The following is a 72,089-nucleotide window of genomic DNA, read 5'->3' on the forward strand; positions in this document are numbered from 1 at the left end:
TCACTGAAAGATAACCATGGTGCCCCAAACCTGCTGGGAGAAAATACTGTCAGCCAGTTGTGGAGGCCAGATGTGTGGGTATTAACCACATACACCCAAGTTGTGTATATATTTCCAGTTGTACAAATTTTGCCAGCACTGTCAGGTGTTAATGGAATTGTCTCCCCATGGTGACGCCTTCCAAAGGAGAAACAAGCCACGCTAGAAAAGAAACCTCAGTTGAAATGGAAGAACACCCAAAATATGGCAGATATTCTATCATAGCTTAGAAATTCAGCCACATTAGCGATCAGAAAGTTATTCAGCTAAATTCTAAAGCCCTAAACTTTTTGCAGGTGTCTTATGCTGCATCTTACAACCAGTGCTGTTCGGTGTAAAGTGTGCAGTTTTTGCAGTTTTCATGATGTAACAGACTTGAAGTAAGAACATAGGGGCATATTTACAAGGGCCATATCTCCTCTTTATTGCCCTTTTAAAAGCCAAAAAAGCGGAGATAAAAATATCGCCCTATTTACAAGAGGGTAGTAACATGCATTAGCGCATGTTAGCACCCTTTTTTCCGACGGATCCCTTTGCAAAGTGGGCGTCACTGGGAAGTAAAACCTTGTAAATATCGCTGATGTGCACATTGCGATATTTACAAGGTGGCCCATGCATTTTAGCCTATGTTAGTTTTGGGCGAAAACCACTGTTTTCGCCAAAAACTATCGTCTGCTAAAATCATGACTAACCCAAACCTAACAAGGGGGTGTATTCTTGTGTTGGGACCACATGGTCGTAGCAACAATCATATCGCCGTTTTGCAGGGAACATCGCTGATAAACCAGCGATGTTCCCTGCAAAACGGCGAATACCCCGCTATCGCTGGAATTTATATCGCCATTGCGCTATGCGTTGTAAATACAGCGCAAGCATGGTGATAAATTCCAGCGATAGATGGCGATAAATATAAAAGCGCTAAGCGCGCTTTGCGATATTTATCGCCATCTGTTGTAAATATGCCCCGTAGTTTTCGAAATGCCAAATTGGTTCAAAAGAGTCATTGTACTTTTTTTTAAATCAATTAAAAATCTATAAATGGCTCGAAATTTCAGACAATCATCTGCTCATCGCATTTTTTGCATCTTCTGACATTGCCCCATTAGGTCAGGGCCGGATTTACACACAAGTGAACATATAAGATTTACATCTAGGTTGTGACAGACCTTTTCTTGAGAGTGCTTGCCCCTTCTGCTCTGTGCCTCTTTGTGAGTGCCACCGTGACCTCTGAATCACATCTCTGTGTTGATGACGTGTGCTGCTGTCCATCAGGAACTGAGCTAAGACCTCTCAAGCCCCTTCACGCACTCTACCAGAGGGCAATGCGATGAACATACCCGTCAGTCACCACTGAGCTGGAGCAAAAGCACAATAGAAAGGGGCACTCGAACATTGTGCCAACGCATTTATCCATCGGGCCCTTTACTCTCACGCGCAGCAGTCACGTCAGCTGGGACTTGAATGTGAGCTCTGCAGGATCAATGCTCAGATCTTTAGACCCGACCGTAAGATGTGGAGATCAAAGGCTGCTTTCCAGCAATTTGGGTGTCTTGTGTACCTGCCAGATCTCTCCGCACTACCTGGCTGATGGGCAGTGGATTAAGTTGAGTCACCCTTTTCTTCCTGGGTCAGAATAAAAAGAATTACGGGAAAACAGGCATTGAACCGCAGAAATAATTAAAAAAAAATGCAGTAAATGAAGGGTATTTAAACAAGCATTGTCAAAGCCAATAGGTCTTACAAGAGCTACTGGCTTTTGGAATGTTTTGTAGCAATGTGTTGCTGCAGCACGTCTGTTGTGTAGCATGGCTAAAAATAAAAAAAATATGTTTTATCCTGTTCTTTGATGCGTCATATTACTTGATTTTTTTTTAGCTCCCCATGGCAGCACGGGAGGGCAGGAAAAAAGGCTACGGGTGGGGAGCAATAAAAAAAGCGATATGACCACATCATGCATACATGCCAACATTTCAGAAGAGCAAAGTGGGAGATAAAAAAAAAAAATCGGGAGAATGGGGCCTTGAGTCGGTTTATTGTCATGTATGGGCTTTGGAAGTGTGCTCTTGCAGGATCGGACATTTGAAACGCAAATGCACAATTTTTTCTTACCTTTCAGAAGCATGGAGCATAATGGCAGGCAGAGAGAGGGTGATGCAAGTGTTGTACACTGGCCTGGCACAGGTTGCTGGCAGTGCATGCACCACTCCCCCCCCCCCCCCCTCCCCACCAGTGGCAGCCCGTGCTGAAACAGCTTCCCCTGCACACACAAAGCTGCCCCCCCAGTACTTCACAGGTCTTTAAAAGATCATTCCCTTGTTAATGACGCTTTGTTGTTTTTTCACCCCATCGAGAGCCCCTGCATCGCCACTCTTTGCTGGAAGAATTAGCACTTTAAACAATACCAAGCCCTGTCAGCTGAAACCCCCGAGGAATCGAGTTTTGGCTTGTAGGAATCGGGAGGCGGGAGACTAGCCTACAAATCGGTAGTCTCACGCCTGAATCGGGAGGGTTGGCATGTCTGCATCATGGAGCTTTCTTTTTTTTTTATTTCCAACAACACGGAGTGAGTAAGTTAGTGGGGCAACATAGAGGGAGGAAGGGAGGCAGGCAGAATGGAGGAGAGAGGCAACACGAAGAGTGGGAGGGAGGGCTGCCGGCAACACAGAGGGGGTGGGAGTCAACAATGAGGAAGGGAGCACAAGGGGAATCATAGAGGTAGGGAAAGTGAGAGAGTAGTGGGCAACACAGAGGGAGGAAACACAGGAGGCGGGTGGGAACAGGGAGGGAGGCAGAACGCAAGTGGGGAGCAGATTGTCGTGACCCGACAGTGTGGGCGACTGACAGTAGGGCGTTAGGACCCTGTGGGTCCTCAGGGAGAGTGACCAGGTCACCGGACACCAAGGGGACAGGAAGAGGACGGACAATGACCAGGACAGGGATGAGGACGGACGTACTGATGAGCAGCTGCACGAGATGCCAATAAAGAGAATACCCGATTAACCTGCGTGCTGTGTTTGGTGTACCTCCCGGCAAACAACATGAACACGACACAGATGAACAACAAAGGGTGTGGGGGGTTAGGGGCAAGCAGATTGACAACATAGTGTGGAAGGGAACAGCTGTGGGAAAGCAGGGTGAGAATGAGAGGGAGGCAGGTGAACACCAGAGAGTTGGCGGGCGGGAAAGACTAGAGGAGGAACATGGAGGGGGAGAAGTACACGAGTGAGGCAGCTGAAGAAATGCACATTCTTTTAACGTTCTTAAACAAAAATAAAAAAGTAGTACCTGAAAGAAATTTGCTGTGGAAGAACACAAGTAATGGTTTCATGCGACAGGGTAGAGACAAACACACAAATAGGAAGGAAGCCTACAGAAGCTGACCAATAAGAAACAAGAAAATGAGGGTGACAGTGAAGCCAACCAATGGTAAGCAACAGGTGCTTCTAAGCCCCCTGTAAGAAAATAAAAGGTCTTGCAAGAGACACTAAGGTGACACCTAAAAGTTATGTGTCAGTGATCTCCCGGTTTAGAGCTCTTTTTATGGTTGTGCCTTTTTTCGTCAATGAACTTTGGTGTTGTATGGCGAGGCAATGAAACATGCTGTCTCTATGACCATCTGTGCACCAGTCACCGGTGAGATACAGTGGAGCCTCTCTGAAGCCTCAAAGTCAGTTTTTTGTCAGCCATGTAAATAAGGATGAATTTTAGAGTGTGAAAGATTTCTGAGCACACTCTCTGTTCATTTGTTGCCCATAATATGAACATAAATCTTCGATTTATTTTCTCTGCGATGCTTTAGCTGCCCCGCATTCACTCCATTTTCATACGTTTGGCGATATAGTTTGCAAATTTATATATTCAGGCTTTCATACAATGCGAAGTACCAGTGTTTAGTGTATTTGTAAGCACTCAAACGTTTGTAAATAATGGAAAATAGGAATTTGGGGATGAATCAATGCGCACTTTCTGCCTAGGAGCATTGTGATGTGGCTCAGCCGGAAGTACTTTCTGGTCATGATTCTGGTGGCTGTGAATTATGACTGTGCTTTTGATTCTCTGGGGGATGGGAGGGATTTAGGCCTAGCACTGGGAGCGGAACATTCTCTCAGTCCCTCAGTCTCCAAAGAGCTTTGTCTCTTGACCATCACACTCTGCAACTCTTTCAACAGTTTGTTTGATTAGGTGTTATTGTCTCGCCAGTGGCATAAGGCAAGATGATGAGGCCCGCGCGGAATGCGATGAGGGGCCTCTGAGTCTCCCATATCTCGCAGCTATTCATTGACCATGACCTTAATGGGGGCCTTCTGGAGGGATGAGAAGGAGGCTCCCCAGCGTCAAAGGTGCTGCAGGAGCTGGTGTTAGGCCCCTGTCTCTAGCAAAGAATAATGTAGTGAACTGCTATTTGATCATTCCTACTGTGTATCAAATAATGTGATACATTGATTATAGTTTTGTGTTATCTATCAAAGAATAATATGGTATTTAGCATTTTATTTCTTAATGTCTGTGGAAGAGCAGGGCATTGTATTGTTTTATTTCTCCCCTTTTTTCTTGGGCGGATCATTTGATAAGTGTGGTAGTAGAGTTGGAGCTCTTGATCACCCCTTTATGATTTTCAGTGTTGCAGTTTATTGTTCTGGAAGAATAATAACGTATATATGCTTTTCCATTTAGTGCCCCAGAAGGGGCTGGTCTCTTGTTTTTCTTCATTTTTAGCTCGAGCCTGTCCAGCGCATGCGCTACGAGGCATGCTATATTCAAGTATGGACTTGAAGCTCCCCACCACCCCCCCTTTATTTTTCATTGGCTTTTGTCATTGTTGTTTGTAAATGCTGGCTTCTGATTTGTTAATAGACTTTTTAGTCCCTCCTTAGTACCGCCTTGTCTTTATTTGTAACCTCCCATGAGGACTGGCCCTTTTACTTCTGCTATTACATGGTATGTCTTATTTAGTCTGTAAGCACTATTTTCTTTAATGAGTACATCCTACTGCAGGCACGACATACTTTCCATTCAACATTCAGCACACCATGCGCGCTTTCACTTTCCAAGCAGCCTGGGACAATGGCGGACGCTTCTTGGAACTCAAATAGGTCTGGCACTTACAAGAGTTTGAGCTATTGGCATTGTAAATGACAATGCCTTTTATTTAAGTGTTTATTATCAAAACAGATAAATAAAGGGCATTGTCATTTACAATGCCAGTAGCTTAAACTCTCACAAATGCGAGACCTATAGCATTGCAAATGCTTTTTTTTTTAAGGGCGCATGAGCACTCACACTTTTATTGCAGACAGCGACCCTTACGGTTCATGGAACAGATCAGGCCCAATGCACTTGCAATTGAACGGTTTCACAAGACTTCTCCCAAGAGGTAACTGGGGGCCAGGAATGTGCCCAAACACAAAAATGTAATGCAGATGTTCTCCAGTATTACTGGGTTGTTTTGTCTACTTTCTATATACAGTTTAGCATTTAGGAAGTACAAGTCACTATACATCCAGATATGAGATGTCAGAACTTTCTTCATGCAGGAAGTGGTCTGCATTCCTGTCCGGTCCATAATGTACTTTTTACAGGATCAAGCACTGTGCTGAAGTGAAGATTCATGATTAGGACCCATGTCTCATTTTTACAGAGGTAGCACCTTCTCCAGTAATTTTCCCCAGTTCCTTTCTACACATTTACTGGTTACGTCATCTTTCAGCCATTTGGCACGAATTTATTTAATTTTCCCAAAAACATATCTTTCATATTTTTTGTTCATTTCATACAAAGCATTTGGAATCTCAGTGTTTATGTCAGGCAGGGCCATGTACATATTGACAATATTGTATTTGCTGTTCCTCTTTATTGAGATGATCCAGGTGTTCAACACAGGTAAATCAAAGAGAGGCAAACTTTTTGGTGCATTAAGCACTCACAGAACAAACACCAATTTGCTTAATCACCGAAAAACATATGTGCTTCACTAAAAGTCCAGTGCAGTTCCTCAAATGCAATGCTGGTATACTCTCATTCCGAGGGCTCTGCTGGCTTCAGGATCTTGTTTTTGTTAAAAAGAAGATACAGCAATCCGGATACTCTGCCATCTTTGAAGACCATTTTTATGGTCGGACTTGTTGATAGTTATGTTATTCATATCGCTAATTGGGAAGAGGACAAATACCACTTCTATTTCTTGGTTATGTTTGCTATCAGCCTCCCTTAGCTTTACTTGTTCCACACAAACTGAGCTTTAGAAATAAATAGTAGATGGTAGAGAGTTTCTGTGCGGCTGTTTTAGATGCAGAAGCACTTCATGTCCTCTACTCGCAGTTCATGCTAACATCTTAATAAGATCTTGCCCTTCTTCATTTTTTCAAAGTGCAAAATCCACCTGCCGTGGCTGTCGTCTTGATATACATACTTTGATGATTTGTCAGCCAATATTACAGACCCACCATACCAGGATTGGGAAGGAAGACATCAAAAACTGGGTTATTCATTTACAGCCATAAGACTTAATCTGGCCCCTTCTAGAGACTAGTTGCACATGTGGACAGCTCATTCCTGAATGTGTTTCTTGTCACACAGAATTATTGGTCCTCACATAAGGGGTTGGTTCCTGCGACTTTCCGCGTGGCCATAGTGTCTTTTGGTTTGAACATTTGCTTTAGAACCTGTGACGGCTTTCCTCTTGTAAAGTGGGCATATGATCCACAAAGTCTCCTGCCAGGTTCTCTGTATGACCAGCAATCTCAGGGGATTCCTGAAGTCGAGGGCCAACATGGGGCCACCGTGGTCCTTTCTTCATTTGCTGAGCCATCTTATTTGAATTATATGTTATCCATGTGGACTTTTTGTCAATTCTCACAAGAAGGGTAACTTGTTTCTGGAAATCAACATTTTGAGCTCTGAGGGACAATTCATAAACAGTTTTGGGTGAGCTTATAGTCTCTTACAAATGATCCATTAATACAAATTTACTTTAGTGTGCTATCATTCTGAGGTACTATACATTGGGTTGTCCTATATCACTTCTAGCCAATAAGCTTGACATGCTTCCAATTTAAAAAAGAAAAATGTTTCTTATCTCTAACAATCATATCAGGTGTGGGTATATTGTATAGAGTCACATGCTTGAATCATCTCTGTCGTCGAGCTGGGATTCCAAACTCTTGATGGTAGGAATGATTCAAGTGTGTGAATCTATGAAAGATCCAATGCTGAAGAAGAAAAACGTTGTCCGACTGTAAAAATACTCCTTCAGCATTGGCATCTTTCCAGTCTATAATTTGTGAAAAAAATACGTACCATAGCCCTTGTCAGGAGGCCACTGCAGCTTGCACCAACTGTTGCCAATGGCAGTACCAACCCAATTACTAACCATCACACTTGTAGGAGTATTCAAACTATTCCAGGGTCCCACATCTGTATGAATTGCTTGAGTGCTAGGTATTAGAAAATAGTAATATATATTGAATTAATAAAAGCAGGAAGCTGGCTCTCTGTATAGTGTAGTAAACCGAAGTACACTGTGCATAGAGTCCAGTGGATCCCCAATTGGTTTACAGATGCTAAAGTAGATAATACTGATGCTCCCTTTTGTGGTAGTGTTGGCGAGCAGTTAGGATTACCATAGGGTAGTGCTAAACATTTGTTATACTCACAAAGGCAATAAATAAGACAGACACTCAAAGAATAAATCTGAGACCAATTTAGAAAAATAACACTTCTTTTTATATTTGTTTAAAACTCAAGAACTTCGATTCAATGTAAGTACAGTTTTTATATAAATATTCACAGGAGATTAAATGTTTCAAACCTGTGCACTTTTACGCACAATGGATTCCTATGGGAGTAAAAGACAAAGGTGCATAAAAATAGGCACAGTCGGTTTCAGGGTTCACCTTCAGGAATCCAAATAGCGGTGGGACAAAGTTCAAAGCACGACCAGCAGTTCTTCGGGAACTGCCCGAATTCTACTAGAAGCAGGGTGCTGGTGAGGTTGGCAGCTGGTGCTCTAAGGAGAAGTGGGGCCACCTGAAAACAGGCTGCACAGGGGGACTTGCAGGTAAGTCCGAGGTTCCCAAAGGGGGGCTCAGGTTGCAAGGAGTCTTGGAGCATGGGGGCACAGCTGGTTCGTCGATGCCCAGGCCTGAGGGCTCGGAAGCAGGGGGGTTTGATTGGCTGGGCTGGGTGCACCTCACGATCAAGGATAAACAGCTAGAAGGGGAGAAATCAAGGCAGCTGTGTTACTTTCGAAGTGGGTGTCAGTGATGCTGATCTCCATGGACAGCTGCTTGGTCCTGGTGCAGTGAGAGTCTGAACTGGACACTCAAGTTTGGTGTTTGGTGCAGGGTGTCCGTTACCCCAGGGGTTGGTACTGCACAGCTCTGGTTGGGGCTGGTTTCTTCACACTCAGTGGGGAGACAGATGTGACCGTCCATAGCATGATTGCCTTCTACCATGTACATTTGAAATAGTGCTGATATAACCATCAATGTTTATTTAATTTTCAGAATACAGATCGCTGTTTATACATCATAAAAGTCTTGAGTGTCTCCCTTTTTCTCGTGCAACTCTAATCTATATTTATTATGTAAATTTGCCTTTCCTGAGAATTACCTGTTGAAACATTGTTGATTGTGATAATTTATCTACCCAGGTCTCAACTGGGCTTACAGGTCATCTCTTGTGGTCTTTTTTTGTTACTTATACCATAAGCAGTGTTTTGCTGGCATGGCACAAGCTGCGTGTGCCGTGCCAACTCTTAGGTTTTCTCGGCACCAAGACTAAGCAGGCTGCAATGGCAGTTTGTGTGAGCTTGGTGAGGGGTCCTTCAGGATGGCACAATGTATGCTACAGCCCTTAGGGACCCTGTTAAGTTCCCAGACCCTAGGTACCAGGGGTACCACTTACTAGGGACTTACAAGGTGTGCAAAGTGTTGAAAATGTAGAGTTTAGGGAAAGAACACTGGTGCTGGGGACCAGGTCAGGATACCCAGCACACTTTCAGTGAAATGTTGCACCAGATACCAGACAAAAAGTGGGAGAATACTGCAACAAAAACCCAGTTTCCTAGAATAAATAACGATTGTGAGCTCATTTCTGAATTTTACAAACAGCACCACAAAGTGGCAGACTGTCACAAGTGCTGGTGTAGACAATTAAGTGCAAGTGCTTAGCAGCGAAAAACACTGGCTCAAATTAAGCCCTGTATCTTTCATAGTTGTAATCAGATCAATCAGTGAGCTGGAAGTTCCAGCTCGATGATGGTTGTGATGCAAGCGTGTCAATCTATGAAAGATCCAATGCCAGAGAAGCTGAAATCTGTCTGACATTTTCAGATCTTTAAAACTCGCTTCCATTGTCGGTGATAAGGTTGTAGATGCAATAAATGTATTTAAAATTGGAGTGGGTTTTGAAGAGCCCAAATTGACATTAATATGGTAGCATTGAATGCCACCTTTCCTCATAGCTGCAGGCCAGTGATGAAGCTAACAGAGGGGTTGTTAGCTGTGCCCCCCAGTATTTTATCAATTATGGGGTGTTTCTATTCAGGTGATTTGCCATGATGGGGGAGTGTGTTGCGTTCCCATTTCTCTAAGCCTTTCATCTTAGTATTTTCCATACATGTATGTTGCTCCTCAGGGTATAATAAAACACTATTTTTCATTAAAAATCTACTTTTTAGATCAGAGTCCCTCATATAAGCGCTTGTTAAAACCACTGTTTCCTCTACTACCTTACCCAACCACCCAGTCTCCACACAACTATGGAAAAATCGGTGATAAGTTCAGACTCAGAATGTCGATAATGCTCAGCTATAAAACCATGTTATGTGTTTGCTGGAACTGCATGCGCAAGAGAAACAAAGTGCTGGCCCAGTCAAAATAAGGGTACGCAAGAAAATTGTATTACAGTAACTCAGTCTGAAAACACATGACGTGTCAAGAATGGGAAATTGTAAAAATACTTAACCAAAGTCAAGATTCTGGCAGCCTTCCTGTGCTGCTGATGCCATCTGACGTGGCACTTCTTGTTTTGCTAGAAACTCTATCTATCAGAGAATGAGTCAGTCCAGTTTTAGGTTGGAGCAGTAATACCGTACTCTCTGAAATTAGATCAAAACGGAGGCATATTGCTAAATCTGGGACTGTGCAGCAAGCAAGGTTCTAATATCTAGTACCTTGAGCCACAAATCAGATGCCACAGAGAGGTAATACCCCCTCTTCTGCAGCATAGTGGCAGAACAACAAAAGGCGACATACACTTTTGAAGTTTCAGGACCCTACACAGCCTACCCTAAACGAATCCCCTGCATTTCAACTGTTGTTTCTGTTTAAAAAGTAAATAAGGTGCATTTATAAGTATTTATCAAATTCAGTGACCACTCCCCCTCACGACCTCCGGCAACATCAACTAGGACCTTCTAGTTTCACAAGTCTGAGACCTTTCTTCTGGAACAGGTCTCAAGATATGTGCCCAAGAGAGCAGTGAAAGGCGGCATATTTATGTAGCTTTCACGCAACACAGCAAGCCACCATGGCCCCGGACTGACTGTTGCGGGCACCGGGCAATCCCCCAGTGCGCCGCAAGGGTGGGAGCCGGTTTTGGGCCCCTGAGGACTGTTTTTGTTACAGGGCCGTTTATACAGCATAGCTGCAAAATCGGCCCTGCAACAAAATCGGCCGAAAACCGGCCCCGGCAAAGAGCTCAGACCCCCCCCCCCCCCCACCCCCCAACCCCGCCCCCCCCGGGGGCCGGCCGAGCACTTTGCCGGTACCGGTTTTGGTTCCCAGTCCGGCCCTGACTGCGTGAAAGGGAAGGCATGCACCATATTTAACATAATAAATTGCATTCCAGTCCATTCCGTGCGCCCTTTTGGCTGCCTAGCACCAACGCCGGCACCCTTTCACCGTGGTGCAAGAATGCCAGAGTTGCAGACAGGATTGTTTTCCTTCCTGCACAAAACAATCCCCTGAGACTTTTTCCTCTTTGTACATCTGCTGCAGAATGCAGGACACCTAGGAAGAGGAAAAAATTAGGAGAAATAAACATATTTCTCCTAGCTATGCCTCCCTCAGGGAGGCATAGCATTTTGACGCATTCCTAGGTTTACAAGTGTTGGCAAATCTGGGAATGTGCCAAAATCCATGGCTGGATGCATGAGAAAACCCCCGCTCTACCCATGGCACGCGTCCCTGAGGCAGGGTAACGCAACTCAGCGATTTGCACTGCGTTGCGTTGTGTTACCCTAGATTTATCAAGCCATGCAGGGCCACGCAAGGTGCCCTTGCATGGCATGATAAATCCGACTTAGGTTTTGCGTCGCCCTTGCACCCCCTTGCGTGGGCCAAGGGTGATACAAAACCTGTATAAATATGTCTCTTAGTTTTTAAAATAAGCATAGGGTTCCAAAGTGTTTCTAAGGACCCTGCAGTTTGTGCTGCTGAATGCGTCTCTTGTTTTATACCAATGTTGTCTTGTCTGATTGAACATTATGACTCTTCCTTCCACCATCCTTCACTTCCTGTCTCTTTATTTCACTCTTAAAAGTTATTTCTCATACTTGTTTCCTCCCTTTGTCAGTGATTTACTGTTGCTCTCTTCCTTTTTTCTTTGTCTCTTTTCTGCCTTTCTTTTTTCTTGCTCTGGTTCAAAGCCTGATGGAGAAAATATGTCTTCATAAATGGCAGCCAGTGTTCACCACCTGCACAAATTAATTGATGTAGAGGGCTCTTTCTACCAAGATCATTGCTTCATGGGTAGTTGGTTGCGTGTGCATTGCCAAAGGTGAATGGAAATTCGGTCCATGGGATTGTCTGATTTTCTGTGGGGTGTCTGCCTCGTGGAAGCAAAGTAAACTCGGTTGGTGGATCCGGAGAATGAAGGGCAGGGGAGGAGTTTATTTCAGTCCTAAAATAAAAGGGAAGAAGACTGGCGGAGGGCATGTCTTTGTATTATTTAAACCAGTAAGGTATTTTGGTATTAGGGGTTAATGTTTTATGAAATCGAGACACAGCAGCAAATACGGTACAGTTCAAAACGATAAATATTGAAAGTATGGTCACATGCAGGCCAGTTTGAAATCCATGGATCACTGGTCAATTTGTTCATGAGGGTGAGAAAATATGTTTTTCTTTGCTCTGTGGTGTGTTCCAGGGGCGTGGCTGTCAATAGTGCAGCAGGTGCAGTGGCACCGTGGCTCAGGAGTGTTTTATGGGCCTACTTCACCCCAATTAGTGGTTATTTTTTCACTACAAATCCAGGGCATTGGTATCTAAATTCCTTGCTCGCATTAAGGCCCATGACGTCCTGGCTAAGCTGCTGGTATGTCCTCGTATACTGGCAAGAAACTTAACTCTTCCTTTTCTGGCAATATTTCCATGTTCCTGCGTCTGCCCTCCCTCCCCTCAGTACAGTGTAGCGAATGCTAGATTCGAGTTCCTGAGGGTGTGGCTTTCATATGTACCTGTTAATTCTAACCACATTGGTGGGTGACAGCTCTCCCACTTTCGTAGGCTTAGGAAACAGCACAGCATGAGCGGATTTTGCGTATTGGCAATCCGCGTATTTGCGTATTTGCGTATTTGCGTATTTAGAAAATACGCAAAATCCGCGGATCCTAGCGTATTTTTTTTTTTGTGTTCGCACGGGTTTCTGCAAGTTCGCGAGGGTTTTATTGTATAAAACGCTCGCGAACGTGCAGAAACCCGTGCGAACACAATGTGCCTGGGTATTGCGCTCGTGAAAGTCAAGGATGCAAAGTCTATCCAGCATCACAGCTGATTTTCGACGGTAGGTTTGGGAAGAAGGCACATCTGCCCAGCCTTGACAACGCTTACGATTGTTTTTGGGCTGATGAATGAGTCACTGAATTTAAGCTTCAACTAGGGCACATGCTTTCTTGATATCTGTAAGTGCTTCCTGTTGAGGTTTAATTTTTGTGCCAGGACCATCGTGCCAGAATGAACCCTGCCCTTCATATTTATTCAAGAAGACGCCACCGTTTTGTGCCATACCTCTACTCAACTGGAGTACTTTCTACTGGATAATCAGTAAGTGCTACCTCGTTGGGTAAATGTATAGTGCTTTTACTATACTACAGCTTCCTAAAGTGCCAGAGAGTTGTCTACAGCGACCATGTGTGTGTTACTATGCAATCGCCCCGAAGGGCGCAGGGGTCCCTTGGGTGAGCTGCTGCTGTAATTTACAATGGCGCCAGCAAGCTGCCAGCGCCGTTCTAAAATAGTTACAAAGTTAGCTTGCACAGGAAGCACTTAGATAAAATAAAGCAGCACCTGCTTCGTTTTATCTAGTGGTTCCTGTGCAAGCTAACTTTGTAACTATTTTACTACGGCGCTGGCAGCTTGCTGGCGCCATTGTAAATTGTGGGGGTTCAACTTTTGAACCCGTTACGTCCGCGCGGATTATTTTTTCGGATTTTGTGGGAAATCCGTAAAATACGCGGATTGCGGATTTCCCAAAAATCCGAAAAATCCGTGGGCGTAACGGATTTACCGCTCACACTTAGTAATATAAGTGATTCCATGTTAGTCAAGATAAACACAGAACTATGACCAAAATCCTTAGTTTCTCAAATAACTCAGTGGTTTAGGTGCTTCAAGGAGGGACGTATGGCGGGGAGACCCAACAGCCAATTACAACACTCATAAACGTTCCCACATTTCCCTCGAAAAGTCAACCTGAAACCGGCCTGAGCTGGATGTGAGAATACAGTTCTCAGGCTGCATTTCTTTATGAAATAAAGTCAACTGATCATTACATACGACACGTTGTTTAAAAGCACAGCTCAATAAACTAGACATCAAATACATTAACCAACAGAGAGCATGAAATTACAATAATTAAAATAATTTCCTGCATCACGATTGAACACCCAACAGACTTTTCCAACCGCAGCTAATTATATTTGGTGCTCCTTCATCACTTCTAACACACTTAAAAGTGACCACTGGGAATCACTTGGGGTAGAATTCCAAACCATTATTTTTTTTGTCAACTATACCACTTCAGATTAGATCCAGCCATATGCAAATCAGTATTGATCCTCCTGCAAAAGAAACAGTCCAGCCAGGTCTCTTTGAACACAGGCAACCAAAGATCGGTTTTGGCCTAGCTGGGCCTCTTCCAGGCCCGGACTGGCCGTAGCGGGCACCGGGCAATCCCCCGGTGCGCCGCACGGGTGGGGGCCGGTTTTGGGCCCCTGGGGGCCGATTTTGTTACAGGGCCATTTTTGCAGTATAGCTGCAAAATCGGCCCTGCAACAAAATCGGCTGAAACCGGCCCTGGCAAAGAGCTCGGCGGCACCCCCAACCCCCGGAGAGAGGGGCGAGCACTTTGCCAGGGCCGGTTTTAGTTCCCTGGCCTCTTCAGTCATGTGCAACTTGGTTCCAGGGACACAATGAGCACAGGACGCAGCCTTGACTACACCTCATTACAACTATAGGTACTATTTAGTGCACATGATAAATAATGATACCATGTGGGTACGTTACTTAGCGGGTGCGATACATAGCATCTATTACAAGTTATTGGGCAATAACATTCAGATTTTGTTTTTTAACTAACACCAAAATCTGCATGGTACAGTAAATATCATACACATTTCCCCTGTTAAATTTCGAATTGTTTCACCTGCTGAAATTTAACAAACCTTGAGGTATTTAAACATCAGATAATCATCAGATGCATTACATACCTTTTAAATTGTATTTCTGACCCATGCAGAATGTAACAAGCAACTCCCAATCAGGCCCATAGGATGTTACATCAACACGCAAAAACGGATGAGTGGAATGCCTGCATGTAGTCTAAACCCTTCCTCACATCGCGGGGGACACATCGAACTTTATTTATAAGATTAACTCATCTGCTCCCCAATACTAAGAAAGCCTGGGCCAATTGGCAAGCTGAACTCTAAAAAAACAACAATGCTAAAGTCAACCTTCAAGTGCAATCCCCCTGGCACCTTTTGGGTGATGGACGTAGGCAACCATCCACAACTTTATCCATGGGAGAAAGCCCCCTCTCGCCCATCTCCCTAGGGCAGTGCAATGAATTATCAATAAAAAGGGTAAGTACAGATTGGTAGCATCAAACCCCGAACCACAGTACCACTGCCCTTCTTGGGCTAAAATTAACCTGAATTCAGAATTTGCCTGACTTTTGAATACATGATGTCAAGGTATATACCTGCCTTGTGGCCAATCATGAGTCATCCCACTGAAAAAACACATCAGATAGCATCATGATATGACCAGACATTTTGAAAATAGGGCTGAGCAGACATGTAACACAAAATAAACAAACTCCTGGGCAATACAAGTGAGGCTGTTTCGTGGGTACCTGGGGCAAGCTGCAGGACACCAGGGACAGGCAGGAGAAGAGGCCCTGCCATCAATGTTACTAGTTTAAATGTAGGCTATTCTGGAAGCTGTGCACTTTCACCCCTCCCCAGCACCTCACAGACAATCAAAATGAGAGTTGATTTTCATTAGATGTTCTCTGCTCGCCGGCTCCCACCACTATTCAAAATTAAAATTGTGTTAAGACCACCAAATGCCACTGAGCTTCCCTCCCACCAAGCACCACCTTTAGAGATATGTGTGCACCTTAGATGTTGTTGAGGCAGTACCGGTTCAGACTTTTTCCCATTCCATGATCAATAATAACCTTGCAATTGAGTGTGATAATAGCTGATATTAATAAATACATGATCAGAGACATTTTACTTTATGTTATCAGCTACAAGAATAATCAAAGGTTTTTATTACATATGTAAAAGTCTGGGAAAGGGAAAAGTCTAATCTTTATAGTCTCTCTCTCTCATTGTCAGGGAAAGATACAAATAGGAGCAAGGTTGCCTTCCCCTGCCTCCACCCACACTCACACTGTCTATCTCTCACCGAAAAAGGTAGACAGGCAGCCAGACAGAGAGAGAGAGAGAAACCTATGTACACACATGCAGCAAGAGACAGACTCAGCAACGAGAGACAAACTTTCTCTTGCATTCTTTCTTTCTTTCACACACAAACCACACACACACACAACATCCCCCTCCATGAGGAAGAAAGAGAGAAACAGAACCAGAATGAGAAATGGAGAATACATGGAGAGATAAACATGCACACACACTGTATGTAGGAGTGAAGCAGACAGCCACAGAGGAGGAGAGGCAGTCAACAAGTGACAAGCAGAAAGAGAAAGAATGTGAGAGAGATCGCAACCAGAAAGAAAGATTGAGAAAAAAACTCTCTCTCTCTCTCTGTTGCAGGCCGACACACTAATGCTGACAGACACAGAAGATGAGAGTAAAGAAGCTGGGTTCCACGTTCTAGATCTACCCTAGAACCCCAGGCCGATGTCTCTTTTTGTCAGAATGAAAGCGTGGAGGGGAGGAAAATTGTTAGCCAATCAATATTTACAGATCCAATTAACTATGCCTCCAAAGAATCACAGGCTCCCAATTAAGTTTAGTTAGTTTATTCAAAAGCAAAGAACAGTCGGACATACAAACACCTCAAGATGAGGGTGTAGAAATACATTGGGACTAATACAAAGTCGAACCCACGGGTGAAATTAAGGTGGTGCAACATGCAGAGAATAATCAGTTTAAGAATCAGAAGAGCCAGAAGATGATGGCTCCAAAGGTGAGTTTCTCCTTCATTGGAGGTTCGTAGGTGTAAAGCATTAATCTGTCTCTATTCTACCACTAAACTGACATCCCTACTTAGCATTCCCAAGGCAATAACCATGAAGGTGCCAGCCGTGAAGTCTTCCTAAGAAGTCTCTTCACGGGTAGATGGGTCAAGTAGCATAAAGCTACAGAGCTCGTTCTAAGATGCTCTCTCTCTCTCGGCTAAAGCAGAAGTCCTCGGACACTATCCCTTACTTAGGTACTTCACTCTCCGAGAGTAACGCAAGATGTATTGCACATTATACCACCTAGGCAAGCCACCTCCTTGTAGCTAACTTTCGATACAGCAGTGATGTTCCCAGGCCTTGGCGAGATTACCTTGATTCCCAGGCTTACTCTCATTAAATAATACAACAGGTCTTTATTATCAGTATTGCTGTTCAATGATTCCTCTCCTTCCTAAGCCTAACTCCAAAAAAAAGACATTATTCTAGCTAACAAGGATGAATTTCTGCATCTGCAACAGAAACACGGGAAAGAACAAATTCAACATGCACATGAATGTCACTAGTAAATCTAACGAGAGGGCCTGCAGGGGAAAAATACAATTTAGGCCTACAGAAATAGGTCAACATAAGAAATGGCAGATGGCTTCATGAAGGTACACATTTAAAATGAACATTACTACTGAGCATATCTAACATGTTACATAAACACATCAATTATGTGAATACTTGTCAGCAACATTTACGAATTCTGCACTTTAATGTTTTTGTCTAACCACATTTATTTGCAACGTTACATTTTTCACATTTATATTGGAAATATCCCTAACACATCACCCTTCACATTATTATAGTTCCCGCTCTATTGATTTGATTTGCTTTGATTCTAGAATTCATATAGTGCATGATTGCCCGGGAGCGTCTGGGCGCTTTGCGGAGGAGATTGCCGGAGATGGTGCATTCATTTGAAAAAAGCCATGTCTTTAGCAATTTCATAATAGCAATGGCCTAAGTTAATATAATAAAGGATTATATATAGGTTTGAACTACCCATGATTATAATGCACCCCTACAAATGTAAGAGCAAATTTTGCGCTCTAACAAGAGGCAGTCACCCGTTAACACACAGAAAGAGGAAGAACGAGAGACAGATCTTTAGAAACAAACCAATAAGGAGAGGAGGAAAAAGAGACAATGAAAAGAAAAGAGAGAATGTGACACTGTGGAATGAAAAAACATCAGTGATTGAGAGAGGTAGAAAAGTTCTAACAGAGTAAGACAAGACGAGAGAGTGACACACACCCAGTGACTGACATTGATCATGAAAGGAGCGCAAGTGATAGAGAGAGTGATGTCCAGAGTAAGCAGTAGCAGGATTGTGCAGAGTGGAAGAAGTGTGCCAATTCTCTGTCACTTCTGCTTCTTCTGCCAGAACCCCCTGTTACATGTCAACCTCCGAACCACATCACCTACAGTCTAGTCTTGTAACTTTTTGTGGTTCTCTCTTGCAACCCTTATTCTTTTATGTTTTATCCTCGGTCTACTGCTTGCAATTTCTACATCTTTTACCAGTGTCTATTTGTTCCTGAGTATCTTTTTCTTGTGTACCCCTTGCTGTGTCACTTGTAACTGTTGCTATTTTCCTTGTCAGTTTGTGTCCTTCCTTCTTTCAACCTGTCTATAATAATGAAGCACTTAATTGTGCACTTTTGATCCCACACTACACCAATATTTTGTTGCTGCCATGCACCATCTTCTAAGACCCAGACCCCCCCAGTGGGGAGTATGCCTTCACCCCACACAAAAATGAGTCAATGACAAGGCTCTGCACCACAGCATTCATATTGGTCATGTTAATTGGACAACACATCACAAGCACAACATTGTCATTGAAAACAAATATAACACTCACCAAAGAAGCACTAATGTAGGTTTATGGAGCACAACATTCAATAAAAATGTTATGGAAACATTCAGCGAAAATTACATGGGGGGTGATGAATCACTCAAATAAGTAGGAAGAAAGTTAAGTCTCAGTACCAAGGTCTTGGCCCCAATTCTAATTGGACCACACAGGCAACCCCACCAGTGTCCCTGAGGGGCAGTGCCACATGTTGAGGAGCCCTTTAGCACCTGCAATGGTCTCACCTCCCCAACACCAGGCTACCTCAGAGCCCCTTAGAGAGTGAGACCAGGGGCAACAGCCCCACGCCCTACACTAATGAACCATGAGCTGAAGCTCCTGAGCCGGTGTGAATGTCTCTCGCAGGATCTGGGTTCCTGTCCCATCATCTCAGTGCTGACCTAGAAATTATTGGAAGGAGAGTCCCTCTATTGCTCAGAAGATTTATTGTTGCTAACATGACATAAAGGGGAAATTGGTTGGGTAGGTGGGAATTTGCACTCTTTGGCCCTTCTTCTTAATGAAGCAAAAAACACACAATTGATGGACGGAATGCAGAACAAATCAAAACATTCTCCCCCAGTCAAGAGATATGGGTTAAATCCATCATTATTTTGCTCACCATGCCACTCAGTTTAGACCTGGCCATATGGAAATCAGTCTTGACCCTGTGCCTCATGGGAACAGTCCAGTCTGAACTGCCAAGCAAGGTCCTCCCTGGAATGGAAACAAGCATCCTAGGACCGGTTTCTGGGTTTCACATTGCCGCAAGACTGATTTGCATATGGCTGGGTTCAAACTGGAATGGCACGGGGAGCAAAACGATGGGTTTAGGCCCCGATCTCTGGGGTGAATGTATGACATTGTTCTGCATTCTGTCCATCAAGTGTTGTTTTTGATTTGTCACCCCGAGTGGGACGGGTATGACCAGACGTAGGTCCCATGCTTTCCATGCCACTGCAGTCAAGCTATCCTGGCTGATAAGGGGTGAAACCTCGAAACCGGGACTAGGATGCTTGTTTCCAGTCCAGGGAGGACCTGGCCTGGCAGTTAGGGCTGGACTGTTCCCATTGGAACAGGTGCATATGACTGGGTTTAAACTGGAATGGCATGGGGAGCAAAAAATCGATGGCTTTAGGCCCAGATCTCTGAACTGGTGTGAATGTATGACATTGTTCTGCATTCTGTTACATCAAGTGTTGTTTTTGCCTTCTTAATGAGCCAGGTCCTCTGCCGATACCACGGTGATGTAAAGGAAGGAGCCCCGGAGTACTGGCCCTAAAATAGTCCCAGGCGTGATATTGCGGTGACTGGGGCAGAAGTGATGCATCCCCGCAAACTGACTAACTGTTCCTGACCCCAGCCCATGCATTGCGTGACTGGGTGCAGGGACAACCCCTCACGAACAATCTCCAACCTCCACTGCCCTTGGCCAAAGAGTCGCAAGAGCGGGAGGGTAGGCATGCATCCAAGGGGTTCAGGGACCTAATGGAACTCACCGCAAGCGGTGGGATTGTTTATAGGACCCGGAGGCCCCCAATGTAGACCTCGACTTGCCTCACACCACACCAAAACGAGTTAATGACAAGGCTCTACACCAGGGGTCTTCAAACTGGGGGCCAGGGCCCCCCAGGGGGGCCTCAGGTTATCACAGGGGTGTCTCCAGGCTCTGGCGAAAAGAAGCATTATGCTCTGTAATGGGCCATCACTAACATCTTTTTGTCATTTATATCCTAGCTGGGAGTATGTGTGAAAGCGATTCCAAATGTTCTTCAAAACTCCCCGCCACACACTGTGGATACTTTTAATAAATATAATTTAATAGAATAATTGTGAAAATATTTTGAGAGGGGCCGATGATTTTTTTTTCCTACTGGGTGGGGCACAGCATTAAAAAGTGTGAAGACTGCTGCTCTAAACCATAATGTGGATATTGGTCATGTTTATTTGGCAACACATCACAAACACGACATTGTCATTGAAAACAAATATAACACTCTGCAAAGAAGCACTAGTTTATGGCTATAGGACATAAAATTCAATAAAATGTTTACAGGAAAATTAATCATGAAAGTGGATGAATCACTCGAATCAGCAGGAAGAAAGTAAAGGCCCAGCACCAAGGTCTTAGCCCCCAATCCTAATTGGACCACAAAGGTGAAACCACCTGTGTCCCTGATGGGTGGTACCTCATCTCAAGCCCTTGAGCACCTGTCATGGTTCTGCCACCTCCCCCCCCACCGCTAACACCTAGCTACCTCAGGAGCCCCGTAGGGAGTGAGACCAGGGGTGACAGTCCCATGCCCTACACTGATCAAACAATGAGCCGATGCTCCTGAGCCAGTGTGAGCCAGTGTGAATGCCCCTTGGAGGACCTGGGATCCTGTTCCTATCTCGTCACCTTGGTGCTGACCTAGAAAGTATTGGAAGGAGAGTCCCTCTATTGCTGAGAAGAGTTATTGTTGCTGGACGCTAATCAGCAACTGGGCGAAAAGGGCAATAAGGTCCTTTGCCCTCCCGACCAAAAAACAATGACTGTGAAAAAGCACAGATGCAGTCAATAAAGAGAATGATACCTGCATCTGACAAATGGACTCCATCTTTGTGAAACATATGCTGGCCCCTGATTAACTTGTGGAGGAAGCTCCATAATCGCCCTGGTCCTGGGCACAGTTTTGCCATTCCTGAGTTCAGATGTGCACTGACACATTTATGGCCCTGCACGTATCCTGGCTACTCCAAACACGATGTGGCAACATGTGGGACCATGCGATAATGGCCTTAGGAAATTCCTGCCTAATCTGGCATACTCACGCAGGATGGATTCTCTCAAGTCCTTCCAACCCAGCCGAACAAAGTCATTTCCCCCAATATGCATGACGATCAGATCTGGGAACTACAGTCTAGCACAACCTTTCATTTGCTCTACTAAACCACGCAACTGCGATATCTAGAGGCCACCAATACCGCACCATCTGTAGACAGCATTCTGGAGTGATGGAGGCTTGGGCCTATCGAGCTGTCACAGCCGATATGCCACAAGCAAGAATGGCTGAGCACCCATACAACCTTGGTGGGCACACCTACTAAACCAAAAGAGAAAAAAGAGGGGTAAGTAACCAGCAATGATCATACAACACTGGAGAACAAGGTGGGTTTGGGGGGCAGCCGAGCCGCGAGGTCTGCCCCCCGGGCAGATTTGGGAGGGGTAGGGAGGCGAGACTGGGAGCGGCCATTTTGTTGTTTTGGGCTGCCTGGGAATAGCCGAAAGGCAGCCCAATCTTCAATTTCCCAGCCCAAGTATAAAGGGGGGGTGCCCGCGTTTCCCAGCCACCATTTTAGGTATTGAGATCTGGTGGCTAAGAGCGAGCATAGCGAATTTTGTCTGGTGTGGAATTGGCATTTAATTAGCGTCTTTCATTAGCATTTAATTATCGTTTTCATTGGTTATAGTCGAGGTGCCAAGCGTGATGGATGCCCAGGGTGATTTTCGGGTTCTGGAGGCCATCCGCCTGCTGAGCTCGGCGGGGCGGATGGACCTCCCTGTGGGCCCGAAGGAAGAGACGCGCCCGCCGAGGCGCGCCGCGGCTGGAGTGGTGGCGGCGATCCTTGCCTGCTCGCTGCCGCGGAAGTCTGCGAAATTGCAAGTGGGTCCCGGGGGGCCGCGCCGATGCCAGGAGCGCGGCCCACGGGGTGACAGCGGGGCGAGGGAGGCGGAGCAGCCGCCGCGGCTGAGGCGCGCTGTCAAAGGCGCCTCGCCAGGGGGGCGCCGAGTTACGAAAAAGAGAGCCAGGGGCGGAGCGGAGCGCGGGAGCATGCTGCGAGCCGTGCGCGCCCCAGGGAAGGAGCCGAGGCAGCGCGGTGACGCACGGGATCTCCCCAGCACGTCTGCTGATGGCGGGAAGATCCTGCAAAGTGGCAGAGACTCGTCAGGCCTTCGAAAAGCAGGGAAGAAGGCAGCGGGAGGGCAGGGAAAAGGGGGGGAGGCCCAGATAAGCACAGGGGTCGCCCCCCCAGGATCGGGTAGGGGTTCAGGGGGACCCAGAAGATTGGAGGGCCCGCAGAGGGGGGGCAGGTAGAGGGCCTTCAGCAGAGATCTAGAGAGGGGAGTCCCTCCCCGGCCAGGCAGGGGGCTGGTTTGGAGGGGGGGAGGGGTAGAAAGGAGGTCAGAATAGGGGGCAGAAGGGGTGCGCAGGGGGGCGCAGGGCAGGGTGGTCGGGGGGAGGTGGAAGGGGGGCCGGGCCACGTGGATCTCCTGGCGGGTGGTGGGGCAGTGGGGGGGATGGTGGGGTCTGGGGGGCGGGGGGAGGACCTGGGTCGTAAGGGGTGGGTCTCCCCATTATTGATAGAGTCAGTTGGTGGCGACAGGGATGGGGAGGGCCTGGATGTCTTTGATTCTTGAAGGGAGGGGCTGCGAGAGGCTCAGTTTTCATCAGGGGTCAAGCGGGCGGGGGTAGGGGGGAGGGGGCGGGGGTGGGGAATTCCCCAGAGGAACTTGGGCCTGGGATTGGGGAGCTTGTGTGGAGCGAGGATGAGGAGGTGGTGGAGGTGGCAGGGTTGGAGGACAGGTGGGGGAAGGGCGTGGGGCCGCGCAGTGGCAGGGACCCAGCACATCAGCAGTACTGTTTCTATTGCAGGGGGATGCCCAGCGCGGGGCTGCAGACTTGGTCAGGCTGGTGCGGTGGAACGGCACTAAGGTGAAGGGAGGGCCGTGCCTCTGGCGGCAGGCCTGGAGTCAGCGAGGGATCACGGCATGGCTGGCTCACGAAGGCCTCTTGCGGGCTCACCGGCCCATCCCCCCACAGGGCCCCTGCGGCTTGGGGAACAGCGACGGACATGGAGCAACACGGAGGAGGACTGTTTTGTGTTGAGTGGTGGTAGAGAGTGGCAGTGGGCCCCTGGTAGGGTGCAGTCAGCGCCTCCGCTGGCTCGTCAGGTGTACAGGTGGGGCGGAGTGGAGTTGCAGGAAGGTGACGAGGAGAGTTTGGAAGAGGGGGAGTTGAGGGATGGCAAGGGCGGACGGGGGTCTGGTAATGGTGTTAGTTCTTTTCTGCAGGTATCACGGGGCCTGGGTGCCGCGGCGGCCCGGACACAATCTAGGGACAGGTCGGCGTTGGATCAGAGAGGCATGGAGCGGCACGGGGACGCGCTGGTGCCAGGTAAATGCAAAACAGCTGCGCGCATGGTGTCAGTGGGTGTGGGGGAGGGGGATGTGGGGGGGGGGACCGGTTGTGCAAGGGCAAGTATGTGGCGGATAAGGGTGTGGGCTCGGAGGAGGCACTGCGGGTGCTCGAGGGGGAGGGTGTTCCTGGGGGGTCAGCACCGAAGGCCGGAGTGACGCCAGGCGCACAGGGTAGTACGGCAGGCTCAGCGGCGGCAGATGACGGTGCGGGGAAGGTAGAGAGCAAAGAGCTGAAAATAAAACAACTCCCGTACATGGGGGTCACGAAGCTGCTGGGTGCGCATTTAATGGCGTCCACCAAGGAGAAGATATGGAAGGGTGAATATGTGGAGTTGTTGAAATTGTTGCACCGCGAGGTCTGGTCGAAGGAGGGGTCGAAGGAGGAGGAATATGAGTTGCAGAAGCGGCCGAGGGTGCCCTTGACGATTGAGAATTAGACGGCGGTGTTTCTGATATTCGCAAGCGTCTATTGCGAGAAGTTCCCGGAGCGCTCAGTGTCCATGTTTAAATACATGGATGTTATTCGGAAGGCGCAGATCACGGGGGGTGGTTACGCTTGGGCACAGTACGACGAGGAGTTTTAGGGCACGGATGACATGGGATCCGGAGGCCAAGTGGGGGGAGCTGGATTGCGACCTATGGCAGTACACAATGGGTCTGGCGGGGTCAGGCAAGGCTATTTTTACCGCTAGTGGTCTGCCGATCGATTATCAGCCCTTTCAGGGGCGCCCCACCCGCGGGGGGGGGGGTGGAGGCAGGTGCCAAGAGCCAGCCCGGAGCGGCGGGCGCCTGCTGGGACTTCAACAAAGGAGTCTGTGCCAGGGAGCATTGCCGTTTTAAGCATGAGTGCTCGGGTTGCGGTAAGTATGGACACCCCGTGGTCCGTTGTTGGGGCCCCCCGTGACAATACGCACCCCGGAACCGCCCAGCAGTCGGGCAGCGGCCGGGGGGGTAGGGGCTGTGGGGCCCAAGGCTCGTACTCTGGTTAATTTGGAGCGGTTGACGGTGGCCCTGCGTACCTACCTGGACGTGGGGGCCGCCGAGTGCTTGCGGACCGGGTTTCGAGTGGGGTTTCGTTTGGGTTACGCAGGGCCACAGCAGCGGCGTTGGGCGGACAACCTGCGGTCGGCGCGGGATCACCCAGAGGTGGTGCAGAGCAAATTGAACAAGGAGCTCATGGAGGGCCGCATGGCGGGTCCTTTTGCGGATTGGCCTTTGGAGCACTTGATAGTGTCCCCCATTGGGGTCATGCCCAAGAAGGAGGCGGGGCAGTTCCACCTGATACAACATTTGTCGTGGCCGGAAGGAGGGTCGGTGAACGACTTCATTGAAGAAAGCGAAGCCACGGTGTCGTACTCCTCGGTGGGGGCGGCCATGGACTTGGTGGTGGTGGCAGGTCCTGGAACAAAAATGGCCAAGTGCGACATCAAATCGGCTTTCCGGCTGCCGCCGGTTCACCCAGACGACTGGTGCCTACTGGGGATCCAGTTTCGCGGCGGCTGGTATGTGGAAAAGGCGTTGCCGATGGGCTGCTCGATGTCATGCGCACTCTTTGAATGTTTTAGCACATTCCTCCAATGGATTTTTACGGAGCGCACGGGTCACCAGGGAGTTACGCACTACCTGGATGAATTTTTCTTGGTCGGGGCCCCCGACTCCGCGGACTGCCAGGTGGGGCTGGACAGGTTTCAGGAGATCATGGAGGACCTAGGGGTACCTTTAGCACCAGAGAAGACAGTGGGGCCAGGCACGGTGATGTCATTTTTGGGCATTGAGCTGGACTCAGTGCGGATGGAGGCAAGGTTGCCAGCGGATAAAAAGCGGCAGATGTTGGGTCTGCTGGAGGTGATGGTGGCAAAGCACAAAGTGGCAGTGCTGGAAATTCAGGTGCTGCTGGGACACCTAAATTTTGTGTGCAGAGTGGTACGCGTGGGGAGGACGTTCTGTAGACGCTTGAGTAGGGTGCTGGTGGGTAACAGGCCGCCGCACCACCACGTGCGTTTGTCGGCGGGCGTGCGGCTGGATTTGAGGATTGGCGGTTGTTCCTGAACCAGTTCAACGGTGTGCCCTTACAGCGGGACGTGGACAGGGTTTGAGAAGTGCAGATTTTCTCGGATGCAGCGGGTAGCGACGGTTTCGGGTTGTACTCGAACGGGAAATGGTGTGCGGAGAGTAGGCCCCCGGAGTGGCAGGGGGGACCGGAGCATTGCCTTTCTGGAGCTTTTCCCTTTGGTGGTGGCGATCTGGCTGTGGGGAGAGTGCTGACACACCGGAGGGTGACTTTCCATGTGGACAATATGGCTGTGGTCCAGGTGGTCAATCGCTAGTCGGCCAGGGATGAGCAGGTGTTGATGCTGTTACGGGTGTTTGTGCTTGGCTGCTTGCGTCATGACATTGCATTTCGCGCAGTGCACGTCCCGGGAATCGACAATGACATTGCGGATGCCTTGTCTCGTTCGCAGTGGGGGAGATTCCGTGGGTAGTCGAGGATGCAGAGCGGGACCCGACGCCCATGCCGCCGAAGCTGTGGTGCGTAGGCAACACCGGATGTTACAACTGGTTCTAGGATCCTTGGTGGAATCAACCAGGACAACGTATGTGGCTGCATGGGGGGAGTTTGTGGCGTCCGGGGCGCGTTGGAGGCCGCCGGGAATCGACAGATAGGACGATGTTAAGCTCCTTGATAAGCAGGGGTCTGAAGAGGGTGACCATAGCGGGCAAGATGGCAGGGATTGCATTCATGGGAAAGCTGTGTTGGGGGTACGCGCCGTCCGGGGGGGAGCTCGGGTCACGGATGTTGGAGGGATGGGCCCGGGAATGCGGGCGGGTAGGGGCTGTGCGGCGGCCGCTGTGGAGGAGCTTTTGGGCAAAGTGTTGGGGGTTTTGCATTTAGTGTGCATGCAGGGACGGGAGGCTTGCCTGTTTTCGACCTTGATGGTGTGGATGTTTGCGGGGGCCGTTCGGGTGTCTGAGTTGTTGGGTGAGAGAACGGGCCAGGGTGTGGGGTGGTCTGACGTGCGGCTGGGGGGACGGGAGGTGCGCATTTTGCTGCGACAGTCTAAGACAGATCAGCGTTGCGTGGGAGCCTGGGTGACGTTGCGGGCTGGGGGGGGTAGTGGCGTGCCTGGTGCGGTGGGGTTGGGCATGGAGGAGCGAACGGCGGTCGAATGGATTGGTGTTTCAGCATGCAGATGGAAAAGGGGCCACAGGGTCACAACTGCTGGGAGTGCTGCGCAAGGCATTGGACAAGTTTGGGGTGGATGGCAAGCAGTATGGCACGCACTTGTTCCGAATTGGGGCGGCGTCGGAAGCTCACCGTCGGGGTTGCGGGTGAGGGGCCATTATGCGCTTGGGAAGGTGGTCCTCGGCTTGCTACCGGCATCATGTGAATAGCGGAGAGTTGGAGTAAGCGCGCGGAGGATGTTGGGGGGTGCACATTTACTTACATTTGTTTTTCATTTCAGGTTCGGTGGCGGGTCCCACGGCACAGGCCATGTTGATTTGGATTGTGGGCCATTCATTTGTGAAGAGAGCAAAGCTGCAGGCCCAAGATAGTTATTTTGGGGAGAATTTGGGCTTTTTTCAGGTGGTATGGTTGGGGAGGGGGGCATGCGCTGGAAGGAATTAATGTCCAGTTTGAATGGTAAGGTTCAAGGCGGTCGGTGCCCGGATGTGTTGGTTCACCACTTGGGGGAGAACGATATGGTGCGGGAGACTGGCCTTGTTTTGATGAGGGCGATGCGGTGGGATTTGGCGGAATTGCAGAGGGGCTGGGCAGGTTGTTCGGTGGTGTGGACCGAGCTGGTGCCGCGAAGGGTGTGGAGAGGTGCAGTCCGGCCGCAGGCGGTGGACAAGGCGCGTAAGAAGCTAAATGTGGAAATGGTGCATTTCTGTCGGCATTTGGGGTTTGCAAGGATATGGCACAGGGACATTAGCTATGATGCGCCGGAAATGTTCAGGGGGGACGGGGTACACCTCTCGCGGATTGGGATGGACTTGTACCTGTTGGAGCTTCGGGAGGTGTTGGCCCGTTTGCTGGGCGTGCGCCGCGAGAATGTCCATGGCGGATTTTTGTCTTTGTTTGCTAGCTGCGCGGGACGGGGAGGGGGGGCAGGGAAAGTGGGAGGCGGTGTAATTACCTACACTCCACCTTTCCCTGGGTGGCGGAGTTTGTTTTGGATGTTGGCCAAGTTTGGCTGGAGTTCAGTATTTTGTCGTTAAGTTTGGGGACTTGGGGAATGGGAGCGGGGAAAGGGTAACCAGTTTGGGGGTTACATTAGAGGGTAGTTTGGTTACAGTTGCAAAAGGACAGATAGGAATGTAGGTATTGTGAGGTTTTGAATTTAAGAGGTAGGGGAGAAAATTGGATATTCATAGGATAATGCAGTTCTATATTGTTATGTTGCGGGGTGGGGGGATGTTATCATGTGGGATCGTAGGGGTGGGGGGAGAAAAACAAAAGGGGGTCAGGTAACTTGATGTTTAGAGAGCTTTTAGTTTTGTAAGGCGGTTTGCCAGCTCGTAAAATGTGATGTGCACCTGTTTCAATAAAGCGGCCTTTTACACACACAAAATGGTAGTCGGTCGTGCTTGCCTCCCTTTTTCCCTCCCAAGGGGGGTTTGGGGTGCAGCCGAGCCGCGAGGTCTGCCCCCTGGGCAGATTTGGGAGGGGTAGGGAGCCGAGACTGGGAGCGGCCATTTTGTCGTTTTGGGCTGCCTGGGAATAGCCCAAAGGCAGCGCGATCTTCAATTTCCCAGCCCAAGTATAAAGGGGGGGGGGGCCGCGTTTCCCAGCCACCATTTTAGGTATTGAGACCTGGTGGCTGGGAGCGAGCATAGCAAATTTTGTCCCCGCCCACCCTCCCTGGGCTTTATGTTTTGGGGAGGTTTTCCTTTTTGTTAGTAATCTTTTGTTATGGGTGCGTAATGGGGACAGGTGCACAGGGTAGAGATATATGTAACCTGTCGCTTGTAGCATGTGCAGGCGGAGTTTGTTTTGGATGTTGGCCAAGTTTGGCTGGAGTTCGGTATTTTGTCGTTAAGTTTGGGGACTTGGGGAACGGGAGCGGGGAAAGGGTAACCAGTTTGGGAGTTACATTAGAGGGTAGTTTGGTTACAGTTGCAAAAGGACAGATAGGAATGTAGGTATTGTGAGGTTTTGGATTTAAGAGGTAGGGGAGAAAATTGGATATTCATAGGATAATGCAGTTCTATATTGTTATATTGCGGGGTGGGGGGATGTTATCATGTGGGGATCGTAGGGGTGGGGGGGAGAAAAACAAAAGGGGGTCAGGTAACTCGATGTTTAGAGAGGTTTTAGTTTTGTAAGGCGGTTTTCCAGCTCGTAAAAATGTGATGTGCACCTGTTTCAATAAAGCGGCCTTTTACACACACAAAATGGTAGTCGGTCGTGCTTGCCTCCCTTTCTCCCTCCCAATCAGCTTACTCCAGCAGCTGAGGGCAAACATAGTGCTGATTACATGTAAATTACCATCTGTGATTCCTCCTAACTTCCTGCTGTGAAAGCACCGCACCTGCCACAAAGGTTGCTGCTTGTATCCTAAATGAATGCTAGGAAAACCCTGAAGGATCCAAGCCAATGCTTCTCAAGGCTGTGGCCAAGAATGCAGAGAACTGGTAGCATGACAAGCAATCACCATTCTCGTGAATAAACAATGTGGACCACACTCCACTAGAGAGCGACGCAAGCTAAGCCTTATTGTGGAAGACTGGGCACGTAAGAATTTCAGGTGGTGCTACCTGGAGATCAATGAAAGTTCCCCCACCCACTCGATCCGTCTTGGACCTCCTCAGTCTGACAGTTAATCGGTCATCCTGCATATGGACGTCCGAATGCTGTGAGCTCCCTGATTGACCATGTTTGGAGTTGCCAACCAGCTCAACAACTCTAAAGGCACATCAGAAGGCCAAAACAAATGCAGCAGAGAAGACAGCGACCTTGTAAGGTGCCGTGGACACATCATGTACATTATGCAAGGGGAGGTCAGGTTAGGTGCATCCAGCGGCCTATTGCGATCGCCGGAATTGCCCGCTTTCCTGACCCACTCTTCCAAGGCTTTCTTCACCAGGACGGTGTTACCTACATTGCAGGCAACGCTCAACATCGCAAAGAACCCGATGGCAGATACGCATGCCCTAGCATACCACACAAGCCTCCCCCGGTCACGCAAAGGCACCAAGAACAAGCACATCATTCTGCCTTTGCGACTTATTGGCTTTGCCAATGTTTTTGAGCCACACTGTACAGCATCCGACAAAATGACATGATCACTTTTTTCTGGTAACTAAAAAGAAAGGAAAACTTGAAAAAGCGGGGGATGCCGAAGGAATGAGGCAAGATGGGAGGGGGAATGACGAAGCACACAGGGAAGGTTGGAAGTGGTGACACAAAAGCAACATGGGTATTGGGAAAGTAACGGGTGGAGTGGTAAGCAACAATGGAGAGAGAGAGAGAGAAAGAAAGAAGGCACGGGTGGGGGAAGTTATGGGAGAAGCCCACAGGCGAGCACCACAGGAGCCTGGAGTTCACACAAGTGGTAGAGAGCATCATGGAGTGCAGAGAGAGAAGTATACAGGGGAGACAGTTTGACAAAGCATGCACTGTCATGGAGTGCTTAACACAAAGGAAAAATAGGGCTTGAAAAGCAAACAGAATAAGTAGAGGTGCCAATCCCCATTCAAGAGATGTTAATGAGTCTATGATCTCAATTGGGGGGGGGGGCAAAAACAAGATTGACAAGCTGCAGTGACAGGAAAGCCAGACAATTATAAGCAATGAGCGGTCTCTGAGCCCCTCTGTTCTTGGCAAGCCACAAAATATTTTGCAACACACAGCACATTCTCTGTCTCATTGGCTCGACTTAAATATTTTACCCTCAATTTCATGAGGAACATGGGTAATAAGACCTGTACACAGCAATGATTTACCTGCTTATGTTTGCTGTGTGAAAAGTTTTTAATTTATTCAAACAGTGGTGTAGCAAGACCTGTAGCTGTCCGTGGCGGTCCCTGCTTTTGCCACCCCACGGGCCGCAGGTAAGTGTGGGTGGAGGGGTTGAGGGTGCCGGTGATCCCTGCTTTGCCACCCCCGGGCTGCAGGGAAAAGCGCAGGGTACCCCGTGACAGCCGCACGTAAGAGGAGGAGGAGTCACCACCCCCTACACAGGCCCCCTTTGCTACGCCACTACATTCAAACAGGAAATTCTTCAAATATCTTTATCAAAGCAACAGCGATTATTAATGCAAAATTACAGACCATTACATAGGACAAATAATGTAATCCTGTTACACAGAAACGGATGGTACATAAAAGATTTACTTACATTGGTGTAAATGTCAATGGTATAAAATAAGAATCTAAAGAGAATATTGTGGCGCAAGTGGTAGAATATGAGAGGGCAATCCAAACAAGGCCCTTAGTTGTGATTTTAAAAAAAAAGATTTTTTTAAAGAAAAGTCTGTTCTCTTTTTCCCACATGGACCTTGTTGATATTTCATCCCTTCTGTGTTACTCAGTGGGTCAGCATCATGTTGAGATTGGTTTAGAAAGCATCTGAAAAGGATAGTGTAGTGAGGACCTTAGTCCTTAAGTTACTCTGGTCTTAAAAGGATCAGTGAAGTTATAGCTGCTTTGATATAATCTACTGCTATCCACATAGGCAACAGTGATGACATACCTTCACATAGGTAAAAGCATATTTTCAAAATCCACATGAAAATAATGCCAGGTTCACTGGGCAAAAAACAAGGCTAATATATGGGGTTATGCTAGCAGAAAATGAGCCAATGCAGAATTATTTTTTTTAAAACAGTCGGAATGGTATTTTCTTAGGTTTCCTCCTATATCAGGAGTGATTTAATCACTGTTTTGGAATTAGCAAAGGTTTCCAATAGTACTCTTGGTAGGCTACTAGTCATAGTTTTCTGAGAAGTACTCACTGAATTCTTTAGTGAATACCATTTTCGCATGAGAAAATATACAGGTGAATATTTGTAATGGACAAGTCTTTACTTGCTAGCTTCTTTTCACTGATTAAAATATTTTTTCCAGGGGAAAAATACGTCTCCTACATGCCCCACTAATTTTGGGTGTTGTCTCCCTGCACATTTACACTCTGTAAAATTGTGTTAATCCCTCCGTTGGCAGGTGTAAATTCTGACCCTTTTCAGGGTAGGAATGAGATGACATATTTGTAAATACTTATGAACTTGTGAGTTTGTGGATGTTCACAAACTTCTCATGGCCCCCATTGTGAAATGTCCTCACCCTGCTCCATGGAGCAAATTTAGAGAAAGCTGTATCAAATTAAGAGAATTAAAAACCAAAGTACCACTAAAACTCAATTTGAAATTTGGTGAATGTACCCTCACAGTGACCTATATATATCATGAAGAGGTAATGTTGCATCACACAACATGGTTGCGTTGCACCAGTCCTGCAACACCCATGATTCGCTACTATGCACTGATACAATTCTACAATTTCTCTTTTCTGCAATATTGATGCAAACATATAGTTCATTAGTTGTTCACTACTCATAGTGAGTCCTCTCTAAGTGTTCTCTTCTGAATTTTACAGGTCAAGTCCACATTTCCCTATAAAACACCAGTCTGATGCCGCAATTTTCCCGAAAAGTTGGCTAGATGGCTCAGAATGTTGACCGCTTACCACTTAAATAAGCGGTGATCTGCAGGTTATACGTTACAGCCCCATCATGGCTGACTTGACCTTTCATCCTTCCGATTTGGGTAAATTAAGTGCAATTGAACTGGATAATAGTAACTTATGTTATTTGCAGCACTATAGAAGTGCAGCATGAAGCGCTAGGACAACAAGGTGTTATTCTGACCAGCACTGACACAATTCTTCTGTTCACACTGCTACACACCCAATATGATATCACAGTTCCAATTCGAGGTCTGTGCAGTTTTCCAGTTGCCGCCTCATCATATGATGGAGTTTCTCTTCTGTGAACAAGGCCACAAAATGTGCTGCAAATTAGCAAGCAAAGCAAAACAAGCTTAGCTTTAACTTGTACAAAGACGTTATGGTGTTTACATCTTGAAATAGGAAAATACCAGTGGAAATGAAAGGCAAAATTGTGAACACTCGTAGTTTAATGAGAGGGAACCCATTGTGTGTTCCTTAGGTGGTCTTTGTTAAGAGGATGGAACATGTATCATGCTTGCCGCAGTTTAAGTAAACATAACCTGTAGTCCAAACACCATAATCAGCACTTCCTTCGGAGGAGCAGCTTTAAACCAAAATAGAGTTTTATTTAACTAATCCCAAAGTAGGATGTGGCTGTGAGCCTTCCAAACCGCACTAATCAAATTTCAGGCAGACACCAACAGCGAGTTTTCAGTTTGCTCTTATGGAGGAACGTCATTCTGGCATCACTGTAAGGCCGCCATGTTTAACAAACACGTGCAACCATGGCAACGGGGGCAGCCGAGCGGGCCCAGTGTTCATTGTTTAACTTGCAGCATGGAATGCTGACAAAAAATATTTAAACGATACACTGTCCTCTTCCTTGGCCTTTGCTGGCCCAGTCCGTTGGCTTTCTTCTCGAAACTTTTATTTTATTTTATTTATGCCATATGTTTGTAACAGTGCGGTAATGGGCCCCTGGCACTGTATGCCTCATCTCTGGCATGTACAAATCCCATAGACTAAGAGGGTGACGCATGTGGTGGTGTGCAGACACTCAGTCAAAACCGCACCTGTGAAAATGTACTCAAGCATTTCAGGAGTGCTTAGATTTGCTACCGGTGCAATTTTGCATCAACATTTGCACAGGCTAACAAGTAACAAAATCCTTTTTGCACCAAGTATCAAGTGAATAGAAGAATTTGTAACTAGTTGATCGTCAATATTTTGAAGCAAACCTTAGAGTTAAACTGATTGACACCAGCACTGTCTATGCTAATCCAGACTTTGCAGTCTTTCTGTCACAAAAACTCTGGGCCTCATTTATGAAAAGTGACGCATCGCTGCGTGAAAACAGCGATGCGTCACTTTTCACTGCGCCCTCCTTGCGAGACCAATGATGCGTCATATTTACACTATGACGCATCATGGCGCAAGGAGTTACAGATACGTCAGTATTTCTGACATCTGTAAGCGCAAAAGTCACGCATTGCTGGAATGTGTCACAAAAGTGACGCAACTCCAGCAATGCGTCCTTTCACATGGGGAAAGCCCCATGTGAAAGGGCTTGCGTCAGTCTTATGCCTGCTGTGAGGCAGGCGCAAGATTTTGACGCAACAATGTCCTAAAAGTGACGCAGTGAAATCTCATAGATTTCACTGCGTCACTATTACGAGGCTTTTTGCGGGGGAACGCCCCCTCTGCATACATTATACCTGACACAGGTATAATGTAGCGCAGGGGTTTACAAAGTGACGCATCTGCTTAGATGCGTCACTTTGTAAATAGTGTGCAACAGGAGGCATGTTTTACGCCGCCGATGCATCACAAAAAGTGACGCATCGGAAGCGCAAAACTGACGCAGGGCCTCATAAATGAGGCCCTCTATATTCAGCATGGGCAATTGCAAAACGCAAGTACAATGTATTTTGTCTCAGGAGCCAAAAGCATATTTAGAAAAGAAAGGCCGAAGGCAGATGTGACGGTGTGGTCTCTTAATTTTTAAGATGCTTTGTAAAACATTACATGTGAGGGAAAATGAGGAAGGGTCTTTTGTTAGAGGCCTTCAATTAAACGGTCACGTAGATATGAAGTGGTAATATCTAACAGGGATTTACTGATACTTTGATTTGGTTTTAGCAGTGGTGTATTATCTCACCTTTAGGAGTCCTGCAGATTGAAATTATCAATATAAAAGCTACAAATCTTGCAGTATTGCAGTTCTCCCCACACAAATGTTTCCAGGTTTAACCTGTTACAGCTTTCACATTAAAAAAAATGTTTGGGGCTCTACAGTATTTTCAAACACATTTTAATTTTGATGCAGGCGCAAACTCTCATTTGCGCCAAAATCATCATTTCCACAGTGCGCAAAATGAGACTGAGGGTACCGGCCAACCAGTTATGGGAGGAAACAAAGTGGGCAAACTCTTCTGCTCAAATAAAAAAAAGTATAGGTCTGGCACACACAACCAATAGGGCTGGCTTTATGTGCCAATGCATATAATCATAGGTATTCGAAAATGCCTTTTAAATGTGTTGCATGCACAAATACTGTTTATCACATTAAAGGTTGTTCTATGGGCTTTGCCAATGCTGGGGAAAATATCAACATGGATTGCTATCACTATAGAATCATTAAAGCAGATGCAGACTTGAATATGACAAATAGGGTGAGTGTATTTTTCTGATGTAATAGTCCCTCCTGCATTCCAATGTAAGAGCATCCTGAAAAGTGGAATGATACACCAAATAGACAATAGCTGCTCTTGGTGGAGCTAAATCCCACTCTCTATATATTTTAAGGAATTGGTAACAATCCGTCATAGAGAAAGCTGCGCTGTCAAGATAGCCCTATTTCATCCAAATGGAAAATCAGTATACATTGCAGAAAATAGTGACAATTCCCTGCAAAGGGCTGTCCATGTACAGTGTTGCATATCTTCTGTGCGTCCCTCTCCTTCTGCCACACTAATTCCTAAGCTAACGCTCAATGTATAGACCATCTGAAGGAAAGCCGTTGCCATATGGTGAAACCCACCCTACCAAAGACATGCACGCCTTTGCAGAAGATTGTCACTCGCTTAGCGACTGTCACAATATGGACACATATTTCAATTCCTGCAAGTGTGAAATCTGAGCTAAATGCTTTCAGAGTCTTTCTTTTCTGTGAACCTTCATTATGCCTGCCCTGAATACCCACCCTATTCAGAGGGAGATGAACCCATGATGGAGTCGGGTGCCTTCCAGTTAATGACCAGCACTATATTCACAACCTGGTTGGGTTTTGTTCTCAAGTCAATGGTTGAGCATTGATGATGAGAGAGAATTAATTTTATTGAAGGCCGTTCAGTTGAATTGAAAAGGGAAACTGCTCACTTGGCTGGAAATGCTTTGACAGGCGGCACAGCAGCTGGTCACATTTGAAACACTTCAGATCTCTTTGGGGTTTTTCTCTTTTTCTCTTTGGTGGGGCGGAGGTGGAGGAGGGTCTTGCCCTGGATAAGCTCTAAGGCGATCCATCCAAGCCCCATGAGAAACAAGGGAGGCAAGCTGCAGTCTCTTAATTTAATTCAGGGGTCCTCTGCCCCTTTGTTCCTGGATGCACTAAACCTGTTCATGATGCCGCTGCGTTCAATGAATTCCCAATAAGAAACTAATTGTTGTATGGTGAATTGGAGAAGAAGAAAAGGGGCTCAGCCAAATGTTATGGTCCTGGAAGCCTCTTTGCCATTGTAACCATCTGGTGCACCCCAAGTGCGATGAATGGGATAATTGAGTTCCAAAGAACTTCTTTCTGGCTCAAATAATAGTGCTCGCCCCTGGTTTGTATTCTTCACAACAGCATTGCCCCATCATTTCACACCACATCTGCACATCCCATTGACCAAGACGCAGCTACCAATACGCTACTACACTTAATTAGGCCCGGATAATTCTGTGCACGCGGGGCGGTGGACTTTGGGTGGTGGGTGGGGAGAAAAGAGACCCAAATGAGACTTTAGTGACTCTGTTATGTATAAGAAATTGAGATTGATGGCAAATCACATGCCACCAAGCCTTCCCCAGGGCAGGGGGTGGTCGTGAAAGCCTCAAGCTGATCAACAGCTGGGTATAATCTGCGGAAGGCCTGCTTCCAGCCAGGCGTGCTCTCGGAAGGCGATTGATGGGAGTCCTGCCTTTTCAGAGAGGGTCACAATTAATGTGATTTGATTCTCTGTGGTGTTGAGCCCCCTCGGCATCATTAAATCCCCTTTAAGAGAGTGGATAATAGACTGAGCCGCCAGGGCGCTCTGGCCAGGGTTGAAGCGTGCCCCTCAGAGAGCCACGGGGACAGGATGTTGACAAAGACCTGCGAGCATATTCAAGAGGCCTGCAAAGATGCTCCTAGATCCGCAGGCCACCTAGCAACTTTGGATCATATACTTATCATATTTTTTTATTATATTTAACTTCTGGGGGAAATAAATAGATAACCTCCTAAAGGCAGGGCTTAGACATTCGTTTTCAGTGTGGGCTTTTCAAGCAGACAACATAAGACAACTGAAATGCATCCCTTTGCAGTCCTGGTTATTTTACTCTTGGTTTTATTCAAACATTAAAAGTTGGCAAGTCAAAAGGCGCTCACTGTGACCAGACATGCCAGATTTGTCAAATGTGCCCGTTTTCTGAGCAGGTAGTGACTGCACTCGCTTTTGGAGAAATGCTGTCACTTTTTCTGAGGAGCAAAACATTATGAATAATACTTATTAAAAATTCCTGTGAAACGTTTGCCATTTTACAGTTGCTGTCTTGAGATGTTGGTGCTTTATTTCCAAAATGTGAGTTGATGATACTTATAAATAGTGTTTGCTGGGTTTGGAAGTTAAGATTTTTTTTAAACAAACAAAAAAAATAGTTATGGTTTACAGTATGGTAAACTGGGGCAGAGTGTATTTTTCACCTGTATGTTTTCGAATTACCTTGACTCGGATTGCCTACGTCCCTGATTACGTATTTCTTTGGCTGAGCAGTGAGCACCTGAATCGCAGACAGACTGAGCAAGCAAGCGCCACCAGCGGCACAGGGGCTTTTCAGGCCGCAGTTTCTATGTGGCTGAAAGGAATGCACCTCCAGGGCATTTCCCCTACATACAGGGATCAAACGTCTCCACTCGGAGGACTTCCAGCAAACACAAACTTCCTTGGGCCCAGGGAAATTCGCGTGCTTTCTAACTGAACACACTTCTCCCATTCCAGAACAAAAAAAAAACAGACTGCCTCGAGGGCAGACTTTTCAAGATAGCATTAGCAGCAAGTGTCAAAATATCCACGAGCCCTCCCAGGGTCGCTTCACGCGCACACCCGTGACCCTCATTTGTTTATCTAAAAGCTGACAAATTGCAGCATATCTGCAGCGCTGGGCCTCATTTGCATGGCCTGCCCTCCATCAATGAGCTGATAACGAGCTTCCGCATAAAGCCCCCATTCACGGGCGGAGAAAGAGGCCCGACAGTGATGAATATCAAGTGGGGGAATTAGGTGGCTCGTGGAAGAATATGCCATTGTGCGCCTTTTCGGCCCTTTTATCTTCCCTGCTGCCCATTTTCAGGGGTTCACGCAAGCCGCCTCCCTGCCCTCTGGCTAGCAGGCCTCTTCATAAGGAAGGCCGGGAAGCCCAACAGAATTTAAAGTGATGGTCGCCTTGCTGATATATGAACAGCTGCCCCCGGCCGGCCCCGTCCCCTGCTCCGGCCTGGGGAATGAAGCCCAAACAGCTTCAGATCGCACCAGGCCGTAAACGCACGCCCGAGCGACTCTTCTAGGTATAAAACACTTATGCTCCGATGCCTCTATTCTCAGGGACATTTTAAGGATTTTGGGGGCCCTGGGCCAAACATATTTTGGGGGCCCCAGTTTAGAACGTCTTTGAATTTATGATCCAATTTGAGCCTGTTTCCCACGATGTTTCCGCTTCCTCAGCTGCGTTAGCGATCCAGTTGGCATCATAGGCATTAGCCTATATATTCCCGATGTAAACGGACGCACGCAGCTGACAGCGGTAGGATTAGTGTTTCCTGCCCTGCTACTAGGTTTTTAATACTTTTTAAATTGTATCTGTATAGCTTAATTACTATGTGCTTTTTAGGTTTAGTGTTTCCTGCCCTGCTCCTAGGATTTTAATGCTTTTTAAATTGTATAGGTGTGGCTGAATTACTCTGTGCTTTTTAGGTTTAAATCTTTTTACTGAGTTAAAAGCCAGTGATCAATGTGCCATGCAAGAAACATCAAATCATGGGCTACACAGAGCCTATGCAGGTGAAATGACACACATTGCAAACTGAAGATGTAAAAGACAAAAGGAAGAACAAAGAAGGTGAACAATTCTCCCCACGCTCAACATCCCCCCGTCCACTGTGAGTTAGGAATCATGATTGGCTACAGAGTGTTCAATGTTGCGTCGAGACTCGTTGGGTGGTACTGTTGAGTGAGATGAGACGCAAGAGGCGTAGGTACCTGGGGAACGTAAGTTCCCAGAATTTTTCGACCAGTATGGCTAAGAATGGTTGGCAGAGCTCACCAAATGTCAAGCCTTTACCTGCTAGCGTGAGAGATATCTTCTCAATCCCAATATGTGCCACAAGCTCTGGAGCCAACCCATGTGAGAGGGGATCTGAGTAGTCTTCCAGTGAAATAAAATGTTTTGAGAGGCTGTACCTAGCGCTATCGCTATCTGGCGCCCTCTTCTGGACTTGAGAGGATATGTTAGAGGATTCAGCGCTCCCAAGAGAATATAGGCAGGGAATCTGGGGAGCTCCGTGTCAAGGTGTTTATCAATTTCGTCTAGGATCTGAGAACAATACTTTTGTATATGCTCACATTCCCACAGGAGGTCTGCTAACGTTCCGGTTTTCCCGCATCCTCTCCAGCAATCTGAGCTTTGTGCGGGGTTGGCTTGGTGTATGCGTTCTGGAGTGTAGTACAAATAGGTGGCCAATTTGGTGATTGTTTCTGTCTGCCATATAGCTTGCCGTGTGCCATGCCCTATAATATACACCGTCCACTCTTTGCTACTAAGTTCGTGTCCTAGATCCCTCTTTCAGCGTGCACGACTTGCATTATATACTCTGTGCTTTTTAACAATTTCTCCTACCTAAGCACACTTGCACTTTACTTGATTCTGCTTGTCTACGCCTCCTTAGCTGCTCCGATTCACATCTCACTTTTCCTCCAGTCCTGGTCCGCCGCGGCTGATACGCCGATTGTGCAGAGGGCTGGGGCTACTATCGGGCTACTCGTTTCCGCCCATGCAGTTTCTGCTTCCACAGCTGTGTTAGCGATCCCGTGTGCATCATAGGCATTAGCTTATATATTCCTGATGCAAACGTTTTAAATTGAATATGTGTGACTGAATTACTCTGTGCTTTTTAATAATTTCTCCTACCTATGCGCACATGCACTTTAAAGTATTCTGTTTGCCTACACCTCCTTAGCTGCTCCGATTCGCATCTTGCTTTTCCTCCAGTCCTGGTCCACCGCGGGTGATACATCGATTGTGCAGAGGGCTGGGGCTACTAGTGGGCTCCTCACTTTCACCAACGCAGTTTCTGCTTCCTCAGCTGCGTTAGCGATACAGTTTGCATCATAGGCATTCAGTGTACAGTGGCTGATCCGAGCTTGGAGGTAGACTTTCGATGCAAAAAGTGCAACTTGTCTCTCCTCCAGCCCAGGAAACTTGCATCCAAGACCCTCCCACGCAACAATAAGTGTACAAACAATAAGAAAACAGAGGACTTATAGGCCACCCTTTTAAATTGTCGCTCTATGCAACAGCATGAACCACACATTTATGACCAACTTTTAGATGAACCGCTTGATCTTTCATTTTTCACTGAGACCTGGCTGTCTGAAACCTCCAACCCTACTATCATCTCGGCCATCCCTACAGGTTATAAAATCCTTAGGAGTGACTGACCGAGTAGGAAGGGGGGGGGGGTGTTGCCATAATTTACAATAAAAAACTAAGACTGCTCTCCCATCCCGATGGAAAACATCGAGGGCGCAGAGTCCTTAGACTTCTGCTGTACCTTAGCCCCCCATCATGGAATAGCTGGTTTTCTGATTTACAGACCTCCCAGTGCAATTGGAAATTTTATTACTATGCTTAATACAGCCACCACATCCCTGGACTTAAAATACCACAACTGCCTTATTCTGGGAGATTTCAATATACATATGATCAATGGAAAAACTCTCAAACAATTTCCTTGTTGGAGACGCTGCAGGCCTGCAACATGTTTCCATCTATTTCTACTGCCACCCATTAGTAAGTATGCACATTACCTGATCTGACAAACTCCTATTAAAATTCGTCATTCTCAACTCTGCCACTGCCCCTCGGGCTAACGCAGGACAGGACGTTCCATAAAATATCCATCCAATGTTTACATGCGCCCCTAGTCATTCCTCACCGGAGCTGTTTGGCTTCCCCGAGTTGGACGCCCTCTCAATAGATTCATGGCTCCTAACCAACATTGGTGCAGCAGTACCGGTTGTTTCCAGCTCCTCAAAGAAGTCGGCCCCACTAGCTCCATGGTTTAGCGATTCCCTCAGATCTAGAAAAAGAAATTGTAGAAAAATCCTATCTACCTGAGCACAGGAAGGTGTATAAAGACACCTTAAAAGCTCGTGCAGGCAGCCAAGAAAAACCTCTTTCAATCCAAGATAGAAAATACCCCAAATAAGAGTAAGGAAATCTTTAGCATTGTTAAATCCTTTACCACCTGAAAGCCAGCACAAAGGCAGAGCCATTCACAAAAGAATTGTCTAAGCAAATAGCTCAATTCTTCCACAAAAAGATCTTCGTGATCCAGCAAGCTTTCACTAACATCTCAGAGGAAGAACTAGCTTTCCCTGAGTTTCAGCTTGAACAGTCACAGCCCCTTCTTCAAAGCATTAAGTCTGGCTCTCCTACCGTCCCATGTCCAGCGAATATCCTGAACCTATTAGCTCCCACCATAAACCCCACGGTAAACCAGCTCTTTAATGCTTCCCTTTCCTCAGGCAACATGCCGAAATTATAGAGGAATGCTAAGATTCTTCCACTGATAAAAACGGCTAATTCCAAACCGATGGACCCTGACAACTACAGGCCAATCTTCCTTCTTCCGGCCTTCTCCAAAGTATTAGAGAAGCGTGTAAACAAGGCCCTCCAAAACACATTGAAGATGGGAAGCTCCTTCATGTGTCCCAATCTCAGTTTAGGGCTAACTACAGTATGAAGTCCGCTCTGCTGGAAGTGACTGAATTTCTCAAGGGTAAGCCAAACCAGGGAGGCAAGGCTGCTCTGACACTGCTCGATCTGTCAGTGGCCTTCGATATGGTCCTACATGAGAGGCTCCTGGAGAGACTTTCTAACATCAGGCTGGGGGGGGACCGCCTTAACATGGATCTTGGTAAATATATTTAAGGACATCTGCCCCCCCTTTCTCATCCTCGGTCCGGCCATGAATGTAGGTGTCCCTCAGGGCTCCATTCTCAGGCCTACCCTTTTTAATAAATATCTAATCCCCCCTTGCATTTTTGGTAGAGGAAGACGGCGCCAACATTTTTTCCTATGCTGCTGATTTTTACATGTGAAAAAGAAACCAACTTTGAGGGGGCAATCATTAGGTCTTGCCTCACAAAGGTTTTTAACTGGCTTAAGATCATTCAGCTGAAGTGCAATCCTGACAAAACTGAAGTTGCTTTCTTTGGTAATCCAGAAACGCCTGAATGGAGCTCTAGATGGCAAAAAGATCTACCGCCCCCGCCCGTGGAAAAGGAGAAAGTCATAAACTTAGGAATTATCACAGACAAGATACTCTTTATGCGCTTTCAAATCCAAAATCTAACTGGCACTTGCTTTGACATACTCCAGATACAAAAAACATTCTTGCCACTGTTACCGCTTGTGAGCAGAAAGACCGTGCTACAGGCTCTGGTGACATCAAAGCTTGACTATGTCAACAGTTTGTACCTTGGTCTTCCCAAATCCCTTATCCAGTGCCCTACAAGTGGAACAAAATGTGGCGGCCAGAGCCACCCTGAGACCTAAACCCAGATCTAGTATGACCCCTATTCTTAAGTCTCTACACTGGCTCTGCATAAAAGAAAGGCTCGATTTCAAAGCGATGACCATCTTGTTTAAAGCTTTCCACTGCTTAGGAGGGGCTACCTAAATAAGTGCGTTAATCGCTACACAACATCTAGACCCCTAAGATCTTCCAATGCCAACCTGGCCATTGTGCCTAAAATATGCCGTGCCCGTACTGGAGGCAGATCCCTTGGGTTTCTAGGCGCAAAATTGTGGAATAGACTCCCTGAGTCTCCGAGACGAACCACCGACTTACTGTCTTTCAGGAAGAACTTAAAAACTTGGCTTTTTAATAACTGATGGGTCTTTTACACATGTTTTCCTCCCGCTGTCACACGCCAGGACACTCTAGTCTGAGTAGCTGCATGCTTTATTAAATACACTATTTCATTTTATTTCATTCGGTCCCTGACAGTGCAAAGAAACACTTGTCCAAATTCTAAGGGCCTTATTTATGAGGCCTTGCTTCACTTTTATGCCGCCGGTGCGTCACTTTTTGTGACGCACTGGCAGCATAAAAAATTTGCCATGTTACACCCTATTTACAAAGTGACGCATCTAGGCAGATGCATCACTTTGTAAACCCCTGCACCACATTATACATATGCCAGGTATAATGTATGCAGGGTGGATGTTCCCCGCAAAAAGCCTTGTAGAAGTGGCTCATTGGAATCTATGAGAACTCATTGCGCCACTTCTGGGATGCCATTTCGTCAATATCTTACACCTGCGGCGTAAGACTGATGCAGTCCCTTTCACATAGGGATTGCCCCATGTGAAAGGACATATTGCTGGAGTTGCGTCTTTTTTCAGACACACCCCAGCAATGCAACACTTTTGCGCCTACAGATACGTCTGAAATACTGATGTATCTGTAACTGCTTGCGACATTTTGCGACGTACAGTAAATATGACGCATCCATCATGTCGCAAGGAGAGCGCACTAAGAAGAAACACATCCCTGTTTTCACAAAGCGATGCATCACTTCTCATAAATAAGGCCCTAAATGTGTACACATCTAATATTCAGGGATAGTTATGTGTATTTTCAATATTGCAACACAGCAACAGCTCACCAATATTACTGCAAATAAGCTCTGCGATGCCCTCCCATTTCTTATATGTTAGGCCTTTTTTTTTTATCTAAAAGCAAGTTTTTTTATGTATATTGCATGAAACATTAACACAACATTTCTCTGCAATATGGCTGTACTATACTCTCACACATCAGGTACATAAAAAATAAATTAAAGGAAAACAGTATTTAAAACAATCTGTTCAAGCAATATTCAAGGTCATTAGGGCAAAACTTTGGAGAACGGAGCTGACTCTGTCAGGGGGCCCCCTGAAAGGCTGGGGCCCGGGGCCAGAGCCCACTTTGCCCATGCATTAAAACGTCTCTGTCTATTCTGTGTGGCTATTCTCAAATCTCAATTGTATCTCTGTTTAGAAAAATACACATGCTATTATTGTTTCATTACAAAAGGTACATTTTATTTCAAAAACCTTGAGAGAGTTCAGAGTTGACAAAATTTAAAACCACAGCTGAGATAAAAAAAATAGTTAGGTTTGTTAATGTTGGTGGTTAGATAGCAGGAAAAATTCCGATCTAAGTTATTTCAGCTCCTAGGTCACTCGTCGCCTTATTGTTTTCTGCATTTTGCTCCAGAACCCACCCTTCTTGTTATAAATTGTGGTAACTTGATCGAGTGATATACATTATATTACACTATTTCAATCGAGGAAGAGAGAGAAGCACAGATTCATTTAGCTTCCGAAGATTTGCAATTTTAAAATCGAAAGACAATGAATCATTTGTGTCAGTAAGCCAAAGTCTCACAGGGATTGTATTGGAAACCCTCAACCACAGAACCACTTTTTGCGGTATATCATGATTCTCCGCCCATGTAGTAAAGTGGAGAGTATCATCATAGGGCCAAAGTGTTCAGTTCTCCAAGTGTTCTACTGTCCTCCACCTGGAGGGAGAGTGGCTGGGTAGCAACAATCGTGAACAGAGGCTACAAATATCTAATTTCCTTTGTATGGTGATTTATTGATCAGGAAAAGGCTAAGGTTAACAAAAGATGGTGGTGTTGAAGTGGGTGAGTTAATGATCCACAACACAAAGCGAGTGGTCAACATTTTTCGGCCCAGTGTTTCCCCACGGATCGTGTGGCATTCATCAGGACCAATGAGGACGAGGTCTGACGTTTAGAGCTCTCCAAGCATGAGTGAGGTAAGTAATCTCACTTACCACTCTTTGTTCGCTTGATATCATTCAAGTGATAGGCCCTATGATGATACTATCCACTTAACCATATTGGCTTAGAATCATGATATACCTCACAAAGTAGTTCTGTGGTTGAGGGTCTCAAATACAATCCCTGTGAGACTTTCATTCTTCTTTGATCTTAAAACATGATATTACACTAGTCTACCTCACAATCACTCACATGGTCAAGTTCATGTTTATACACTGTACGGAGCGCAGCAGAGGCCCCTTTGTAATGGCTGATGGTTGGCGGATAACCATAAAACTTAGATTAGTTGCCATCTCCCTTCAATTATCTTCAGACCATGCCAACCCATTTACGTTTGATGACACTGTTAGAGAGATATCAACCCTTTATTTCTACCCAGCGTGACATAATTTCTGAGGTTTTTAGGCTCTGTCTTTTCATGCACCTCTAGCAAGGTTTGCACAGTTGAGCACGCTTGATTAAACACCACGTCATCCTTGTGAGTACACTTGCATACATGGCAATAGATCCGATTCCCGCCTGAAATTGCATTTTCTATAATAGAAGTCAATGGGAAATGTTCATTCTCCCAATTTTTTTTATTATATATATCTCCTACGTCACTGTCCTAAAATGTTGGCATGTATGCACTTGGGTGCAGCAATTTATAAGCATCCTGAGTTGCACCAAATAGATAAAAGGAATAAAGCTACGAGAGGTGTTTGTGAAGGCTTCCACACCCTGGCTTTGGATGTATCAGGAGATTGTACCTCATTACAAAATAAGTTGTTGCTACAGAGAGATTAACTAGCTGGGGCCTTGTGAGTGAGCAGACACTTGAAAGGAAAGACAGCACAAGGCACAGTACATGCCTGTGAGACTAACAGAGCTAGGCAGGTAAGACAAACCCAATAGTAAAGAACATGTATGGATCACAAAGAGTTATTAACTCTACCTGTAAGTAGGCAAAGCTTTATGCGAATATTTAGTTGGTTTGTTAGACTCCTGTCTGGGGCTTCTAATAGTCACTCCCTCCCCAGGGTACACTCCCATTCACAGTACTGATGGCCTTATCACAGTTTGTGCCATTCTAAGAATGTTTAGTGTCTTTGAGATGTCAGATCAACCCAAAGTAGGTTGTGGAGTTGTAACATGCATGGAAACGGCTAAGCCAAGTGAAGAAAACACAGCCAGTGAGAGGCAAATATGTTGCAGGTGGCAGGCCTGGCCAACCCAATGAAGGAGTGAAGAGTATTTCAAGTGAAGGTGGCAGCATGTAACGAGGGGCCCCAAGGTGGGAGATGAGATGATTGCAAAGGGCACCTCTCCTGCAGGGTTCTGAGTTTCAACCACAGCATAAGGAATCTGGTGTGAGAGCAGAGGGCGTGTTGCAGCCTTTTGTTTCCATCTAGAATCACTTGATGTCATGGAGTCAGAGTTGTATGATCTGGGGAGTAAAGTTAAAAGTTTGTGAGAAGCGTGCATGACTCGGAGCACCCACTGGTCCCTCTATGTTTGTGTGGCTATATGATGTGCTTCTGTTTTTTTCTCCTGCACGCTTACAGTGCATGCCTATTTTATTAGGTTTTTTTCATGTTCTGGTGTGAAATTATATGACATGTTCATGTTATAATATTTTTGATTTTTTTCTCTAGTGTGAATGAGGTACAAAATGGAGGGACTCAATGGTTTATTATTGTATATTGTAAGTGACACATTGAAAATGTAATAAACACTCAGCAAAAATATTCTGAAAATGTACAGGTAACGTATCTTCAACAAAAATGATGGGACAAAGAAATTGCATGACACGTATTATGGGGAACCAACCACAGCAATTTAATTAGGACATCATAAAGACCAATTATTTTCAAGACGAGTATGGAATGGTGGGTTGGTATTGATGTTGTTATTGTTAACTGGTATTTATAGAGCGTGTGTTCACCGACATGTCTCTTAGCTCTGTGAGAGAGAAATGAAACCCCCCAAAGATCAGCATGTACAAGCTCCCGGTCTCGGCCTATCTTGCCCCAAGCTTCTATAAAAAGAAGCGTCTTAGGTTTTATCCTGAGTGGGATAAGGGTAGGTTCCCTACGTAGGCCCTCCGGTAGTCCATTCCACAGTTGGGGGATCACTACAGAGATGGCTCTGCCCCCTTTGGAGGTAGTATTGAAGCGCGGGCAGGCCAGTAGGCCTGCTTCGGATGAGTGAAGGGTACGTCCTGGCACATCATTCTTGAGGCGCTCCTTGATGTGAACTGGGACCCTCCGTGAATGGCTTTGTGGGCCATGCAAAGGCCTTTAAACCTGGTTCTCTGTTTGATAGGGAGCCAGTTCATCTGCGGGAGTAGGGGAGTAGCATGTGTCTGACTTGGGAGCCTGAAGACTAGCCTAGATGGGTAGTTCATGGCAACTTGTAGTTTGGTTAACAACTTCTCGGGGAGGCCAATGTACAGGGCGCTGCCATAGTCCAACCACGATACAATCATAGCCGACACGGCCATCCGTATTGCAGTAAATGAGAGGAGGGGAGCCAATCTTCGCAGCTGTCTATATATGCCCACGCAGGTCCCCGTCACGGTGGCCACCTGGTTCGACATGGAGAGCTTGGCATCTAATTTTATGCCAAGGCTTCTTACGACCGCGACTGGCGTGGTTTAGGAAGCTTATGAGAAAGATATATTCAAGAAAAATGATTTCAACTCTTTCTTGAAAATAATCAATGAAGAGACTTGTTATTACTCAGGGAGGATGGGAATGCAATCTGTGGAAGACTGGAAAATGAATCTTTGCTTCTTAAAGCAGGATGTATCAATTACCAGTACCTCCTTGCTTCTCTATAAGCGTGGGTAGCTAGCAGTCAGATAAAAGTACATATCTTAATGGATAGCATTGCCATTTGTTTTGATGCTTATATAGTGCACTTTTGCTGTAGCTCTGGGATCTCAATAGTGGAGTGTGTGGATAGTCCATTCCCACACAGATGTTGGGTTTTCTACACGCTACAGCCAAGTAGCTCATAAAGCAAAACTGTCCTAGTCTGTTGAACAAAGTACCCTGCTGAGAGGGGTCCTATGAATCAATTTCTGCAGCCAGAAATAACAAGGCACACACCAACAGCATGGTGGTTCATTACCATAAGTGGGAGAATATCAGTCTAACCAATAAAATACAAATGCACTACTCACATGCACCATGAATATACCAGCTAATGCTCAGCACAAAAAGGTTTCATGATTCCCTTTTGGGTAAATTATTATAAGCTGTGCCAAATTCAATTCTATGACTGGTGAGAAATGTGCTCAAGAATATGAGCTAGCCATGCAGCCCTTGATTTTGGCATGTGCACTATTCTACCAATAGCAGCATATGCAATGTACAGGAGGCCAACTCAAGCACCATCAGCTAGCAAGCCAAACAAAAACAGATGTGCCTTTTTCAGATCCCTATCAGGTGCAAACTCTCTGCATAAAAAAAATAACAGCACCATAGTATCAGCCAAGGACCACCTCTCTATACTGTCACTGATGGTAGGTCTGCAAGCGTTTCAGTCATTACTTGACCGTAGATATCAGCACAGGCTTCATCAAAGGACCCAACGATAATTTTGGGAAGCATACCTAAGTTCAGCAGCACCATTTGGTGCTGTGCAATTGTTAGTGGTAGTACTGGGGCCGGCTGTTGGCTTTTCGTCTTGTTAAGTAGGAAATGAGACATTTAAAAAAACATTCCAACCACTTTGACCCTTTGACAAAATGGCAAAACATATGTTTGCATTTTGTCAAGCCGGGGGTGACAAGAACGTTTCCGCACTGGATACCACCTGACCTTGCTACACCACTGCCTATATCTACACATAATGTGTCTCAGTGGGAAAAAACTACTTAAGACATTTCATACAGCGAAATTAAAATTGTAGAAATCAGAGAATTTGTAGTGATTGCACATTTGTAAATCACCCCCAAATTCCTTCTCTACCTTCCCATGTTTTAATATGTTGTTCACGTACATCTGCCCTAAACTTTTTATGTCCCTTTTTGCAGATTTAGATTGCCCTGACCAATTACCATCTAAAAATTGGGCACCTTAGAATGGAACTGTGAAAATGGCCAGTAAATAGCCGTACACCTGCCTTCCGTATGAATTGCACATGACTTTATAGGCCTTAGAAAGTGCTTTGTGAATTAGTCCAAGTGTAACTTAGTGTAACTAACTCATGATCTTCCATGAATAAGACATGCTTACTCAAAGAAAAATCACTTTATAAATCCTAGAAAATAAAATTCTGTGAGTAAGCATGCATTCCTTACAGCTTATGAGTAAATCACACTTAAATGTGAAGTATGACTCAACTATTCACAGAAAATGCTTTGTGGCACATGCCTAAATGGGACGAGGAGTCTTCAGCTCATCATGCTGTGAAAGCAGCCCTAGCCCTCCACACTCCGTTGGCTTTCCCCAGTTAGGTATGTGGCAGACCCTCCCACAACTGCTTTGGAGACAAATGAGGGCAAAACACTCTACACATGAAAAAGATGCAGTGCAGCCATGACCATTGGGATACCACACACCAGAAGGTGGACTGTTTTTTGTGTGCTTGAAATTAAGATGTTAGTATGGCCAGACTCAATGCTAGCTAGCTTTTTTACCAGCTGCAAAAGAATAACCAACTGATGTTGCACAGCGGGAATTTCAGCAAGTAGCATGCATTAGATATAATAATTCCACCCTAAGGCACTGTAGGAGTGAATTATAATCATGTGTAGCCAACACACGAATATATTCTGTGTGACTAATGTTACTAAGAGAAGATGGTATATTGTGTATTTAAAGTGCTCCACGTGAAAACTAATTAAAGGTTAATGTTTATGGAGTGATAAATGTAGCAAGAACTTACATTCATATTGGTGCATTTTGAAATGACATCCTTACGTAATCATTTACAATGTATTCATTTGTTAAGAAACTACATTTGCTATGTGTTTAGTAATGTGCATATATTTGTAACCCTGTGCACCATTAAGTTGACATGATTTTGCAGCCTCAAGTATAGTTTCAGCACATGCTCGTGTTTCTCGTTTAACATTTAATTTGTATATAATGGTCAATGTAGAATGTGTTTGCTTGCATTTTTTGTTTCTACAACAGGTGTGGACAAAGCTTCATTATTAACAAATGAAGGTTTGTGCTTTAGTAAGATATCGAGGTATGTGAAGATGGTTTTTTGTAAGGAGAAAAGCGGTAACGAGCAAGGAGGCAAGTCTCCACGGAATAGGAGAAGAATGTCCAAGGAAGAATGAAGTAGCAACTTATTGATGTGGGAAAAGTGGTGCCAGTAGCCAATTTGTGCCTGATCGTGGAAAGTTATTGGAGCTGATCGCGTGATTTACCTTAAATGCAGACTAATATCTTATGCTGTAACTTAGTGAGGGTCAGAGAGACATCTTAGGACTTCATGAGGTACAGACCTCTTCTGCTGCGTTTTGTGGCTTCATGCTGCATGATCCTTAGTTGGAGTTTCTTCTACTGAAGACTCTGACAGCTGACACCTTCCTATTATCCATTCTTTTTTATGCTTCCTGGTTTAGGGTTGCCCCTGTTAAGGTAGAAATAGCGGGTTCAAGCTTACCTTTCAAAACCAGCTTATACAATTTAATGTTGAATTCTTTTTCCTGATTATTTGCATCGCGATTACTGAATTAGTTGTATGCTTTTTTTGTTATTTAGGCTACCTCTCTTTAGGAAAATTGGACTCATTCTGTTTGTCCTATATTCTATACTGAAATGCTGTGACTGATTTACATCAATTTGTTTCTGAATTTAAAGATAGGATAGGATAGAAATTTATAAAGCGCACTAATACCCGCGGGTGTCAAGGCGCTAGGCAGACAGAGAGGAGAAGGAAGGCGCAGATCAACCAACCATGTTGAGAAAAGCCATGTTTTCACCAGCTTTATAAACACTGGAAAGGATTCCGCATTGGAGATAGAGGGGGGCAGGATGTTCCAGAGCTTGGCGGCTGCCACAGAGAAGGACTTTCCGCCCCATCTGACCCTGCGGAACTTAGGAGAGACCAGTTTATTCTGGGAAGAGGATGTATGGGTCCTCCCAGGGGTGTACCATTGAAACATAGATTTCAGCTGCGGCAAGCCTTTACAATGCAAGGCCTTGTAGACCGTACTAAGGACCTAGAAGGAGATACGCTTCCTAATGGGGAGCCAATGCAGGGCACAGATCCCCTTTCTGGCTGATTGATGCTTTAGAATATTAAGGATCAGCCTGACCGCTGCATTCTGGATGACCTGAAGCTTGTTCAGGGAGCCCATATTGATGTTGAGGTACAGCGCATTGCAGTAATCAAGCCGGGAAGTGACTAGTGCAATGATGGTCGGCTGATGCACATGAAGTGGAATATACAGAAGCACCTTTTTAAGAGTTTTCAAGATGTAGAAACAGGTGCTAACAGTACGGCTGACATGAGCGTCAAAGGTCAGACCCTCCTTGAAAGTAACCCCCAGGTTTTTAACTATCCTAACTAAGTGTGTTGTTCTTCATCCAGCCGATAGTGCTTGCCATGCAGTGGCTACATTTTTCTGCGACCAGTTGCAAATCGTTGGAGATGGAAACAATGATTTGCGTGACCTCCGCACAAGAACCCAAAATATCTCACCAACTCAGCAAGAGGGGTAACTTAAATATTAAAGAGGGTGGGGCTTAGCAATGAGCCTTAGCGATGAGCCATGGGGAACCCCGCAAGGAAGTCTAAAGTCCTTCGCTTTGAAACCTCTGCAGCTGCTGATGTTCGTTCTCCTTTTCATAAAGGAGTGGAGAAGCCGCAAGGCCTTTCCCATAACTCCCACTTCCGGCAAACGTTGAAACATGTGCAATGGAGAGATGATATCGAATGCCGCCGACAGATCAAGCATAATCAGCACCGTTGATCCACCCTGATCTACCTGCATCCGGATATAATCAGTGGCAGCAAGGAGGGCAGACAAGCGCGGAAACCATTTTGGGATTCAACGTAATTCATCAGCTCACTGTTGATGAATTTCTCTAAGATTTTTACGGGAGCCTAAAGAAGGAAGACGGGGCAAGAGTTATTCAGTTCTGAAGGGTCAGTGTTGGGTTTTTTAAGGAGTGGTGTGACAATAGCCTCCTTCCAGGTGTCAATGAAACCTTACTAATCTCAACTTAGGTTGATTAGTAGTTATTATGTAACTAAATTGGTTAACTGTAATGAGATTTAATTGTGATTGCTTACTCCCTCTTACAGCTCAAGCAGCTAAAGAGACCATCTAGTTAAGTAGGGATGTTTAAGTAGGCCGAGCTTTCTCTGTGGCAATGCACACATTTTAGGTTAGTTTATGTGTTCAATTGAGAAATATAAAAAAGTAAAAAAGTGATGGGTCAATTGCTTGACTTAATTTAATATATGCCACTGGTAATCACTTAAATAGGAACAAGCAATATGTAAAACTGCCTTGGTCCTGCCCCATTAGGAATAGTCAAGCCTGAATTGCCAGGCTCATTCTGAATGGGAAAACATGTGATCCAGTGCTCTGGGCCAACCCTTTTACTGTTCGTCCTCCTATGGACCTTTCTTTCCCAACTGAGAGGTAAGGGGAGTTAGCATTACAACAATAAATTTCATTTAACAGTGCAATCCATTTGGCTACACAATAAGGACCAGGAATCAGTGACTATAGTTAAGAAGGTTTATTACAAATTTGCCATCTTGTTAAGGTACAAGAATCTCAGCACCATGCTATAAAGATGCACAATAACAACTTGGAAAGCCAACCTCCTAAAGAAGTTTAGGTTTACTAATATAAGGCAAACAAGAAGTTCAGTCACAGCAATACAAAAGGTGAACAATAGATATGGTGCTCAGAGAAGAAGTTCTGGTTCTCTCTTCTATACATAATTACATCTAGAATCATCTAACAAAGTCCAAACTAAGAGGATGGTTCATTAGTCGAAGGAATCTCAAAATGCTGGGAAATGCAGTAAAATACGGGGGAGTGTGGGAAGTGAGAGAAGGTGTCAGCATTACAGAAGCTCCGTCAAGAGTCTTCTTGGATAAGGGAAATTTGGGGTATTAGCCTAAACCACACTCCGCAAAAATCAAGGGAAATAAGCATAGCGGTCTAAACCTTTCAAGGTACTGCCCTTTTGTTCGCACCATCAGGGGTTCCATTGTCCATTTACATTCTCATGTTGTAAGCTGCAACATTCACCAACTGTCCTACAATCAACATGGAAACCTCATCGTCCTTGTTCATTCAAGCCATGTTGTAATATTGCTGAATAGGACTCTAGTTAATTCTCTGGCTCTCCATGTTCCTTTGTCAAGGTCTACTTCTCATGCTCTGTCTCTTGCTAATACCATTTTGTATCTATTCTCAAACTAACAATGTGTGTGAAAGCACCTGCAAGGGAAAAGTCATGTAAGCAGAAATGGAAAACACCATTTTATGCAGAATGGAAATCAGGCCTAGTAAGGACAATTTTAGAATAATAAATCAATGGTACATCTTTAATATGCTTGTACACTGTCAAACATAAATGAATATAACTCAGTACATTAGTATCATATTGCATGTGGCATACCGTAAAATCTTTCAATAAGCATGTGTAAGTATGAACTACATATTATATGAAATGTGTGTGAACATTAGTGCACACATTACATAAATCCATTATCATTTGTAGAGTAATCACATTCTAAATATGTGAGGATGGTTTATTCATCAAGTCTCCAAAGAATATTTCATTTAGTATGGTTAAGGCACACAGTGTTATGGAAAAATTCTCTAATTCTACAGTGAATGCACTTCAGAAAATGAGGTCAAGTTGAACACCTGAGGAAAAGTGTTCTTCTGATCGGCATCATTTGTACCGGGACTCCATTGCTTTTTCATTGCCATCTCGTGTCAAACACTTCCACACGACCCACCTGGTCGTTTCTGCTGATGCCTGAGGAAATTCTAACTGACACGACAAAAACATCTTCCAGCCTGCACTTCTGTCCAGGAATTGTTACACACCCAACCTCCCCCCTGTTCTTTGCAGTTTACCAGAAAGCCACAAGACACTCACAACCTGTGTAAATGATTTGTTTGCCATCTCCTGCTCCCAGCATGGTAAACATCCTTGACACCCTGATCAGGTTATCTGGACACTGGTCTGACTGCTGGGCCTTGATCAGGGTGATTAAACAATTACCTGAAAGACCGGGCTTTGATCAAGGTGATTAAACAATAAACTGAAAGACTGAGCCTTGATCAAGTCGAGTGAACAATGATTTGTGTACCAAGCCTTGACCAGGTCACCATCTACAAATGTCGTCTGGATCTGGTTATCAACTGCAAACACTGCCCTGATTGAACAATGAACTAACAGCCAAAAGACTGAGATGAAAAAGTATAAAAGACTTGTAAGCTGCAGAGTAACGCAGCAGCCTCCTCTGTCTCATTTCTGACGAGCTTGGGACTCTGTTCCATAGCCCAGGCTATTTGAATAAATCTGGGTTCCTCCTGCAGACGAAGGCTCCTGTGTCTCCTTTTACTACATATGAAGGGTATGGAAGGCTTCGGCGGTTCCCCCGCCACTGAGACCCAGTAAGTGGGTTAATCTGGTTCTTCAAATGGCGCCCGAATAGGGCCTCCATGAGCACGAAGGTCAGGCCGGTGGATGTGAAGAGGTGCACGGAGAGACTCCAACGGAAGTACCCTACCCGAGGGATTCTTGCAATCCGGTAAGCCGAACGACTCACCCGCTGTCCCTCCCCACCCGGTCTGGACCACATGACCGCGTTCTCGCTGGAGTCCCCTAGCAAATAATTTCTGGAGCAGAACACAGCCCTACGTCTGCAGAAGAGAACTACCCCTGTAAGGTAAGGGTGGACTAATCACCCACCAAGTCTGTATGATTCTGTTATTGACTTCTGCAAAAGCCAAGCTGTTATTGACTTTTGCCAAAGCCAAGCAAGCGAGGTGAGTTTTTAAAACCCGCTGGTGTCTGTTCTGTATGATTCTGCTGTTATTGACTTTTGCAAAAGCCAAGCAAGCGAGGTGAGTTTTAAAAACCAGCTGGTGTCTGTTATCTGTTTTCAAGCATGCCAGTCAGCGGTAAGTTAAAGAGATTATGTTGTTGTATGTGTACGCAGGACTCCCAGCTGGAGGCGGCCTGTCCGTTTCCTCCAGAAGGGAGCCCTGGCCATACGATGTATGTTAAACATGGCCCTTCTGCCATAATGTTTTCCTCATCTGGGTAAAATATATCAAACAAAGTAACGCGGAATTACAGTGGCCACTTTATGGCTCCTTTAATTCCCAAGTTCTCGCCAACTTAGAGGAAAAATTAATGAAAAGAAAAACGCGCCCTTCTATGTTTGAATCTGTCCGATTTTGGAGGAAAGAGATAGAGCAGAGAGCTAGAAAGCAGAAGGATCAAGAAAGAAAACAGGAACGTATGTCAATGGCCGACCACGCCAGAGAAAATTTCCAAAATCAAATGACAAAGTCAGTAGAAATAGCCGATAGGGAACATGGGGCCCGGGTACTAAAATGTTGTCCAGCTCGTGAGGAGAAAGGAAAGGGCCATATGGAAGGGGGAGGAGAGGGTGATTCCTTGCTTGATGCCATGCTAGAAAGCCCTCCTGCATATGCCCAAATGTACCCTGCCCTGATGCCTCACACCCTGCATGTCCCCCCACCACCGCCCACTCCTGCCCTCACTGCCCCTCTTACTGTTCTCCCTGTCACGTCATCCATCCCGATTTTTCCTATGACACCGACCACGCCTGCTAACCCTGTCCTTGCTGCGGGAATGACAACAAGTCTCCATCCGCCCAACCCCTGCGGCTTTACCCCTACACGCCCTTTTCCTGCTTCCCTGTGGTATACAGTTAAGCAGGATTTATATAAATTGTTGAATTCCCCCCGACTGGCCTCCTTGCGCTCTGCAGTCAGCTTTTCATCCCTTTGAGAAGATGAAATAACAAACAAGAACCCAGGAGGTCTATAAGCCAAACATCTTGCTGGCAGAACACTGGCAGGACTATCTCTATGTCAGTGGGTGCTACAGTCACCATGTAACAGTGTCTAAGAAGAGGAAAGAGAAAGAGAGGAGCACATGTGTGGCAACAAGGGAGTCGTGATAACTAAGACCCAATTGAGAAACTGGTCAAACCAGATCCAGCACGCATAGTTTGTGGATAACCATCAAACAAACCAGGTAATCGGTCCTATCATTTGGCGGTCCACACTGTGACCAGGCAGGTCCTTCGATCATCAGGATCTCATGCCACACAGTCAATATAAGTACTGGATGCGGTCTACAGTAAATACAGAACTCCCAATTGTTGGTCTGATTGTGATAGTTAGTGATGAAAAAATTAAGGAAACAGTGCAACACACAATAAAGTGGTGAAACTAAAATAGGGTGATGTGTCTAAACCGACACTTTAATAGAAAAACAGGCACATCCCCTAATTAAAAACTAGGAACAGCGCAAACGACAGTATGAAACAAATGACTGTCGTAATTCGGACCGACATGTTTCTGCCTATCGGGCAAATAGTCCCTTGGCTTTCATCAGGGCCACTGCTCTAAAATTAGTTGCTACTGTTTGATGAGAAAATGACCTACAGAGGCAACAGTGTGAATGTTGGATAAGTAACGGTAATATTTATGCCTTTAAAAATTATGGTCTACCTTTTCCCAGTGGACGATTATGGAACAGACCACCAGGGCTGAATACATGTGTACCCTGGTCATGCAAAGATTTGAGAATGCGCTTATGCAGACACCCACCGGATTAATGGACCTTAGGTCGCAAATAAAAAGAGGCGATTTTCAGGGAGAGGGGATGTTTGGCACTATGTCTGCTTTAATGGCTTACCGTGATATGACCGCTTTTCCCAACACCCCTCTAGAAACAGCTATGCCAATGAGAGAGGCAGCCCCTGTCTTTGTTAACGCACTTACCGATGCCCAAAAAAATGGCTGAGTGGCTGTTGAGGCACACTGGCGCATGTGTTCATGTTCCTTGGAAAAGGTCAGAAGTAATGCAGTTAAAAGGACAATTACCAGATCCCCGGAAGAATCTGGCTGCCTTTTACCGAGAATTAGGTCAGATTATATCTGCAGGTACTCTTGTTCTTGAGGATATAGATTTACTTTTTGGTACAGTTGTCCCCACTGAAATTTGGGACAAAATTCGACATACTGACCATGAAGGAGCGTTGGGAGGTAAATGGGCTGACCTAGAGGCTATGGAAGAAGCAAGGGTAGGAGGGACTATACCAGAAGTAGCCATCCCGACTTTGCCCGGTAAAATAATGACGTTTATGAAAACACTTTTGCCGGAAACTGTCATTAACTGGGACAAAACAAACGCCTGTAGGCAGTGAAAAGATGAGAATGTGGCTGACTTCTTTACCCGTTTTGGGACAGAATACAAGGGACATAGTGGTTTGGATCCCTGGAACCCAGGTTCTGGCCCAGTGTTTGTCGATAGGTTTGTCAGGAACTTGCTTCCTGAGATCTCCGCCAGGCTTAAGAAAGTTGAAAGTACGTGGTCTGCCCAAACTATGACTGGTATCTTGGCTGTGGCACAATATCACAAGAATAGGGAGAATGAAGATAGAGACAAGGAAAGTAAGAAGGTTGGGGATCTTAAGACTAAGGCACTTCTGCAGCAGGCTTACCCTCCCTGAGGTCCCGATGCCCGTGGGAAATTCAGACTTCAACCCCCTCCGAGGGCTCGCCAGCCTACTCCCTCCATCCCTCAACGTACGGGAGCCCTCCAAACAGATCACTGTGCTTATTGTAAGGGGTACGGTCATTGGATAGATGAGTGTCCTGTGTTAGCTGAAAACATCTGATCAGGGAAGACTTGGCCTCGCGCTCCCAGGGAGGGATGTTTGATGATTCAACGCAAACAAACACAACGCACACCAGTACATCACATTCCTCACATCACACACACCATTACATCGCACGCATTCACCACGCAAACCATTACATCGGACTCCGCATTCACACGCATGCAAAAGACGTTTTCATCGCACACTACGACCACGCATTCTATCACACCGCAAAATTCTCCCTAACGGCCCGCTAAACACAGTACAACGTCCTGACACTTCCCTCAACTAATCTGAATACATTGTCGAGTACCTGAAGCCCCAGGGTGGTCAGTGGTCACAGCTGGAACAAGGGTGGCCACATGAGCCGTATTTTACCCATGTGAGGAGCCGCAGGGGCATGGACCTTTACGAGCCTCTCTTCGGGGCAGCGGATGGGCAATAAATAATTGTAAAAACTGACGTTCCCATTCAGATGCTCACTGGAGTGCAAAATAACAAAATTTGTGTATTTGGGAACATCAGTGCAGAAGGAAACAAGGTTTCAACATAAGTGGGAACACTACATGTCCCAAAATGCAATACTTATTGCACTCACCTGAGAGGCCCCACGGGAGGGTAATGCTCTGCGTAGGTGGTGCTCAGCCTGTGACCAAGGAACAGGAGGTCTGAAACTCGTAAGGCACAACGAATCAAACTGTTTGACTATGCAGGGGTGCCAATAAAAATATTCTGCTGCGAAGTACATCTTTAATGTTTTTGGAAGTTTTGGTTTTGATTATATTAATGAGTCTGTCCTGCAATGAAGATAGCACCATCCCATTACTGCGTGAGGAGCCACAGGGGCATGGAACTTTCTGAGCGGATGGGCAGTAAATAATTGTAAAAACTGGCGTTGAGATTCAGAGGCCCGCTGAGTGCAAATAACAATAATTATAATTTTGGGAACATCGGCGGAGAATGAAGCAAGGTTTCAACATAAGGGGGAATACTACATGTCCCAAAATGCAATACTAATTGCACTCACCGGCGAGGCACAAAGAAGAGAAAGAAGATTTTCTTCATTGTACCCCCGTACAATGAAGCAAATCTTCTTGCTCTGCAAAAGTGGTTCTCAGCCTGTGACCACGGGCCATGGGGTCTGATACGCTTCAGGCATGATAAATGAAACTGTTTGACTTTTCCGGTGTGTACCAATAAAAATATTCTGCTGCGGAGTGCATCTTAAATGCTTTGGGCATTGGGTTTTGAATATATTAATGCGGCCGTCCTGCTGTGAAGACAGCACCATCCAATTGCTTTGTGAGGAGCCGTAGGGGGATGGAACTTTCCGAGCCTCTCTTTGGTGCAGCGGATGGCGGCACCAGATAATTGTAAAAACTGGCATTGACATTCTGAGGCCCACTGGAGTTCAAATAGCAATAATTGTAATTTTGGGAACATCGCCGCAATACTAATTACCTGCGACACCCCACTGGGCCATCCACCCTTCCATCCATCCATTCATCCATCCATTGACCCATCCTTCATCCATCCGCACCCTACCATCCATCCACCCAACCTTTCCACACATCCACACAACCGTTCATCCATTGATCCACCTATTTTTCATTCATTCATTGTGTTTTTTTAGTCAATACATAGTGTAATATACCCACAAACGCATAAAATCACAAACGCATAAAATCAAGACTCAAAATTGTTCGAACACAATTTGTAGCCCCTGTCTTTATTTGATATAATATATCCCACAATTAAAAAATGTCCATGGAACATAAATTATTTTAGCATTTGTTGCAAGGTCAGAATTCGAACTCACGACATTCCCCTTGATAAATGTTTCGTTTAGCTTTTTACGCTATCATAATCTATTTATGAGAAGCTCGTATTTAGAGACCGAACTTGTCTTCTTTGAATCTGAAGAATTCCAAAACTACTACAGACTGTTTCCCACTTACGTCACCAATTAATAAAACACTGTACACGCATTTTTTGGGGCATTTGTTGCAAGGTCGGCGTTAAAACCCACAACATCACCACATTCAAGCACCCAGCATTTCACCCGTCCAATCATACACCCTTCATCCGTCCACCCACCCTCTCACCCATCCATCCACCCATCATTCATCCACCACCCCATCATTCATACATCATTTATCCATTCAACCTTCTTCCATCCACCCTTTCATCCGTTCATTCATCCACCCAGCCTTTCACCCATCCAGCCATACACCCTTCATCCATCGATCCATCCATCCATCCTTTGATGTACATCACAAAACAGCTTTTAATGTATACGTACATGAATAATTATACAGCTTACAATAATGACAGTATTAATGAACTTTTAATGTGCACAACATCCTGAACATCGCATTATTTGGAGCTTTTACTGTGCGTTTGCATTCATTGCGGTATTTTACGTTATTTGGAGCTTTATGTCACATCGCATTAATGAGACTTATGTTACATCGCATGTTCGCATTAACGACACTTATGTATGTAGCCTTTTCCAAACATTGCAGAACATTGTTATTTACGTTATTTGGAGCTTTATAAATAGTTAGCAGTCAGCGCGGTATTTTATTTTTCCCCAGATTTGTACCTTCAAGTTCCTTCAAGTGCCATGCGGTATTTTATTTTTCCCCACATTTGTACCTTCAAGTGCCTTCAAGTGCCATTAAACAATTCAGTGAAGAGCGTTTTTTTTTGCATTACAAACAATTAATTACAAACAATTCAAACGTTTACATCGTAATGTTGCACGCATTAAGATCGCATTAACGTTTACATCGTAATGTTGCGTTGTTGTGGCTTACGTTGCTATGCCTTACGATGCACCCGTTTATGCGTTGCTGTGCCTTACGATGTAAACGTTAATGCGATCGTCTGAATGCGTTGTAATGTCCTCGCAAACTGATCACTTAGTTTTGATGGGTGTTCGCCCCAGGGAGGGGAGGCCGACTAGGGACCATGGCCCGCCCCATCCATAGGATAAAGAACGCAGGCCCAGGGATGACGCTCACACCCGGCAACACCTGGTCAATAGGTTTGATGGGTACAAAGCAACACGCACTTATTACAATGAGGATTATGATGAAGTTGATGAGACAGGGTCCTACCAAGCATAGGACAGCCAGGAAAGGGGTATTACCAGAGTGCAAATTCCAGTGGATCAAAGGGGCCCGTATGTTCAAATGTCAGTTGTGGGGAACAATCAGAATTTTCTTTTGGATACTGGGGCCACCAGGTCTTTTATTGCACGTCTCTCAGTCTGGGAGGCACCCCTTTCTGGCAATATGAATGTCTCCGTGGGTTTTGCAGGAACACCTGTGACCAGCCCTGTCTCTGAACCCCTTCCTCTCGATATTGGCCCTGCGCATGTTGACACTCCCTTGGTCCTTACTACAGGTTGCTGTGAAAACTTGTTAGGCATGGATTTACTGAAAGCACTGTATGCGACCATATCAGGTAGTCCCCAAGGCGTTTCCCTAACAATTTCCCCCACCGCAGCTTCCTATATGTATTTATCAGGTCCCCTCCCACCAGAGTTGCAGTCTTTACCTTCCTCCCTCTGGGCATCATCAGACACTGATGTAGGGTGTCTCAACATATCCCCTCATGTGGTACGCATCCAGCCAGGTGCACTTCTCCCCCGCCTCCGGCAGTATCGACTGCCCATGGAAGGAGAAATGGCCCTTTTAACAATAATATCTGAATTAATGGACAAGGGCGTAGTGGAGGAGACACGTGGCAATATCTGTAACAGTCCCATTATTCCCGTTCTTAAAAAGAACAATGGAGATGCTCTCTCCCCTAAAATATACAGATTTGTGATTGACCTAAGAGCCCTTAACAAAATGACAATCTCCGAATATCCTGTTGTCCCCGACATTACAGCCCTCTTAATGATGGTCCCTTCTGATGCCACACACTTTTCTGTCATAGACCTGAAGAATGCTTTTTTCAGCATTCCTATACATCATGCCAGCAGACTTTTTTGTTTTCTCCCTTGGTGGGCGGAGTTTTAGATTCTGCTGCGCCCCTCAAGGTTTCACCGAGAGCCCCAGTATCTATAGTCAAGCCCTAAAAAGTCAACTAGATTCCTTGGAACTCCCTGATAATTCCACACTATTACAATATGTAGATGACCTCCTTATTGCTGCAAATTCTGGCCCAGCATGTAAAGAAGCTACTCTCTGTTTGTTACACCACCTTGCCCTCCATAATCACAAACAGCCAGATTCATCAATGTCCCGTTTTCCGAGTCCTTAATAGCGATTATTAAGGAATCGCTATTAAAGACTCGCAAAACGGGATTCATGTAGAAATCGCAAAAAAAATTGCGATTTCTACAGCTTCCTTATTTGCGATTAGCAAATTGCTAATCGCAAATAAGGATGCGATTTCAAGGGTGCCAGGGGTGTCCAAAGGACACCCTGTAGCACCCCTGCAATGAAAATGTAGCCTGATGTTGCGCACACACATGTCCAAAGGACATGTGTGTGTGTGTAACATACAACTTAGAAAAATGCACTAAAGTGCATTTTTCTAAGTTTTCGCTATTTACCACGAAGTCAGATTTCGCTGTAAATAGCGGCCAGAAATTGTGAATTCGCAATTTTTAAAAGGTTCATGATTTGCATTTAAGGAATCTCTAATTGAGATTTCTTAAATGCGATTCTTCGCAATTTTGCGCTTTCTGTAACAGCGATTTTTGCATTGGGATGATGAATCCCAAATGCAAAAATAACGGTCGCAAAGGGCCAGATTCTCAGAATCTGGCCCTTTGCGAGCCGATTTTACAATGATGAATCTGGCTGTTAGTCTCTTTGAAAAAGCTTCAGTTTTGTCAAGAGAAGGTGACCTATTTAGGTCATCTCCTCTCGAAGGAGGGAAGGCAGCTCACCGCTGATCGTGTAGCTATTATCAATGCTATAGCGGCCCCACGAACACAAAAGCAGGTGCGACCCTTCATAGGCCTAACCTCATACTGTAGACAGTGGATTTCCAATTTTTCGGCCCTGGTCAAACCTCTTCTTGCCATCACCACTAAAGACAAATCAGAAAGTTCCTTTCCATGGACTAGAGAGCATGCACAGGCCTTCCAAGATTTAAAAAAGGCTCTGTGTACTGCTCCAGTCCTCAGTACTCCTGATTATAACAAACAATTTTTTTCTTTTTGTACATGAAACAGACGGCTGTGCATGCGCTGTTTTGACCCACCATCGGCCATGTGCCTATTTTTCTGCCACCTTAGATCCTGTTGCAAGGGCTCTCCCAGGATGCCTACGGGCGACCGCTGCTGCCGCACTGATGGTCCGTCAGAGTGCGGGGCTCGTCATGAACTCCCCCCTGACTCTGATGGTCCCCCATTCTGTAGATACCCTCCTTAATAACACCAAGACACAGTACCTCACTAGCGCACGACTCACAGGATATGAACTGACACTCTTTGCCAGCCACATTAACATCAAAAGATGCACTGTACTAAACACCGCCACATTACTCCCACTGGATACTCAGGATGCCCGCTTAGACCCACATGACTGCATGTTAAGGACAGAGGAGGGGACGAAGGGACGGGTTGACTTACAGGACACCCCGATAGCAGAACCGGAAGGTACACTGTAAGTGGACGGATCATGTCTCAGAGGGTCAGATGGTAACACCTCAGCCGCTTATGCCCTCACGACATTAGGGCGAATAGTAGAAACAGCACAGATTCCGCAGTGCTCTGCTCAAGCAGCAGAATTAGTGGCCCTCACTGGAGCCTGTGAGTTAAGCAAAGGGATGACGGTAAATATTTATACTGACAGCCAATATTCCTTGGGGGTTGGCCCACAACCTCGGGAGGTTATGGAAAGAAAGGAATTTCCTTACTTCCCTTGGGACCAAGATTCAACATGGCCCCCTAATTCACCGACTGTTAGACTCCCTGACACTCCCCAGAAAGGTGGCCATCATAAAATGTGAGGCCCATAAGAAAGTGACAGATGATGTGGGGAAAGGCAATGCCCTGGCTGACCAGACGGCCAGACAAACAGCTCTTAGGAAAAGGGAAGGAATGTATGTAGGAGGTCCCGCTAGGTGGGTGGCAGACGAAGGCATGGTTGAAAACACAGTACAGAGTGTGATTGATATTCAGTCCCATATTACTCCTGAGGAACTAAGGAGCAAAGGTAGGAATTGATGGTTGTTGGGTCCATACGACTATGGAAAGACAATGAATGTTACCTGACAGTCACGTGCTACCAGTAGTTACAATGGCCCATGGTCCTGCTCACATTAGTGCAAAAGGAATATGTAAACTGTTGGAACCTACATGGTACAACTCTAAGATACCAGCATATGCTGAAAAGCTGGTTAAAACATGCATGATTTGCCTAATGTATAACACAGGAAAAGGCACATTTACTCCTAAGGGAGGATTCTCTCCTCCTACCTTCCCTTTTGAAGTCCTCCAAATGGATTACAACCAGGTGGACAGACGTAACAATTTGAAATATGTCCTGGTAGTGGTCTGTACCTTCAGCCGATGGGTGGAGGCCTACCCCGTCAAAGACGCTATCACTACCGCCAAAGTACTATTAAAAGAGTACCTCCCACGATTCGGTTTGACCCGTTTGGTCAGGAGTGACAACGGGACCCACTTTACGGCTCAAATTATGGAATATGTCTGTACAGCATTGGGTGTAAAACAAAAATTTCATGCAGCTAACAACCCACAGTAAGCAGGTCTAGTGGAGGTGTACAATGGCATCCTAAAAACTAAATTGACCAAAATAGTAGCCGAGACAGGTGTCACTTGGGTTGATGCTCTGCCCTTAGCCCTACTGTCCACAAGAACAACGGCCCACACCAGAATAGGGCTATCCCCCCATGAAATTGTGTTTGGGAGGCCTGCCGATGTATGGGGTGTCCCACGGCCTACGAACCTGTCTGACGTTGAATACCCTGTATTAACTGATTATCTGTACAGTCTGACTAATACCTTTCGTACTCTTTATCACCAAGTGCATGAGGCCATACCTGACAAAAGCGAGGGCCCAGGACACATCATCCAACCTGGGGATTGGGTCTTTCAACGGACTAAGAGCCTCCAGCCCCGCTGGACACAGCCCCGTCAGGTGTTGCTGGCCACCCGCACCGCAGTGAAAGTAGAAGGTCTGAAGAATTGGGTGCATTCGTCGCACTGCAGGCGTGTGCCTCTGCCCCTCCCCTATGATCAGTGGGTGAGGGAAGGACAAGGAGACTCAGAAACAGAAACAGTCCCAACGCTTCTCCCTCTCAGCGATGCCAGACTGCATTCTACATCTACGGAAGAAGAGAGTGACAGCATACTGAAAGGAAGGGTGGAACCCTCCCTTAACTCTGCTCAACACCAAGAACAATTGTTTCCCGACCATACTGTCCCTACTTCTGAATAATACTACTTGCGCCCCTGAGGGAAGGCTTGCCTTTGACTTCGCCAAGTGCCTATAGGCTGTAGGGATGTGATCTTCCCGGCTAAGAGTCGAGTAGTGCTGGTGTGTCAGACTAAGGTACGCCATAGGGCTCCTTGGCACCTGCGCCCAGTGAAGCAACCACCAATCACAGACAGCCACTAGAGGTCCCTGGCTTAGCACAATGGCTGCCGTCCAAAACACCCGAATCCAGAAACAATATGTTAGTCTACATTTCTTAAAGCATTTGCCACTCAATGGCAAAAGGGGTGTCTGAGGAAAAGTGTTCTTCTGATCGGCATCATTTGTACCCAGACTCCATTGCTTTTTCATTGCCATCTCGTATCAAACACTTCCACACGATCCACCTGGTCGTTTCTGCTGATGCCTGAGGAAATTCCAACTGACACGACAAAAACCATCTTGCAGCCTGCACTTCTGCCCAGGAACTATCACACACCCAACCCCCCCTGTTCTTTGCAGTTTACCGGAAAGCCACGAGACACTCAAATCCTGTGTAAATGATTTGGTTCCATCTCCTGCTCCCAGCCTGGTAAACATCCTTGACACCATGATCAGGTTATCTGGACAATGGTCTGACTGCTGGGCCTTGATCAGGGTGGTTAAACAATGACCTGAAAGACCAGGCTTTGATCAAGGTGAACAAACAATGACCTGAAAGACTGAGCCTTGCTCAAGCTGAGTGAACAATGATTTGTGTACCAAGCCTTGACCAGGTCACCACCTACAAACGTCATCTGGATCTGGTTATCAACTGCAAACACTGCCCTGATTGAACAATGAACTAACAGCCAAAAGACTGAGATGAAAAAGTATAAAAGGCTTGTAAGCTGCGGAGTAAAGCAGCAGCCTCCTCTGTCTTGTTTCTGACGAGCTTGGGACTCTGTTCCATAGCCCAGGGCTATTTGAATAAATCTGGGTTCCTCCTGCAGACAAAGGCTCCTGTGTCTCCTTTTACTACGTATGAAGGGTATGGAAGGCTTGGGCGGTACCCTCGCCGCCGAGACCCAGTAAGTGGGTTAATCCTGTTCTTCACACCTTTATTTTCAATGTCGTTAGGCCACACAGGAACATGTGCCAAGTGTACATTTATGTTATGTATTGGTGACATGTAAAGGTGGAGTCAAAATTACATAGCTCCACAAGCAACCCCAAAACTGGTGCAGCCTACTTGGGTCAAGTCATGATGGTGTAGTTTGCATCCATGGCACAGTGATAATTGGACAGAACTATGTCATTGCTTATGCACAACCTTGGTTAGGTGTTGTTTGTTTGTATAATGTTGATTTTATGTAGCTTTTTGGGGTTCTCCAGGGGTGCCGTTTCCACCCTCAAAAAACACAGTTGATGGACAGAATGTAGAACAATGTCATACATTCACCCCAGTACAAGGATCTGGGCCTAAATCCATCGTTGTTTTGCACTCCACACCACCCTGGGTTAGACACTGGCTATATGCAAATCAGCTCTGACCCTGTGCCTCATGGGAACAGTCCAGTCCGAACTACCAAGCCATGTCTTTCCCAGACTGGAATCGAGCATCCAAGGACCGGTTTCTGGCTATCAGCCTTCATTCAGCCTGGATAGCTTGACTCCAGTGGTGTGGAGAGCCTGGGACTCACGTCTGAGCATACCCAGCCCACTCGGGGGGAAAATTGCAAAAAACACAGTTGATGCACAGAATGTAGAGCAATGTCATACATTCACCCCAGTACAAGGATCTGGGCCTATATCCATCGTTTTTTGCACTCCACACCACCCTGGGTTAGACACTGTTCCCATGAGGCACAGGGTCAGAGCTGATTTGCATATAGCCAGTGTCTAACCCAGGGTGGTGTGGAGTGCAAAAAAACGATGGATTTAGGCCCAGATCCCTGTACTGGGGTGAATGTATGACATTGTTCTACATTCTGTCCATCTACTGTGTTTTTTGCAGTTTCCACCCTCAAGGTACTTCTGGTACTATGCTCTGAATAGTGCTTCCAATATTCTTGGTTGCATCCCCCTATGTGCACTCTCCTTTTGTCCTCCTCTGAGGGTGTTAAATAAACACAATATTTTCAGTAATTATTTCACTTGTAAGTTTTAATGAAATCTTCATTAAACATGTGAATTTTCATTTCAATTTCCGTATTTCATTTTTTTGAAATCTTTCATTTTTTGAAACATTATTCATTTTCATAACGCTCCATGCTCCAATGCATTTCGAGCTGTAGTCGCTCTTCATCAGGGAGCCATTCTATGAACAGAATCATTACACGCTTTTTTTCCAACTATATATGCAAATGTAAACTTATTAGTCAATACATTGATGCTATCTTTGCATGCATCTAGCACACGTGATTTTTGTGAATTGCAACAAGTGTTACCGAACCTATGGTTGCACCTTTGTAATACGACCCAGTGATGTGAATTCTGTGTTCGGATATAAAAAAAAGGTGTGTTGTCGAATATATGGAAAAGAAAAACATGGTTTTAAACAGATTGTGCCGATATGTAAACTCTGTTACTTATGAGTCTGATGGACTTGTCTGTTTCCGCCGCCTTTGAAAAACTGTAAAAGCAATAGAAAATGTTTGTATTTAACAGTCGCAAGCTCAGTGCATACGAGCGCGTAAAGTTATATGACCGTGTACTCCGGCGCTTTTAAAACACTTACTTGTGATCTTCAGTGTCAACTATTTCATATTCTTCCGTATCGCGGATGCGGATTACAATTCTCGTAGTGTGAATCTCCTGCTTTCTTCCGGTATTAATAATGAACCTAGACGAAGGACTATGGACTATGTGGTATGCGGCGGCCATGATTGGTGTGCTCGTTCATACCTTATAATTTTCAGTGACATAGCAGACGCTGGCTGTGGATCTCGTAAGGAGAGTCTCCGGCTTCCTAGTAAAGCTAAAACTAAAAAAGGACTATGATTTCCAGAATGTGCGGCGGCCATGTTTGGTGTGCTCGTTTGTATCAAGGGTTGTAAATCGAATGTAGTAAATCAAAAGCAAAAACGAAGAAAATTCTTAGAAAAAAATTAAAGAATGGGGAAAATTCATATTTTCAGAAGTGCTCTGAAATAATGGAATACAACTAAACTATGAGTGTCGCGTGTGGGTCAACCATTTGCTAACATGTATTATATATGTGGACAACTTTTTTGGCAACTATACATTTTCTTGGAACAGAACAGTACCTATGTTATTTATAAATAGCATGCGTATTCTATACGTTCGTTAAGACCATTCGGTCTACGTGACTGTAATCTCATCATCCAATAATGTTCCCTTCTGAGAAGGTGTTTATTGTTATCTCTCCCTTCAATCTTTTCGAAGACTTCTAACACGAGAAATCTCAATTCGGAAATGTTATGTTTTGCCTCCATGAAGTGCGTCGCATGGTAGATTTGGTGTTCTTGGTTCTGATATTTAATTTGTGTTCATTGATCCTTGTTTTGAATTTTCTTTCTGTCTTTCCAACATATACCTTGCCGCACGGGCATTTTAATAGGTAGATTATGTTTTCCGTATCACATGTGGCTGTCACATATAGTTTAATATAATTTCCCTTCATTGGATGATTTATTTTGTCCCTCGAATTATTCCATTACAATTATTGCAGTACATACACGGTAGTGTTCCTTTGGTCTTCTTAACTTCTGTAGGCTTTCGTTTCAATATTTCACCAATATTTTTATTTCTGGTATAGGCATAGATCGGAAATTTTGAAAAATATGTTCTTAAAATCCTGTTCCATGATTAACATTGGCCAATGCTTATTAATGATTTTTTAAAAGATTTTACTTGATGTAGAGAATCTTGAAACTATCACCATTCTGGTGTTTTCCGGTTTTTCTTTGGTTATCAATAGTTCCTCTTCAGTCATTGATTCACATCTTTTTTTTAGCCTTCTCCAGGATTGTTGGAGGGTACCCTCTTTGTTTAAATCTCTGTTCCATTTCTGTTATTCTTTGTGCGGATTTTGTCGGGCTTGATACAATCCTCTTAACTCTCATCATCTGTGATAGTGGTAAATGGGCTTTCAACGATGTTTGGTGATGACTATTGAAGTGTAGGATGTTATTTCTGTCCGTTTTTTACGGTAAATATCCGTTTCTAAACCACTGTCAGTTCTTGTGATTAGAACATCCAAGAAAGTAATTTGACTCTCCGATATTTCACTTGTGAACTGTATTTGTCCATCTCATATTCCATGCTTCTAGAGCCGCTTTTGCTTCTTCCTGCGCGCCTTTCCACAACATGAATATGTCATCGATATATCGAAAATAAGCTTTTATATGGACTCTCCATAGTGGGTTTGATAAGATGTAGTTTTCTTCAAATTTCTCCATAACCAGATTCGCATACGCGGGTGCTGTGCAAATTCCCATAGAGGTTCCCGTGAGATGAAGGTACCATTCATTTTGCCACTCAAAGTAACTTTGATATAACGTATAATGTATTAACTCCATCAGAAGTACTTGCATTGAAGTTTCAAGGTTTGTGCACGTCAGTACGTGTTCCATTGCTTCTAATCCCATTGAATGTGGTATTGACGTGTACAGGGATTTAACATCTGCTGTACACAGTAACACTTGTTCACGAGTATCCAAATGGATATTTTTAAGCTTAAGTAAGAAATCTGTGGTGTCCTTTATGTAGGAACCAATTTTTTTGACACTGGGCTGCAGGTAATTGTCAATGAATTGGCCCACTGGATCATGTACACTACCACAAGTGGAAACTATTGGTCTGAACGGTGGGTCTTTTTCGTCCTTGTGAATTTTTGGAACCATGTATAATGATGGAATTGTTTAATCAGAAAGTTCTTGGTTTTATCTTTTATTGTTCCTGACTCATGCGCTTTGGTAACTAGGGGGTAGATGTATCAAGCCTTTTGTGAATTGCAAAAGGCTTTGTTGCATTTTTTGAAATGTATTAAAAAATCGCAAAATAAGGACTCGCAAAAATTTGCGATTCCTTATTTTGCTTAAGCATTTAAGGAATCGCAAATTTTGCGATTCCTTAAATGCAATGTATGTGGATTTTAGAAATTGCGATTTTGGATTAAGAAATCGCAAATTACCACCAACTTGTAGTTGGTGGTAATTTGCGATTTCATTTAAAAATTCCCTATTTGGCCTTTGTGAAGGTGGCATGTGACGCACATACATGCCCATAGGGCATGTATGTGCGCCATATGCACACACATGTCAATTTCAGGGGTGCAGCAGGGTGTCTTTGAGACACCCCTGCACCCTTAAAATGATTCCCAATTTGCGAATTCGCAAAGTGCGATTCGCAAATTAAGAAATATTTCGCAATCATTCCTATGGGCCTACTGGCCCATAGGAATGCATGGGAAATTATTCCTTATTTGCAAATTCGCAAATTGCGAATTCGCAAATAAGGAAGACTAAGAAATCGCAAGAAAATAGCGATTTTCTACATACATTCCATTTTTCGATTTCTAAATAGCGATTCCTTAAAAATCGTTATTTAGAAATCGCTAAATGGAATTTTGATACATCTACCCCAAGATCTTTCAATAGGTTCGCAAATTCTCTTGTTGGATTACCCTCCAATTTCATGTAGGTAGTGTTGTCTGCAATGTGTTCTTTCACTGTGAGAATTGTCCCAACGTCTGGGCATACCCCTTGCACTTAAGGCGCCACACAGAGAACAACAAAAATGCGATGGGTGGATTGCTTATATTAATATCAGCCACTGGCCATTATTCTGGTTTGCAATTCAGTCCATTATTGTTTTGCTCACCATGCCACCTCAGACAAGAACTAGCCACATGCACATCAACATTGTTCCTGACCCAATGGGAAAATCCAGCCTAAATTACCTGGCCCCCTCTGAATGGCAAGGGTTGCTTCCTGCCTCAGATACCTGCTAGTTAATGATTAGAATCTATGAACAGGGTCTTAACCTGCAAAGCCTCAAGCATTTATATATAATATAACAAGGAGGAGTTTGCTGGGAGACAAGGTGGGCGAAATGTTAATAAAAAGATGTCAGCCAAACAGCCATAGTGGGTGGGTGAGTTGGATTGGGGTGAGGGGAGTAGCAGACATACCAAATTGATAGCAAAGAAGTTGTTGGACACAAGGTACAGAGTTGAAGGTACGCCACTAACTGGCTGATCGGTGAAGAATGAGGTGGTTGCAGGTAGTGCAGGTATGGGGGTAATAGAAAGGGTAGGATGCATCCCATCAACATGTGGAGCTGGACAGGAGGTGATACACATGGCATGAACCTATTCTGCATTTAACCATTTGAACATTGACCGGTCGGGATGCAACCACAGGAAATTCGCGTTACTCTGTGTTAAATGTTTAAAAAACGTGTAAATTATTGAACAATGTGTATTTTAGATAATAGGAGAGGAGTCAGAGCGCTGCAGGACAAGCTTAGTTCTTATTCAGTCCTTACATTTCAATATCACACGGGAAGTTTTGTCAGCCTTGCTTTTTCTATACCTCACTTCCCAATTTGCACAATTGACAGAAGCTGCAACAATTCTACTTTAGGTGAAGCTCATTTGACAACAGCATGTAGTGTTGCAACCGTATAGTGTGCACATATGCCTTTGTATTGCAGATAACAATTTCCCTTTATGACACTGAAAATTATGACCCTTTGCATTAATATCCTTGATATATGTGTTAAGGGAAATCCTGGAAAAATTGTTTTACGATCATAAACACCTGGTCCAATTTCAAAAATTAACATTTGTTCATGTTGGTGAGGTAATTTTAACCACTGAAACAGTAAATTCCGTATAGTAGGTTTACAAGAAGTAATCCTGCTCTGCTGTCAGTGGTCCTAAAACAAAACCATGTGGCATTTTTTATTACTGTTGTCGTATTAAGTACTGGGAGAAATCCAGCGCTCCATTGGTGGCCATCATACAGTTGGATGGAGTGCCACAGCTGCAGTCACTTTCATG

This window comes from Lissotriton helveticus, chromosome 6 (assembly GCF_964261635.1).
Source record: "Lissotriton helveticus chromosome 6, aLisHel1.1, whole genome shotgun sequence".
NCBI classification, from domain to species: Eukaryota; Metazoa; Chordata; class Amphibia; order Caudata; family Salamandridae; genus Lissotriton; species Lissotriton helveticus.